Raw genomic sequence first — 55,878 nt, forward strand, 5'->3', positions numbered from 1 at the left:
AAGGATGGTGTCATGTACCCATGAATGTAATATCTTTCTATTTATCTAATAAACCCGTAGCCCCCCCCCCCCCCCCCCTCAAAACCCCAGCTTACCTACCAAAAGAAGAATAGACTTTGGTATAGATTTTTCACTTTTATAAACTTGGTTTTCGAATCGCGGAGCCATCTTGATAACTGACAAAAAAATTCACCATGCCCATATTTATCATTTGGGGATTTGCTAGGGAACTTCCCAAAAATCGGACTTTCACTTATGGCCCTTATGGATACAAAGATTTTTACCCAATCCTGGATTTTACATGCTAAAACCTGGCTTCAAATGTACATTACAAATGGGCCACTAGAGGCACCTCGTTGAAATGGATGTAATAAAAGGAAGTATGTTGTGCAGTTGTTCTTGGATTAATGGCAGCTTGTTGAAATGGATGTAACAGCCTCTCGTTTTTACTTGACCTGCATGACCCTGGTCCAATGCCGAACGACCTACGCGTAAGATAAAGGAACCAAAGCTTATAAAATAATTAGTTTAGTTCTTCTGAGAAGAACCCTAAACAAGGCTTTATGGCCTAAGATCATCTGAACTAGTTGGGATCAACGGCTATGGGTTGAACTTATGGTCTTTGGTTAGATCAACGTGCCTGATCATTCACACATGTACAACATAGGGCCCAAAAAGTTATTATTGGCTAATGACTTCGTTAAGAAAAATGATAGGGAAACCCAAATGGGAATCAAGTACGGAACCGGCAATAGGCTCTTAGCACGTTGACTACTACATCTTTTATTTTAGTGTTTTTATGGTTTTTTTCTTAAAATGACAAAACCAACCTTTCCTATTCCATGTGGTATGTAGGGATTTGCTCGGTCCCACTATCGGCTGTTTGGGTTTCATAGCAGCATTCCCTTTTTAATATATTTTTAAAAATATATTTCACTCAAATCAATATAAGAAGTATTCTTCACGGGGGTATGACTAGACAAATAATCCGACAAACTAAATGATGAATCTTGGTCCCTCAATGGTTATGTATGTCTAATCAAGACCGTTGATCTTTTGGATGGGGAGGTCTTTCCTTCAACATTCTCAAGGCAAATCAAGCATTTTAAAATGATATAAGTTGTTCGAATTTGGAGAATGTGGCAAATGCCGAGGAAGACACAATGCCTGCTTGAAGAAAAAACAGCACCTTCGCGATGTAAATTTGGTCTGTTCAAAGCAGTTTGTTCTTAATGAATTGAAATCAGGATTGTTAATTCTCTTCTCCTATAAAAAAATATTCTGTACTACTCCTTTGCTATCAATACGTGAGATGCCCTCAGCTAATACATTATTTGTGCTGTGCGGTTTTCTTTTTCTTATTTTTGTTCTTGCAACTTTTATGAGCGGATGTCATTACGAAATGTTTGGAAAAGATTACCAAGCCAAATTATTTTATTCTTATGATCTTAATACTATAATTGTTGAGTTATGAACAAGCATTTTAATATGGACAATTACCATAAAGATCAATCCAAATGATCGATTTTTAATCACGATAGTACTTTAGAGGTGCCTGGCTGAAATGGATGTAACAAAAGGAAGCATGCCGTGTAGTTCTTATTGGATTTATGGTGCTTTACAAGGGGCACTATGCAAAAACACAGTAACTAAAACTAACTTTAAAAAGAGAACTGCTATGAAGACGCACCCGTTGTTAGATGTCCCTAACAGCATCGTTTTTTTTGGTGCCGTGTGTTGAAATAGAACAACAAATCTTTTTTCATTACCGTAAAGATACCCTTATCAGGGACACCCTATATTCATGTGTAATCTATACTGTTGATCTTGTAAGCCATCATGGGGCGACCCACATGATCTTTTAAGGCGCACGACGCATCATTGCAAGGAGCAATTGGAGCACTAAATTTTTTCCAGATTCGATCTCGACCGTCCGATCGGACTTGGTGTGATCGGTCGGGTTGGGTCATGGGTTCGGTCCTATGTGCTCCAACGGTTAGTGCTCGAGCGGGTGCGATCCGATCCGTCGGATCGTGGTGTAACGACTAGTGTATGATGACCGTTGGATTGTGTCAAACTGTCCCAACGGTCAAGAGACCAAAGGGTGCGATCCACACCATGGATGATTGATCTAGTGTTTCCAGGGTTGGAGGAAGGTTTTACTCGAGCCAACAGTCACTTCAGGATTAATCAAGAATGGACTTGATATAACGGCCAGAAACAAACCCGCTCTGAATAGATACGTTGTAGATGTGTGACTCAAACAAAAGAGTCACCAGAGACTATAAAAAACAGTGCAAAATGCCCATTCCATATAGAATTCGATTTTCACTTTGGCAAACCCAAATCTTCTGATTCAAAAGCATTCTCTCTCTCTTAAATCCCCTGCTACATTATTTTCTACTTTCTTTTTGAAACTTCGTCAAGTGTTCTCTTTTCTGCAGAAACAGACACTTGGGCCTCAAATATTTGATAAATCTGAAGGTGATCCAGGTTTGGCGACGTTTAGTGCAGAACGTCATTAAACAATTGGTTTGGAACCCGGCTTCATTGTATCTTGGACACTGCTGGTGGGGGTGAATATCGTCTTAAGGAAAGCGTTTACGCACCTTGAAACATCTCTTATCTTCGTATCATTTATGTTCTACGCCATCTACTAATTCATCTTCTCCAACAAAAAATAGGTTAGTCAAAGCCAAAAATGCTTAGTCAAAGCCAAAAATAGGTTAGTTGAAGCCAAAATAGGTAGTCAAAGCAAAAAATGAGTTACTCGAAGCCAAAAAACTTTAGTCGAAACTAAAAATATGTTAGTCGAAGTAAAAAATGCTTAGTCAAAGCCAAAATTACTTTACTCGAATCCAAAATAGATTACTCGAAACTAAAAAAATTAGTCGATGCCAAAAAAATGCTTAGTCGGAGCCAAAATAGGCTAGTCGAAGCGAAAAATATGTTAGTCGAAGTCGAAAGTCCTTAGTCAAAGCCAATAATAGGATAGTAGAAGTCAAAAATAGGTTACTCGAAACCAAAAATGAGTTAGTCGAAGCGAAAAAATGTTAGTCGAAGTCAAAAATTTGTTAGTTGAAGTAAAAAATGCTTACTCGAATTCAAAAAACAGGTTACTCGAATAAAAAATAGATTACTCAAAGCCAAAAAAAAAAGTTAGTCGAAGCCAAAATAGATACTAGATGGCATAACAGGTTACTCAGAGCAAAAATTAGTCGAAGCCAAGGGTATTTTCGTCCTTGAATTTTGGTTTTCTACCAAAATAATATTTATTCTAGTTTTTAAAACAACTAGCATTTCCTTGTAAATTTTCAAACTCTTTGGCACGTTACAGTGAATTTCCCTTTCACTTTCATCTTTATTTCGCAAGCAAACTTCTGTTTTGGAAGGGTTTTCCGGTCCTTTATGAGATGACCTAATTGTTGCAAGTCCCACACATAGTTAGCAAAACACTATTTTTTTTTTTTGAAAAAAATAATCGCATATTAATGGCTTACCATATAGTAATCTCTTTAAAACTTTTATAGTAAAAAATACCGTTTATTTAAGAAAACATTCTAAACAGGTTTAAAGTCATTTTAACTATATTATACACGTTGTTGGCCAACAATCCAACTTTATCCCCACTATATTTTGTAAATTACACAATTTTAAAAGCATTTTTTAGTGTTTCAATTTTTTTGACTACGTTCTTTTGAACCTATACCGCGTTAACCTTGATTTTTTCATGTCCAATTGTTTTGCCGAATCACGCTTTGCTAAATATGGTCCCATGCCACAAGAACATCACATCCATAAGATAAAAATTGCCCAGCAAATATTTTATTTTAGTGTTTTTATGGCTTTTTTCTTAAAATAACAAAACAACCCTTTCCTATGCCATGTGGTATGTAGGGATTTGCTCGGTTCCACTATCGGTTGTCTGGTTTTCATAGCAACATTCCCTTTTTAATATATTTTTAAAAATATATTTCACCTAAATCAATATAAGAAGTATTATCCACAGGGGTGTGACTAGACAAATAATCCGACAAACTAAATGATCAATATTGGTCCCTCAATGGTTATATATGTCTAATCAAGACCGTTGATCTTTTGGAGGACGGAAATCCGTTGTTAAAATAAAAAAAAGGTGGAACCTCTGTCATGACACATGCTCAAGAAGACAAGGAAGTGAGTTCGAATCCCCACCAAATGCTAAAAACATTGGAAATGACCAATTCGTCGGTCATTTCACTTTCGTCTTTATTTTCCACACAAATTTCCATTTTGGTGGTGTTTTCTGGTTGTTTATGTGATGACCTAATTTTTCCTAGTCCCACGCCACACGAGCATCATATCAATTCCATAAAAGATTAAAAAATTCATTGATTTAGCTTTTATTGGCATACTTTTAAAAGAGGCTTTCTGGATCAAGAGGCTAAGATCATCTGATCAAGTTTTGATCACCAAATATATCGACAGTATTGATCACATCCACGTTGTACACTGGGAGCCAAGAAAAGTGGTCATTAGGATAGATTCATCTATTAGCGAGATAATAAAAGCTCGTCGATGTCATATGAGGGATGCTCCTCCTTAGTTCTCTGTTCCGGAAATGAAGGTGATGATAGATATTGATTAAAAGGAAAACACTTCCAAAATGGGATTTCATTTGGAAAAAAAGAGACAAATGTGGAATTGACCGATGATTTGGTCATTTCCATGGCATTTTTTTTGTATTTCATGGGGATCCGAGCCCAGTTCCTTCTCTTCTTGGGCATGCGTCACAACATAGGGTTTCATCTTTATTTTCCAATAGAAATACCGTTTTCCGAGTTAAATTTTCAAATAAATGTCATTTAACCGATGTTACTATCGGTTGGTCCCTGCTATAAATGTTGACTAAGGTCTCTTCCTGGACATTACGACATCGGGGAAAATTTTGGCAGGCAAAAGGTGATTGGTGGATTGTCAAAAAACTTATCTAATAAATATCATAATTTTAGATCTATATTATGGTGGCAATTAGTGGACTTTCTTTTTGCTATTCAGACTTTGCAATAGTGTCAAAGGAAATGCCTTGCTGGTAAAAGGGTAGTCGATCCGCTATTAGAAAACCTAACGAATATATGTTAGAATATACCAGATCCATTAAGATCTGACCAATGCATTATTGGACAGTAGATTAGGTAATTATTTAGATTAGGCAACTTAGTTTATTAGGAATATCTCTTCCCTGTTCTTATCCTTATTACTTACCATAGTTATCTCTTGAGTGCTTTATATAAGCACTCCTTATAGTTAATGAAAATCAATCAAGATTACTGAAAATCGTCTTCCTTAACCATGCGTATATCAAATGACGGGTGTCCCTACTGAAAATGGGGGCTTACATTATCAAAAAGCACTTAGGTAAGAAAGGTGGGAATCAAACTAGCAAGTGGGAGCAGGTGCAGAGCTTTTGCTTGTGTTGCTTTCCTTCCTACCCATTTCTGTTTTTCATAGAATGAATACCATTAGGAAGAGATCCGTATATATTGATGAATACGTAAGAGGAATCTGTGTTTTTTCTCATAGTTGCCATAGAGGTCTACGGAAAGAATACATTTGCTCTACTTGTTTACAACGATAAGAAGAATGTGTGGAATTGTAAGAGCTTTTGGAACTGTTACAACTTTTGACAGCTCTTAAATGCTAAAAAAGAAGAGGCAACTGGAAATATCAAAACATAAGAATATGAATAAAATAGGAAAACTTAAAGGTCTTCTTCCTTATCCTTAATAGAAAAGGAAGAGTCGCTCATCCGAAAAAAGTAGGATTCAAAATTTGTCAGCATTCTCAAGGCAAATCAAGCATTTTGCCCTTTCAGCTATTATTTCTTACATGCAAATTGCATGTGGAAGTCTTTCGTTCTATTCAAAGCAGTTTGTTCTTAGTGAATTCACATCAGGATTGTTAATTGTCTTCTCCTTCAATAAAAAAAAAATTGCGTACTACTCCTTTGCTATCAATATGTGAGATGCCCTCAGCTAATACAATGTGGTTTTCTTTTTCTTATTTTCCTTCTTCCAACTTTTAATTATGAGAAGGTATCATTATGAAATGTTTTGAAAAGATTACCAGGCAAATTATTCTATTCCGATGAGCTTAAAACTATAACTGTTATGAACAAGCATTTTAAGATGGTCAATTACCATCAAGATCAATCCAAATGATCAATTTTTAATCACGATAGTAGTTTAGAGGCGCAGGCCGTGCAATTGTTAATGGATTTATGGTGATTTACAAGGGGCACTATGTTAAAAAAACAGTAACAAAAACTAACGTTAAAATGAGAACTGCTATTGATGATGCACCCGTTGTAAGATGTCCCTAACAGCATCGTTTTTTTTGGTGCCGTGTGTTAAATAGAACAATAAAAAAAATTTCATGACCGGAGTGTGGTGACATAATTGAATCATGTTCAAAATCCGAGAATGTCGTGGAGAGCGGCGGGGTGGAGAGCGCTAATGCACTTCTGAACGAGGGTGAGACCGTTCAATCTTAAGCGGATTTTGAACATAATGATTCAATTGGCCTTCTTCGACCAATTTTTCAATCCGCACCCGAAGATGGTAACAGTCATCTGTATCATGACCGTGATCTGAATGGAAATTGTAGTACTTTCCTGCGGTATGCTTCTTTGAATTTTTTTTCGTTTTCTTTGGAGGAACCAGAATACCTTTATTCCTTATTTTGAAAAGAACATGGGATAAGGGAACCTTCGAGGGAGTATATCCGAGTCTTTCAAAGACAGGAACTGCATTCCGGTTTGCTGGTCTGTCATCTGCCCTTAGCCTGCTCGGTGCTTTGGGCTCTTCTCTTCTCTTTTCGCTAGGACCTGCTTGATCTCTAGTCCGATCACGATTGAAAGCATCTTCTGCTCGAATGCGCTTGTTGGATTTAGATGCAAGCTCCTGAAAATATCGAGGTGGTTAGAGGGTGAGGTGCACCTTCAAATTCTGATAATTGGTGGTGTGTTTTAATGTATCTATCGCCATTTGATATCGATTTTGCCGATCTGAGATAGTTCGGCATTAAATCTAATCATGAAATCTTTCAAGGTTTCATTCTTCCCTTGACGAAGGGCGATGAGTGCATATGCTAGGTCATGACGGTACCAAACTGGCAAATCGTGTAGTGAATTGTCTACCAAACTCATGAAAAGAGCTGATCGAGTTAGGCTTCAGACGCAAATACCAATCACTGGCACTCTTCCTCGGTAGAGAGGCAACACCTTACACATGAAACCATCAAACGCCCACGAAGAGACATTATCTCTTAAAAGTTTGCAAAAATTCTAACGGGTCGGTCGTACCGTCATAGTACCCAAACCGCATTAGGTCTATCGTTGTATCAACCGAAGGTTTCATAATATAGGATGTAAATGGTGAGGAAGACTCCCTTTCCCACTTATCCAGGATATCATTTGCATACAACTTTTTGAGCTCCTTCTTGACTTCTCGGATCTACCTTTGAAGCTCCGTAAATTGATCCGCGGCCAGCTCCTGCACTAAGGTCGCCTCCTGCTCATCATAAGTAGGAGGCAACCCTCGTTGCTGACCTGAACGAACATGATTCACATGACTATGGGAGGGCTGCCTGACAGTAGCCTATCGCAGAGGATGATGATCTTCATGCTATTCCTCACTATATTCTTCGGACATCTCAGGATGACCACGAGGAGCAAGAGGAACCATTGGGGCCGTAGGCGGTGGACGGGGAGGCAAGCAAGAGAGAGCCTCTTGGCAGAATTCAGTAAACATGTGTGTACCCACGATCTTGGACGGCGGGGGACGAATCCCCTCATCCTTCGATCTCCACATGAGAAAGAGAACTCCGTTGCGGCTCTCTCAAAATATAGCGCCCTCACAGAATGAGTCATGGCGTGTGCGTTACCTCTTGATTCGGAGTCAAAGCTCGGAACCAAGACGTACCTAAAAACAAAGAAGAGTCGCCATCCAGGGATTAAGGCCTTGGAATCCATAAAATATACTCCGTTGCAACGGATAACCAGAGAAGAAAGGGTTCGTGCCTGGTTACGAGTGGGGAAGGTGTTAGGCACCTCACTCGTCCGAGCGCACTCGGTCTCTTATGCCATTTTTATTATTTTCGAAGAATTTTGGGCAAAAATTATGTGAAATGGGAACCGGCATCCCCGAGAAGACGATCTACCTAAGCATGCATAACCCGAGGATGAATAATGAAAAGAAAAAACATCCAAATCCTAAGGAGGGATGATATCAGTATCACCTGACATTGGAATGAACACTAAAGTCTGTCGTCTTCCCCTCTCACAAATGTAATAGGGAGGCAGAGAAGACTAGTGCCGATCCAATACCAAATTATCCTACTGCATGTATCCTCTAATCCTAACTCATCACATCTAGAAAGCAGTAAACAACCACATGCACAACAACATCTAAGCAGGTAATCAGATATAATGAGATAAGATAAGCAGATAACAGTAAAAGAGTTACATCCAAGCAGATAACCAAGATATAATGAATAAGTAAACAGTAAAGAGCTATAACTAATAAAATAATCAAAGGAGAGACTAAACAAGTAACGCTACAGCTAAGCATATAAATAAACAAGTAATTCAAATAAGATAAGTAAATAAATGCTACATCTAATCATCATGTGAACAGGCATATGATCATAGCAATGAAGTAAATAGTACTACAACTAAGCATGTGATCAATGCAACAAGGAAGCAGATAACACTATAATAAAATATGAGTAAGCATGTGATTAAGGCAAAGGCTATGCTAAGATGTCAACACACAAGTAAATAATCAAAGAATCAATAAAAAGGGTTTGCGGAAGAAAAGAGGCTTATAAGCTCGAGAGGGCAATTGTCCTTACCTACAACCTGTGTCCAATGAAATATACTCCCATAAGAGCGTTGACTTCATAGTGCTGTCGACAACATCATTTTCTTCCTTGTTATTGGTTGAAAACTGTTTTTTTCGTCAGGTTTTCGAAAACCGTTTTATTAACTTTGAAAACAAGCTGAAAAGGATTTTGTTTAAAAGTTTAAAATGTTTAAAAGATTTTTGCTTTAAAAGGTTTTATTAAAAAGGTTTGAAATATTTTTTTACAAAGGTTTAACTGGACTTGGGATGACGAGATTGGGGACTACTAAATCTGGCCTCATCCATATTTTGAAGGTAATTTGGACAATTATTACTCTCTCTCTCTCTCTCTCTCTCTCTCTCTCTCTCTCTCTCTCTCTCTCTCTCTCTCTCTCTCTCTCTCTCTCAACACACACACACACACACGCAGGATTAAGGTTGGTTTGCTTATCATATAAGTGATATAAGACCTCTGGTGTGAGGGCGCAAAAGGTCGCTCCAATTTTGTTTCTCTTCATTAAGTATTGCCATCTGCTAAAACAATAGGTTTCAAACTCTCAAATTATTATAGGTGTAAGATATTTTCTGATCGATACCCACACCCTTGATGTATTTCCCTTCTCGCATAATAGGTTCAGTTTCTCTACCTGTCAAGAGCTGTTCTTGAACTCTCAAAGGGTTGATATGCCAGAATTTGTAGGGATTAGAAGCTCAAATTTCATCATACAATCTGATGTCGGGCTGATAAACATAAGCTTCATATAAGTATACCACCTACTTAAGTCCTAAGTGTGTAAGAACATGGCAACAAATGGAATATCTACTGCATTCTCAATTCTACAAAATAGAGCCCTAGGTAAATATTTCCAATTTGGCTAGGCTAAAACAACAACCTAATGAGTCTATGGAAGCATTTATAGCACGACTTAAAAGGGCTAAAATAATATGTAAATTCAGAAATTTTTTAACCCCTAGGTTATGGAATATGTGCATCGTACCATTCAGGGAAAGGTTTCTTATAAATCGGCCTTGTCATTGGCCTAAATAAAGGGCCGAGTTGCTCTTGAATCATGTCAACAACCTGGTCTCTGTTCAATCCAATGTCCAGGGGTTGAACACAATTATCATGGTAGAATTGATTAATGGGGGAAAGCAAGAAGAGAAAAGGAAATGGATGATAAGAAAAATAAGTAACAAAACTCGGAGAGAGAGAGAGAGAGAGAGAGAGCTAATTGTTTTCAATATATGGATTGGGTTAGCTTTCTCCCCAAGAAGACAAACTCATTTTTTTGTCTCTGAAGTGTAGGCGTTGTTGGCACTTCTTCATCGCTCACTTCTCCTTTTTGTAAACTACAACCATAATTTGTTATTGTAAGGGGTATGGAACCCGCTGGCATAAGGTTCAGCGTCTATGAGGGGATTAGTGGTGTTCGAATCAACATCTTAAAGTCATGTTTCCGGAGTCGTTTGCTATGGCAGTAAATAAGGATGGGGTTGTAAAGGACTGCATAAATAAAAGCGATGGCAAGGTGGTATGGAACCTGCTGTTCATGAGAAATCTTTTTGATTGGGAGATCACATTCATAGCCAGGTTGTTAGAAGTCCTTAAAGAAGGTTATGTAAAGCAAGTTGGGGAGGATAAGAGGGTTTGGATCTGGAACTCATCGGGAGACTTCACTATAAAATATTTTTACTTACAACTAGTTGTATGCCCTGCGTCTATAAAAATCGCCAAAGTATGGACAATCCAAGCCCTTCCTAGAGTTTTGGATGGGCAGCTTTTCTTGGGAGGATTCAGATAGTGGACTTCTTGAGAAGGAAAATAATAATTGCATATCATTGCGCACTATGCATTGAGGCAGAAGAAACGGCAAATCATCTTCTTCTACATTGTAAAGTGGCGAGGGCAGTTTGGAGTAAGGTGCCCAAAAGATTTGGCATCCATTGGGTTTTCCCTGAATCAATAATGGAACTTCTCCAAAGTTGGTCTTCGGTCCATTGTAAGAAAAACGGGAAAATTTTGTTGGAAGTGTCCCTCCTAGCCACTATCTGGTATTTTGGAAGGAAAGAAATGCGAGGTTATTCAAGGGTCACGGGAGGGGACCCGATTTCCTTTTCATTAAACTGATAGCCCTCACTATCTCATGCTAAAATCTCTCCCATCCATTACATTTGTTTCAGCGTACAACCTCTGGGAGGGATGGAATGAAGTATGCATGAGCGTGGAAAAGAAGCAAATTGTCTCTCAAATGTGGGAACCTCCGCCTATTGGCTCCCTTAAGCTAAATTTTGATGGATCTAGTCTGGGCAATTCCAATCCAACGGGAATTGAGGGGTGCTAAGAAATGGCCAAGGGGAGATTGTATGGGCCATTGCGGGTCCTATAGGGGTAGCGGATGCTTCGGAAGCCGAGGTTCATGCAATCCATCAGGGCATCACGCTCTTGGAATCAAATGGGATGGACAGGGTGGTGGTTGAAGGGGATTCTTTGAACGTCATTAAGTGGCTTAATGGGACCCAAAGGAATCCTTGGAGATTTGATAGATAATTTGATGAGATTTCAGATTGCATTAGATCTTTGGATCTATCCTTCAAGCATGTCCGTCGACCGGAAAACGAGGTGGCCGATAGCTTGGCTAAATTGGTGTTGTCGAAAGAATCTTTGGCCCTCTTGGACTCTTCCACCGTGATTTCTTTTGGTTCCTCGTGTATTTTTATCTAATGGTTTTCTTGTATCTTGTATCTTGACCATCTCGGTCTCCGTTTTAAAAAAAATGGGGTTCATTCAAAAAAATCTTATTGTAAGTTGACCTTTCAAATTGTGGGGGATTTGGGATGCAGTCCAGAGAAGCTCAAGGCCAAGGGCACCCAAGCGGGTCCACATACTTGGGCGTCATTTCCATCCACATGGCCATAGATTGTTTTTCCATTTCTCATGCATGGTAGTCGTAGATTGCAGGTATGTTGTCAATTCATTATAGCCATAGATTACATGTCCATTTCCATCCCAGAACTTTTATTTTGGTATTTTTATTTGTAGCCTATTTTTTAGGCATCAAATCTTGTTTGTTTGGATTGCTTTTGGTATCATTACAAAGGTTTTTCGATTACCTATCTAACGAGCCCAAAATCACACGATTTGGATGTGATTTGACATAGGTGGGGGAACTCATAGAGCAGTTGAGATCAATTCAGACTTATGTAACGAAAAATAGTAGATCGGTCGTAGACACCGTAAGCCAATTACAAGGTTACCCAATTACAAGGTTACCGGCCGCGACGACCAGTGACGGCTGAGGCTGCCGGAGGTGATTCCAGGCGTTAGAAATCAAGTCTCAAGATTGAGAAGGTAACTCAAACTTGAAACCATTCTATTATTACTTAGAGCAAGAATATGTAAATTGAGAGTCGCCATCAATATACGACAAATATTCAGACGATGGATATTTAATCGTTCCTAAAAGTTCAAGCAATGAGTTGTTGACTTTTAATGGTGACAAAGTGATCAACAAATCACTTGAAGTGATAGTTGATGTGGGCAGTAAAATAATGAACGAAGGACCAAAAGAAATTAGATCTAACATCACATGAGGAGGATCAATAGAGATTGAAACACTTTTATTAGATCCTGTGTTGAAGCCTACCATGGATACTCATGGCTTTTAAGCTTGTTGAAGATCAAGACAGAATATATTTTCATCTTAGAGATTATATAACATGGTTTGATCGAAAATTTTGATTGATAATCGTTCTTCAATCCTTCAAAACTCGAGGATTAAACAATGGAAGAATGATGCAGGTGAGAACAACGAAGACTATGTGCTCTTCGAAGACTTGTTTCAGAACATGTGCTCTTCGGATTATTCAAATCCGAAGACGAATTTTCTCCAACTCGAGAAGGATGATGCAATCCAGATCATAGACTACAAATTTGAGAAGAATCGGGCACATCCAAAGCGTACGATGATGGTCAAAGAAGCTCAAACTCAAAGCCAAGAGCGCCCAAGTGGCCCACATGCTTAGGCGTCATTTCCATCCACAAAGTCATAGATTGCTTTTCAGTTTCCCAAGCATGGTAGCTGTAGATTGCATGTTTGTTGTCAATTCATTATAGATGGATGTAAATTGCATGCACATTTTTTTTTGAAAGATGACATATTATATTATAGATCAAATATAAATTACAAAAGGATGGGACCAGTGGTCCCCCTTTACGTACACCCTTTACATACATAACAGGCTACTAGGTTAATACTTCTAGGACAACAGCAGAAGATCGTGACACTACTGTAATCCGTCCCCAAGACAAAACCACTCCCCAGAGCACCAACTACTCAAGTCCAAAAGATATCTAATCTTTCCGGAATCTGTACCATCCAAAAAGTGATATAAAATTTCCTTAATACGCACATTTCCTAAGCTTCCGAAGGAGGCGCTCAATTTCATTTTCCAAGCGTTCCTCATCCAAGGATAAAACATCATCCTTTTTTAGATCCTTATCTCCAGCAACTTGTTTCCTACTCAGCAAAGCTTCCAACTTCTTGCATGCTCATTTCTATTCAAGAATTCATTATAGCCGTAGATTGCATGCTCAAATCTATTTTTAGGCATCAAATCTATTTCGATTGGCTTGAAGTTGATATCATTAGAAAGGTTTTTCGATTACCTATCTAATGAGCCCAAGAACACTGGACATGATTTGAAGAAGTTATGGCAGATTTATAGATGTGGTGCATGTTTATTACGGGATTTCTATTTTAGGATTATTTTTATCAATTTTTTTACTTTTATTTAGGTTACTTTAGATGTACACTTGAGATTAGCTGCTTAGGTCTTAAGTTTGCTTTTAGGGTTTGTTTTTGTTATAAATAGATGTTATTAAAGCATTGTAATGGACTTTTATTGATTTTATTAAATAATACTGTTGGACTAGAAATTTTATAAAATAGGAAATATAATAAAATCCCTTAGTAAATCAAGAAGAGAGAAAAAGGGGATCACTATACGTTAATTTATTACCTAAAGTGAAAAATGATAAGTATAAAGTCAAATTATTTTAATAAAGAGAAAAAAAGGGGTGCCTACGACTAAGGGAAGAGAAATCCCTATACTTTAGGGAATAAAGTAACTTTCGCCAAGGAAGAAGTGAGTCGTTCACTTTTCAAAAAAAAAAAAGAAGTTGTGTAACTCCCCACAAAAGAAGAAGTGTAGATCGTGAAGTTGAGGGATAAGGGGTGAGGTGGCAATTGCCAACCACTTCAAGAGAGTTCTATAAACCCACTTTAAACCTGATTTTAACATGTTGATTGAAACATGCTGATAAGTGATAAGATTAGACAAAGTATGATTTAAACATTTTCTAATTCTCAATCAACTCGTTAGTGGCCAGACTGATCTGTAAGCTTTTAAAGACTACTCACTAAATATTTATGCAAAACACAGAGAAGATAGCAAATAGCAAATATAGAGAACCACATTACACAGTTGTAAAAATCCTCTTTACACATAAACTAGGCTAAAAAATCTCACAAGACATCATAAAGAAATACAAAGATACATCTGAAAAACAACACAAACGTCCAAAGATGCATCCATTCCTATCCTTGAAAAAAGAGAACTTCAATTCAACTTGAAAGAAATATTTGTGCACAAAAGAGAAAGATTGCAAAAGATATTGCAGACATAACCATCTGCCAATGCCCCCAATATAAACTTTGAAGAACACAAAATGCCCAAAGATACACCGTTTTTTTAACTTCAAAAACCAGCCATCAGACCCAAAAAAAAAAAGAATCTGACCCCAAGAGCAGCAAATATACAAAAGGGCTAAAGATGAATCCATAGCAGATTTCTAACCTCAACAGGCATCCGATTATCAAAAAAAAATGATAGATCTAACAATAGTATGCTGATGGGAAGAAATGATGATTGCAAAAAACCCAGAGCAAGAGATTTTGCTCTGGAATCTAATAACCGTTACAGAGAAAACCCAAAAAAAACTTCCATGAAGAAACCCCAAAAAATCAGGCAATCTAAACCCCAGGAATCTTCCATTATGAAAAAGAAAAAACCATTACCTGGAAAACCCAAGATTTCTATTCTTCAGTTGCAGAACAGCCTGCAAAACCCAAACTAGCAATGAAGCAAAAACTTTGGCTGAAAAAAAAAATCAAAAAACCCCCTTCTCGCTTCTGCTCCGAGAGAGAGAGAGAGAGAGAGACCTTGGTTCCCGCCGTTGGTGAGATGAGAGAGGGGAGACGAAGGCGGAAGTCAGAGAGAGAGAGGGGGGCTAGGGTTACGAATTGATTTCTCCTTTTTTTGTTGGTGAGATGAGAGTTACGGGTTACCCATATCGATTTGACGATTTGTTATTACGTATTATAACTTATAGGTTATAATATTTAAAAAGTAAAAAATGCGGGTCTTCGGGTCGGGCCGGGTTTTCTACCCTTAAAACCGGCCCGACCTGAGAATCACTCGGGCTTTGCAAAATGGAAACCCGACCCAACTACTTACCCGACCACTTTGAACCCGACCCATGCTTTTTTTGGGCCGGGTAAAACCCGACCCAAGTTGCAACCTTAATAAATAGATATCCGATCTTTGAAAAAAAGGATCGCATCTTTTAGAGGAAAGAAGTTACACAAAGGAAGAGCAAAAGAAGGAAGCAAAGAAAGAAATAAAAGGTAAAGACTTCCAGAACTAACAATTCTTTTTTCCATTTTTGCAGACTTCTTCTAAAAAGGAGAGAAATCCTTTTGAGTCTCTTCCAGGAGACTCAAAAGGCAAAGAAAACCTTTCTCTACCGGGGTCTGGGGAGGAAGATAATAAAGAAACTCAAAGACTTTTTCTCTACGGGGTTCGGTGAGAAAGATGATAAATATGCCAGAAGACCTTTCTTTTCCGGTGTACGGAAGAAAGATGCCAGAAGACCTTTCTTTTCCGGTGTACGGGAGAAAGATGCCAGAAGACCTTTCTTTGCCGAGATCCGAGAGAAAGATGAAATAACTCAAGAGAGTTCTTCTTTCGGAGAACTCTCTTACAAAAAAGTCTAAATAAAATCATCTGAGATAACTCAAAGGTTTCCGGTTTACAAAAGAGTCGAAAATAACTCAAACAAAAATCGTCAGAGTCAAATTCACTCTCTCTCCAGGATTAAAGGAAATTCACATTCACTAAGAGTTTCCATAAAGCTTCTCTTATTGGGATGATAATCAAAAGTTGTATTTAGATAGGGAACCTCTTGATTGATAATCAGAGGTGTTTTTCTTTCTTCAAGAAAAGTAATTAACGGCTAATAAAGCCAGAAGTGTACGATCCCTACCAAAATTAATAAAACCTCTTCTCGCAAGAGGGAAATTTGATCTCAGTGCGTTTTATGTGTGTGATTTCTCTTTTCATGCATGTGAAATTTGTTGCGACCAAATACAATTAAGGGCAAAACGTCCACGGTTTTCCTTTTACTTCTCCAATTTGTACTAGTAAGTGTGATTGTCATTCTAACCAGGTCTAACGTCCCTGCAAGCACAGTCAGGCTACATCATTTTGCCACAAAGGAAACATTTGATTTGTGTTGCTTTTGTGGCCAAGTGCTACTTCAAAAGATAACATGTGAGAGACATGGATCCATGGTTTAGAAGTATTGGACTTCTGGAATGTATCAGACATCTCAAAATCTGATACGTATTGTAACATTGTATCAGACAATACAGGGTGCCAAGAAAAACATTGTGTTTCAGCATTTCACTGGTGCAATTTTGCTAGTTTCTCAGACCGATAACCTAATGAATTGACTCCAGGAGCTTGCTTCCTAAAACAAGGGGATTTATTGAGGAATATATTAACTGAAACCAGCTTTATTCATATTTTCTAGTCGTCACTTGAGGAATACATATTTTGTTAATTTTCTCCACGATATATCTGAAATTTACAGAATAGGTTTAAGAAACACCATATGTTTATCCACGGATCCCAACTATCCACTACTCTACTTTCCAAACACATCTATCTTCCATGTTCACGCCAAACAAGTACATATTAAAGACATCATGTGACAAAAAGAAATAGAACTGCCAAAGTTTTTACCAAAGTCTTCTCAAAGAAGACAGCTTCTCCGCTTCGAACAAGGATGAAAACAGAAGAAAAGTTAGATAATCATTATCAACCATAACTGCTTTAATTAAAAAGATAATGTTAGATAATCATTATCAGAAGTTCCATTTCTTCTTCCACGTTGTTGATTAGTCAATAAAGAACACTGAAGTTAGGGTATTAACACTGAATTTAGGGTATTTTCTACTTTATAATTGGATCACAATGTACACCCAAAACAAGATACCACCAAATAGCAGTCAAGAGGCATATTCTGTTACTGGCACCACATAAATAAAGAGCTCCATGTAAAAAAATGTCTTTTTATACGAAATAGCAGTTAGTCATAACAGAGGAAATTAGCATACCTCAGCCACAAGTTCATCTTTTGTCACAGGTGAACGCAATTCATTGTCTACCTTGATGAACCTCCTCAGCCCCTGTAAGAAACTTATACTAGCTACATTACCCTATCGTGCAATGAGGCAACATAAAACTGATATTTTTCTCAAAATTATCATCAGCCCCACCTGAGTTTCAGACAAACTATGTGGCACAGTTCCGTGTATTTTATTAGTTTGGGTGCAAACTATCAGACTGTTTTCAAAAAGTCCATAAACTCAACTCAACTCAACTAAGCCTTTGTCCCAAACTAGTTGGGGTCGGCTAATGAATCCTTTAAAAAAATTTCATGAAGACAGTGATTTCAAAAAGTCCATACTCTGATCAAAACAACTAGAAGGACTTTTGAAAAGGGTAAAAGGCGGCAGTCATATCCTTTCAAGTTCTACAGACAGGTTTTCTAAATACAATTTTCTCTACGGTAAACTGGATTGCCTTTCCTATGGTGGCTATGGCCCAGTCAAGGAAAGCAGAATGGGCTGACTTCGCCTACAGGCTTCCTCCTAGTGCATTGGGAAAACCAAGATTCCCACAGTATCAAGACGGCAAGTCCATAAAATCCATTGAGGTCCAACTCCTAAGCAGCAGAGAAGTTTAGAGGTATTGCATGCCACAGTCAAAAAGTAATAGTTTTGGAACTAATTTGGTGAAGCAACTTTCGGAAAAAATATATATATATTTGGTAAGCATTCATGAAAAAATCAAAAAAGAAAATTGCATGTGTTTTTTTATTACATGTATATTTGTAAATACATGAATTTATTTTTCAAAATAGAACATGAATTTATTTTTCAAAATAGAACACAAAGAAAACCATGGAATGACAGTAAAGTTCATGTGTTCACCAGGTATAAGGATATAGGTTCAATCCCCATTACAATGGGTTTTTAAACAATATTGAATTTCAGGATGATAAATTCTAGAGATAGCACTAAACTTGGATACATTTACAAGAGGATCAATGTGTGCTTATATAGAGCACTTACATGATAAACATGGAATGGAATCAAGATAATTCTAGAAGGAAATAATCCTAATCAAATCTATCTAATCAAATCTACTTTCCTAATCTCTATTGCTTGCCTCTTCTAATCCACTTGCCTAATTTATCTAGTTGCCTCGTTTACCCAACTTACCTAATATACCTCCAACTCTCCAAGATGATCCAACTGTGAGCCCATAACCCACAAGTCCCAGGATCGGAACCTGGCTTTGATACCATGTTAACTAACCAACTTCTCCAAAAGCTTAAGTTGTTGGAGAAAGGGGTTATTTATCTTTTATACTTTAACACTCCCCCGCACGTGTGGCCCACTTGGCAAACATGTGGCACATGTGGTCCCGCTTTGGGCCGACCATTGCATGTGGATTTTTGCTATCCGGGAAGTTTGAACTCGAGACCTTTGGCTCTGATACCATGTTAAATTTAGGAGATTTCACTAAACTTGAATCATTACAATAAACATAAGGAGTGTTTTCATAGAACACTCAAATGATAAACATAGCAAGAGAATAAGATAACTATGGAAAAAGATTAACCTAATCCAACTCACTTGCCTAATCCAATCCAACTACTCAATATAGCCCAATCAGATCAAATCTAGAAGATTTGATCTTGATTTGATTTTATTCTCTAATATGCCCCCTTAAACGTATGTGGATTGAAAAATCGACATACGTTTGATTACAACGAAATTCCCCAATATAAAAAAATGAAATTGGACATTTGATGCACGCCGTCAAATCTTCTGATGTACTGAACACTGATGAAGATCCTCTGATGATGAAAGAGTTTGATGATACTACTGAATGTCCACTAATATTGACTGCCTGATGTTGATTGCCAAAGATGAAGATCCCTTTCTGTTGATGAAGAATGTGTCGCTTGCAAGATGAGCCACGAAGTGGGCTTCAATGAATTGGATTGGACTCAAACCGGAATGGGCGAGTCTTTTGGCCGGTTTTGAATACCGAACCTTCTGGAAATGGTCACTATGGACCATACAATGCCAGAATTGGCAAGAATGGGCCTTTATAGGCAAGACAACATGGGTCAATTTTATCGATCCTCATGGTATTGGAAACTCTCTTTCAGGCACGCACTTCAAAAGAAATGAAGCACCTCAACCGAAAGGAGGCACGCACTTCAAAGAAATGAAGCACCTCAACTGAAATAAGACAAAACACAAAAATGGAAATCTAGATTAAGGGGACGACTCAAAAAGGTAAGGAAGAAGGATGATAAGCGACAACTAGTGACTTAAGATGGACGACAACAAATAACAACAGGAAACTTCTTATCATTTGGACAATGCAAAGATAAAGTGTAGATATAATAGTGTGGTTATCAATTTGGGGTTCTGTCACGTAAGATGGGTGAGAGGCATTCTAAAGAATTGTAAAAGGGGTGGCAACTAGAGAAGGTGTTGTTGGAACAAAATAGGGTGATGAGGCCTTTTTTTTTTTTGAAAGGGATTGGCACACAAGATTATAAGAAAATGGAATATAGGGGTGCCATTATCAATGTTGTTGTATGTGATTTGAAAAACACAGGCGAAAGGAGTATTTGAACCAAAGTTGGGGTGGAAATCACCGCCATTATCTCCTCTTCTTCTCTGACTGAATGAGCAAACACACCAAAGACCAAGTGAAAACCATGGGTGTAAAGGGCTATGGAATAGCTCTACAAATTGTGAGGGATGGTGAAGGAGAAGAAACTGGTGAGAATTTTGAGGGTTCAGATTTAAGGCACCGCATCCATTCTGCCAAAGGTTGAAGAAACTGGGCTACCGGCCATCAATGTTGGATGATGGTTTTTGCATTGAAGATGCTTGATGAAAAGCCTCTTAGAATCGACAGCAACAAGTGAGAAAAAAAATGATGAGAACGATGAGAAGAAAAGGGAAAAAATAGAGGGTTGCTGATTTGGAGAAAACTAAATGGAGGTTTGCAGCGGAGCATTCAATGGATGGTGGCCGGACGGAAGGCTAGATCTGCTGTCTGCCGGAGGACGGATTCGCTAGCGTTGTGGTCAGCGCAGGATCGTTGGCTCTGATACCATGATAAATTCTAGAGACAGCACTAAACTTGGATACATTTATAAGAGGATCAGTGTGTGCTTATATAGAGCACTTACATGATAAACATGGAATGGAATCAAGATAATTCTAGAAGGACATAATCCTAATCAAATCTATCTAATCAAATCTACTTTCCTAATCTCTATCGCTTGCCTCTTCTAATCCACTTGCCTAATTTATCTAGTTCCCTCGTTTACCCAACTAACCTAATCTACCTCCAAGATGATCCAACGGTGAGATCTTAACCCAATCTAACTGTTGGATCCCACATATTCTACCACAGGAGATTTAAGAATATGAGAAATTAGTGAACTCTTAGGAAAATTCACAACTTCAGAAAATTCACATTTAATTTGAAAAAAATGCAAGAATCTTTTAATTATTATAGAGTTTTTAAAATTAAATATAAAGCATAAAAATGTGGTTTTGAGGATTTCCAATTATTGATAGAATTTTGTAAATATGTTCATTGTCCTGAAGGCTGAAATCATAGTCATAAATATCTCTGATATTTTTTAGAAGTATAGCGATATTTTGCGATTTTTTGAAGAGAGAGAAGAGCGGCGTATTTTAAAGGAGGAATTAGGAAAGGAAACGGCAAGTTTTGCCCGACTTTGCTAGGTATTTGTTTTTAGAATTTTTAGCTTCCACATAGATATGAGGAAGAGAAGGCTGCCATGTTATCGTGAGAAAAATCACCTTCCTCTTTATATAATAGATATGTGTGTGCGTGCGTGCAATTGCGTATTTATACATACATACATACATATATATATATGGGACTGAAATCTGCAATACCATGTTTTGATAATGGTACTAGTCAAGAATAGTGATTCAATCACAGAGCAAATGGAAACAACAGCAATAGAGCAGGGGAGTCTTAAGGGTAAAGAAGTCTTGAAAATGTCTGTTCGAGAAGTTTTCAACCGCCGGCCCGTTAGAGGACTTGGATATGATGACGAGGAGGTTTGAGTTCAGAAATAGTATTGCTCGAGGAAGGAGGATCATTCCTAACCAAAATGGAAGCGACTGGAAGTGTTTGAAGTGTAACTACAACAATTTTGGTTCATGAAGTATCTGCAGAAAATGTTCTGGACCGAAAAATAAGGAAAAGGTAGATGAGGTTAAATCGTCGGTTCCTGAGGCCACTCCCAAGGAGAATCATCTACTTATAGTGGATGAGAAAACCCCCTTGATCATTATCCCAATAAATCTGATTAACGATAGAAAGAAGACCCTAAAAAGCTGCTTGGTAGGCACCTTGAGAAACAGGTCCCTGCTGGAAGAAGTTTGGACTTGGGCGAGGAGACAGTGGGCCCTTCCTCTTCTTAGCCAACCGTTTTGTATTAGCCCTTCAACGGTGCTATTCTGCTTTGAGTCTCAGGGTCAGGCTACGTCCGTCCTACGGCGGGGTGGAGACGCTTTGGGAGGATACCTTGTTTCCCTTCAACCGTGGTCTCCTGCTCTAAATGCTGGTGCAAGAACAGTGACGCTTAGGTTCTTTAATATACCACTTCATGCCTGGTCAATTTCCATGGCGGAGGTTTTGGGTCAGCACTTTGGACAAGTTTTGGAATCACAAATGTCTAGTAGTCATGACAATTGTCTGGAATTTGCATCTGTTAAGGTATTAACATCGATGTGGAACTATCTACCATCATTTATAAACCTTATGGTAGATTCCACTATTTATCCGATTGGAGTTAAGATGATAGATGAGGCATTTATGTCCTTTAAGGATCATTCGGCGAAGGGGGGTTCCTCCCCTGTGGCCCCTAACTTAGAAGCCTCCGATGATACATCGCCTATGGTTGACCTCCCTGTGGAAGGGCCTCACCCGGAAATTCCTTGGGGTAAATCTGTCATTTCCATGGTAAAAGAACCGTTGGACAGATCTTCCCCAACTTTTGAATTATCTTCTTCATCGGGAATGAAAAAACCATCAAATAAATCAAAAAGGATAATTCCATCATTAAAAGGGAAATTTGTCAGGCTTGGTAAAGGGGCATGTCAGCAGCCATTAAAAGCTAAATCTTGTATCAGCTCCGGAAAAGCTTCCGGGAAAGATTTCTATAATTGTCTCAATCTACAGTCAGTGTTAGTAGAAAAGCCGGTAAAATTTAAAAATCGCTTATTTAGAAGCAAAAAGAATAAGGGAAGTTCAAGAGTTTTGAATGACAGCATCAGTCAAATCAAAGGGTTTCGTGTCAACTCCTCTAAAAAAGGTACCCCGAATCGGAGAGAGAAAGTAGGTCAGAAGGGGCAAGGCACGCGTATCGAAAATCATTTACTAGCCACTAAAGGGGGCCTTTCCCTTCTAAAAGAAGGCTTTTGGGTTACCGGAGAAAGGAAGAACCAAGTAGAGTCTCTTAGCCTCCAAATTTAGTCTTCCCCTGAAGGACTTTGACAAACCTTTCTCCCCTAAAATGTCGTTTGAATCTGGGCCCTCCCCTCTAAGAAGAGGAAGGCAGTCTCTTTTGATGTACATGACCTTCAATTTCTTAAAGACCTGGAATACGACGAAAAAATGGCGGCTGAAGAGTGTCCTACACCGAGGAAAATCTCCATGTGAATCTGGAAGAAGCAGTGGAAACAGTTCAAAAAGGACGTTATGGCAAACAAGGATTGTCTTCTGAAAGTCTCTGGGATGACTGACCCTAAAGAGGCTTACGTTCGGATCTATAAACTTCCATTTTTTAAGGAAGCCTTGGAGGAGGAGAGAAGGGCTCGTCGTCAGCGTTGGGAAGAGGTCAAGGCAGCGGAGATCGAGAGGCTGGAAAAATTGGTAGCAATCTCAGTAGAAGAATCCCAAGAGTCAAGGGATTCCCTAGACAGGGAAGTCAGTATGGAGGTTCGGGTCCGGATGGGGTTGGAGGTTGAAGAAAATGGAGAGGGTACAAGGACTGAGGAAATTTTGGAGTCGGGAGAAAGCAATGTTCTTCCTACTGAGGGAATTGGATGAGTTGCTAGCTTTAGGAGATGTTTTTGGTATAGGTTTTGATGATGATCTAGAAGCCACTAAGAATCGTTTCGGTCCATGGCAATAAGAGATTTGAAGGAAAGAAGAGAGGTCTGTTCGGAGAAAGTAGTTGGAAAGACGGAGGTAGAGGGTAGTAGCCCTAAATGAAAGGCATTCCGGCCCCGGTAGCTAGTTGGTCTAGAAAGTGTAAAAAAAATCTTATAGATAAAGAGAAGGAAAAAGAAGAGAAAAAATGAAAGAAAGAAATGAAGAATGGATTATAGTGTTGAGAGGAAATAGGGCAGGAAATAGGTGTTTTGGTCCGTAAAAAAAATCTTATAGAAAAAGAGAAGAAGGAAAAAGAAGAGAAAAAATGAAAGAAAGAAATGAAGAATGGATTATAGTGTTAAGAGGAAATAGGGCAGGAAATAGGTGTTTTGGTCCGTTAGGCTGCAGACAAATGGAGAAAAAGAGTAATTTGTTGGGAAGTTGACTCTCCTGGGCTTGATAGACCTCTTGGACATTCGCCTATGGTGTAATCCTGCCCCATATTTATCTTGTCTGTAGAGGGTTAAGAAAATTTTTAGAATGTTGGGAGGCTAGAGGTGTTGGTATAGGGAGGGTTTGGAGCAGGTTTACCACGTCTCTGTTTATCCAAGATACAAGGTCAGGTTTTCATAGCAAGAAAGTGAATTGTCTGAATTCAGATGTTTGCAACTTCCACAGTCTTGGCTTGAGAGACTATGTCTTTCGCTTAGACTGTCTTAATTCTGGATCTTTTTCTGCTATCAATTTCTTTGGATATAGTGAGTCTTTCAGAGTTTTGTCCACTGGGCTTAGGGTATTTACTCAGAATTTTGGGGTTTATCTTGAAGGATGGTATAGGGTGTAGAAAATTCAGGTGTAATGTTAAAAGATAGGATGCTAGTGGATGGAAGAAGGCAAGAGGTGACATGTTATAGCTCTTGCCCTATTTTGATGCTTTATTTTCTGGTTCCAGGTATGCCTGGTCCAGTTGTCTTTGACACTTTGTAATGCAGGCTGGGACTCCTGGTCCCGAATGCTATTTCAATATTAATGAATTATGTCAATTTTCAAAAAAAAAAAAATAATGGCACTAGTCACTTTGTTTTACACTTTTTTAATTAGCTTTTAAATTCAGTTACAATACTCAAGATGCTATCATCATCCAGACACAATAGTGTAAAATGAAGTGACTAGTGCCATTATTAAATATGGTAGTGCAAATATCATTACCTTATATATATTAGGAAAAGGTTTCTGAGCTCGTGCTCAGAAACCATATGTCCTATATAGTTGTTTGAGTCATCCAACCCATTCATTCTATAGGTTATAGTTAGTATTATGGTTATGGCTATGGTTAGGGTTATGATTTGTGGAGGTTTAAAATGGATGGCTAGAAATTAGGCTCCTATAGATCGGATGGTTAGGATTATGGTATGGAGATAGTTTGTTAGGAACACCCTATCTATGTGCTATCCTATAGAATGAATGGGTTGGATGAGTGAAACAACTATGGGAGATGGTGTATTATGAGCTCTAGCTCAGCCTGAGCTAGAGCTCATAAACTTCGCCCTCATATATTATATATATGAGAAAAGTGTCTCTAGTCGGTCGACTATAGAACCTTCTCTAGCCCGCCGACCAAAAACATAGTGGGCCCACATTGTTTGGATGATCCAAAGCATTCATTTGACGGGCACTGAAATAGATAGGGTGTGCCTAAAAAATTAGCTCCAATTGCATCATCCTAACCCTTCGATTTGTTTAGGTTAAAATGGACAGATTTGGGGAGGTTTATACGCGTCCATTTTAACCTCCACAAATCAAAGGGTTAGGATGATCCTATGGAGATGATTTTTTGGGCACACCCTATCTATGTCAGGGCCCATCAAATTAATGCTTTGGATCATCCAAACAACGTGGGCCCATTGTGTTTTAAACCTCCACCGTCCATTTTCAACGTCCACAAATCGAAGGGTTAGGATGATCTTATGGAGATGAGTTTTTGGGCACATCCTATCTATGACAGGGCCCATCAAATGCTTTGGATCATTCCAACAACGTGGGCCCACTGTGTTTTTGGTCGGCGGACTAGAGACAGACACACACACGTGCGTGCGTGTAGAGAAAGAGAAGGTTAGTGTTCATGTCTCTGTTCATTGAAGTGTTTTAGTTGGTGTGTTTTGCTATAAGAAAAAGTTCTAAAGCTTGATTCGCACGGTTCTTCTGTTGTTCTCTTGTCATATTTTACTGAGATTTTTGTTTTATTTCATTATTTTCTGCATCGACAGACAAATAATATACAGCATTATACTTCCCAGGAACACAAAAGCACCGATATATGTATATCAATGATAATCAACTCAAACACAGAATTCTAACACCAGATGATAGTATAGAAATAAGTATAAATAGTCTTTTAGCCAACTATAATAAAAAAAATGCATAGACAAAATAGATATATATTGTGCTAAAACGAAACTCTAAATTAGCCACATTTCAAAAATATGTAAAGTAAAACCCCAACCAACTATTAAATTAGACTACACACCAGGCGAGCATTATCTAATCTCCTTGCTGCTGCTTGATATTCTTCATTTTGTCTTCCTTGGTTTTTGGAACGACCGCTACAGGCTCAACCTCTTCACGTTCGTAAAGCTGATCAAAATAGGTACATAAAGTAAATGCAACACGTTGCCAATCTAAAATGAGAACAAAAGAAGCGCTAGCTTGAAGTATATCATAAAAGTCAGCAGTTAAGCTAATATTATGCTAGGGAGGCTTCACTAATGTGCACGAGCATTTCTAACTAGTATTTCAGGAAAGCCATGAGAAAAAACACGACAAAATCAAAGGAATTGCATGAAAAGAAATCAAATAAAAACAACCAAAAAAGGGGGAAAACTAGTAGAAACCCCCAACATCAAAATGAATCTACAAGAATTCCCCAAAGATTTTGTTAAGTACCAGTTTGCTTTCAAAAAAATCACTTACCAATTTTACTTTAATTATAGATTGAGTTTCCTTTTGGTTAGAAGCTTAACGATAGTAGTCAGAGAAAACCCTAAAATCTCTCCCTCCAATACTATTATTGGCGTGAAAACACTAATCTTTTGAACAATGATGATATTTCTCTCTCCCCCCTCCTCTCCTTCTCACTTAAAAAGGTCCCATCTCTTAAAACTAGTAAATCCTCTCCTTTGAAATATTAATCCTTCGAAAATTGCTCTCTCTCTCAACTGAAAAGAATCGCATCTCTTAGAACTCATAACACCCCTCTATCCAAACCAAATCGCATCTTTTTTGGGGAGAATCTCATTAAAACATGCCTTCCTCCCTAACTCCCTCTCTTCCCCACGATCCAAACCAGTCATTTGTTGGGTAGTGACTTCAATAGGTTTGTTCACAACAAATCTAATTTTTTTCAAGCAAATAACAATCTAAATTCTAAACCATACTCGATGCCATTCAAAAAAAAATTCTAATCCATACTCGATATTTTCTTCTTCCAAGTGTTGCAGTGTCCTACAGTTCAAGGTATTTTAATTTGGCTTGCCTATCCTTCAGGGATTCACATTGATTTTCTTGTTGTCTAGGAACAAAGAAAATATGCATAATTATTTTTCTTAGCGGCAATAGCAATAATATCAAAAGGAAAAGAATGAAAATAAACTATTAAGGTGGGTTTGGATTGCCGGAATCAGGAATGGGATTCGGCATCCCATCTATTCCTACTCCGATTCTCCCATCAAACGGAATGGTAATTCCAAATCCACCATTTGGGTTAAGTAATGAAATTCACCCCCGGAATATAGAGAGAGAAAGAGGGATGGTTGATCAATTTTACACAAGACTAGGTTTAGAATCCAAAACCTAGATGAAGAAAGCTATTGAGCAGAAATATCCCTTCTTTAAAACCAAGATTTCTCTATAGAAATAACCTGAGCCAAAAGCTAGAAATATCCCTTCTTTAAACCTGAATTTTACAGTAGAACTATCAAGCAGAAATAACCATTTTTAAGCAACCAAACTAAATCTTAGTTTTGCAATGATATAAGTAAACATACCCTCTAACATCAGAATTGAAAAGCTTCAAGTGATTAAAAAAAAGATGTATGTGTGGCTTAATGGGGCCCTTCCAATATAAATATCAAATATTTATATTAGTATGATGAAGAAACAGGACTAGATGCAAACAGGTGAAACCACAATTTTGCAGTATAAACTTTATGTACCAACTTGTAATAAACTTCACTTATTCATGTTCAAGAAGATCCACTAACTTAATCATGAGTAAACTTTAAACAATCTTGAGAAGCAAAAAAGTAATTTCTCCTTACCCAAAGTTGCAAATGTACATACTTGAAGTCAAAAAAAAAAAACAGATAAAAGTACTACCATATCACTTCGTTAATGTTGAAGTATAAAAGATTAAGTAACGCCTTCTCCAACAGCTTAAGCATTTGGAGTAATCGGTTGTTTCACATGGTATCAGAACCGAAGTTCCCATGTGCTTAGAAGAAAGCTTTGATAGTTGGTATCAGAGCCAAAGGTCCCGAGTCCAAACCTCCTTGATAGTAAAAGTCCACATGCAATGGCCAAACCCAAAAGAGGGGCAACATGTGCCACGTGTAGGCCAACCTAAAAAGGAGGGGCCACGCATGAGGGGGAGTGTTAAAGTATAAAAGATTAAGTAACGCCCTCTCCAACAGCTTAAGCTTTTGGAGTAACTGGTTGTTTCACAGTTTAACAAATAAACAAAAACTGAAAAATAACCAAAACTAATTACAAAATCACAGCACCACCTCAATGGTCTCTCTCTTCTACACTTACAAAAGGCCCCCACAAGTTGCAGAGTGAAATCCAGCATACCAGTTTGACAATAAGAACGTTGAATTTTTTTTCCACTCTCCACTAGAAATTAAAGAGGTCATCACTTCTAATGTTGGAGATTCCATTCCAGCCTACCCAACTTCCCAATAAGAAGGTTGAATCTTTAATTCTCACTCACTAAGCAAACATAGCCTGGTCATCACTTCTCCTCATGTAAAAAAGCAATCCATCATACCCATCTTGCTCAGCACATCAACTCGTTGAGTAACAATTTGATCCAGGTAATACCTTTCAAAAAAAAAAACAATTTGATCCAGGTAACTTCTATGCAGTAATCACAATAATTCCATTCTTACTCATCGACAACAATCAACTTTGTTAAATATGTACACAAACATGTATTTTTTATATAAAGCATCAAAATACGGCATTATAGGTTTAAGCATGAACTTGCAAAGAAGCACAAATGCATAGGAAATGCCAACGCGTGTCTTTTATGCCCTCTTTCTAGCGTGATTTTTCAAACCCATACAGGTGTGGCTCTTTGGCTTAAAGTCATGGGTATGCTCCCCATTGACGCGAGTTCGAATCCCCCCGGTCTTACCCGATACACGTGGTTTATGGGTGATTGTGCGCATCCGTAGGGAATAGTCCTGCCCTAAAAAATGGGTGGGGATACCCAATGTCATAAAAAAAATGCTCTTCATGCTCAACACTATCCGCCTCCCTGATCAGATTCAATATGCTGAAAATGCTTGGGGTGCATTGGATAGGGTACAATTTGAATTTTGCTTTGTCTAAGTACTTTTTTTTTTTGAATGGCAAAAATATATCGTTAATAAAAAGAACAAATACAAGGCCGACCAAGCTAGTTAGCGAGCAAGAGGAAAGGAAAAGAAGAGCAAGAAAAAAAAAGATACAACCAACACCACACTCTCAGAGGCGAGAGGGGGGGAGTCAAAAAAAACAAGGTCCTGCCTTGCCACTCTGTCCCTGGTTGTCCGCTTCTTCATTGGCGGATCTTTTAACATTTTGAAGAGAAAACTCAAATCTGCAGATACGATCCTCAATCTCATCAATCCAACGAGCGAATCTCCAAGGGAAAGCCTTGATGCCTTTAGCCACTCGATAGCATTAAGCGAGTAACCTTCTATAATAACCTTAGATAGGTCCTGGGCTTCCAGGAATCTAAGACCCTAGAGCGCCGCTCTAATTTCAGCCTCGTTTGAGTCTGCACAACCTATCGGGCCGGAGAAAGCCCAAATCTTCGCCCCCTTCCTAAATCCTAACAGACCTCCAATCCTTGAGGGGCCCGGGTAACCCAAGCAGGATCCATCAAAGTTGAATTTGAGAAATCCAAGAGGAGAAGGGTTCCACTGAGGCCCACCTCGATTAGCACTCTCACCGCTGGAGGAGATATACTTCCGACCATACCAAAGGTCATATGCAGAGATGAATCTGAAACTAGGAAGGGACCTAGCCCAAGAGATGGATAGGGCAATGACCCTAATAAATATATGATACGGCTTTCTACTTGTGCCTTTAAAGATCCTAGCATTTCTTTCCTTCCATAGCATCCAAATTGTTGCCAACCACGATAAGTTCCACAGGATCTTCCCTTTCTTCCTCCAAGGGGAAAGAGTCCAAGCAGAAATAATACCCCCCTACTTGGCAGGGAAGACCCAACTCATGCCAAACCTAACAAGAACTTTACTCCAGACGATTCGCGCAAACTTGCAATGCAAAAGAAGATGCTCCACTGTCTCACCTGCCTCTGAGCACATAGCGCAATGATCCACTATTAGCATATGACGACTTCGCAGATGGTTTGATTGTAAGGATCTTGTTCAGCACTGCCGTCACCCAAAAGCACAAACCCTGGTAGGAGCTGGAATGGACCAAATTTTGGCCCCTGCAAAGATCCCGTGCCAGGTGATAGGTGAAGGTAGAATGATTTGATACTAAATTCCCTAGATGTGCACCAGATCTAAACCCTCTTACCCGACCCAAAGCAGCTGGCATATTGCGACTCCAAAATTTCCAACAATGTAGAAAGACTTTCGAATTCCCAGTCAAAGAAGTGTCTTCTGAGATTATGGTTCTAAGCTGATCTGTTATCCCCGTGCACCATAAACTCCTTGACCCATCCTTCCCTCTTACGACATATGCTGAAGATATCAGGAAACAAATTCTTTAGAGTGAAGTCTCCACACCATTAATCATCCAAAAGTTAACCCTGAATAGACCCTGAATCGAATGCCAACAAGCTTAGACATTCGTCACCATATCTCCAGAGCCATTTACCCAAAAGAGCATAATTCATCTCTTTCAATCTCCTAATACCCAAAGGTCCAAACCCCCAACCTTAATCAGTTTGCAATCCTCTTGCCATTTAACTAGAGACATCTGTCTTAGTACATTACCATAGGATTAAGTTGGTATAAATCCAACACGCGAAGTACGATTTTGATCCAAGTAAACCAGGATGCAGTAGTTGGCATTTTCTGTATTTTGCTTATGCAAGACCTCAATATACTACTTGTTTCTAAACTTCACAATACTAAATTTTTAGGGATTGAGCCTCTAGCTCAATTGTCTACGCTTTGTTCTTCAACCAGGAGGTCGGAGGTTCAATCCCAGCTACATAAAACTATTTTCTTAATTTCCTACTGAAGCTAGAAAGTAATTGATGGAAGGCAAGATTCTAAACACAGTATCAACAAGCCTTTCTTAGATTGTACCTTAACCTACTAGCTATCCCAAGATGTTATGCAAGGACAAATAACAGATCAAATCTCCGTTGTACTATGTTCGTTCTATTAAATGCAGGCCAGCTTTGTATGCATGTACCACATCCAATATATTGCATGTGTAGGTCTCTACACATGCGCATCAGCCACACATACATGACAAATGAGACACACATCTAAATATTTACAAATTACCAGACGCTAGCAGCATTTATGATCTGATCCACAAATTTTTTTTTGGCAATAGCTCAAATTCACAATTAACAGATGAGATTGAACATATAAATAATGATCTTTATGCAGTAATCTAAGAAATGGACCATATTAAAAGATGATGATGATGATATATGGAAAGAGAAGGGTGGGAAAACCTTGCCCTTGCGTTGCTCCCTCATAAGGTAAGCATATTTCTCAATATTCGGAACAGCAAGCAACTTGGGCATTAGGTGATTCCGAAAATGCCCAGGAGCAACCTTCACTGTTTCCCCAGCTTTACCAAGCTTGTCAATACTCTGCAAGTTTAACAAATTATAAAACAGTTGTCTTAATAAAAAGATAATATAACATCCATGAAGTTACTGAATTCATTCACCCACCGTCGTAAGAATAACTTCCAACTTTCTATATCTGATTCCTTGACCAACAAATAACATTGGATGAATTATAGAATTGGGCACACGTGTGTCCTTGACGAGTTCACGTAGAAGACTTCTGCCACAACGTAAATGAGCCAATGTTTGGCCCTTTTAGGATTATCTGTTTTGTACAAAAGCAAGAGAAACATCAGAATAATTGCTAAGCAATAGGGGGAGAGGGAGGGAGGGATGACAAGTCGTAGTAAGTCAAAGCACGATCCAGAAAACCCAGGTGTTTGGATAAGAAAAAAACCTTAATAAATGAATATTTACATATCACAATTACTCAGCAACAGTTGGCCACATAATGATTGGCCATATCCAATAGTTGCTCTTACTCTATCCTAACTGGCAACCAAAGGTCTTTTGCCCATGTGAATAAGAATGTTCACTTAAAATGGGGTGAAGGTTTTACAGTAAAAGTTGTTAACAAGGCGTGCCACTCAGTATGTCTCAAATTTTCGTACACACTATCCATCCCAAGAAAAGTAAGATCATCCGATACAATCTTTGTTTTTTTTTCTTTTGAAATGGTACAAAATGTAACCGAATTTGAGGTGTCCATACATATCATCGTATCGAACAAATGGTTGAAACAAAGTCGATATTGTGTGAGCAGGAATGATGTATTATGTGGGGCTTTTGGCTAAAGGTTTCATAGACTTTGATAGTATCATTCCATTTTGTTATGTTGATGAAAACAAGAAAATTATATAAAGAACAAATTAAGAACAAAAACAGTACATTTATAGCATCCAGTTGGCACCTAAACTTTGGTTTGCTCAAAATGATCCCCCAACTGACCGATCAGTAATGTGATATTTGTCTATGGCCAACCCATGGTGAGTTCCACCGGATCAACATTTTGGATCTCACACATATATGGGACCTCTTCAAAACATGTAATGAGATTAAATTTAAGCAGATATAAAAAAGGGAAATATGATATTGCCAAAGCTCTATGATAATAAAAAGCACCATCATTAGCTGATTAATAAACCATTGTGCCTTGTTGAAAGTGGTGATTGGACGTAATGTGCATTGTCCCTACAGGATAATAATAAAGAAGTTTGGACAAAGAAGTTTGCGATTGGTACCGTCTAAAAATTTTAAACTTCGAATCGAAAGAAATAAATAAATAAATAACAGTAAAATGCAAAATCGAAACCTCACAATAACAGACAAAGAAAATCCACTAAATTGCAGCAGTAAGAGTACCAAAAAACAATAACCAATAATGAAAACCAAATTAGTTCATCCTTATGAAGAAAGAATCTTTATTAGTTATTGTTTTCCTGTCTTCAGTTATGTACTCTGACCATCTCGGTCTCATTCAATAAAATTGGCTATCATTCAAAAAAAAATAACTCATAAAGATTCTCTCATTGGTTTGATGAGATCCAAGACCAAGTGGCGAACTCAGCTATCGCATTCATTTGATAGGCCCTGACATAGATAGGGTGTGCCCAAAAAAATTGTTAGAAATTAAAGTACATCAAAATTCAAGTACATCAGAAAATAGTAATTTCTAACCATCTTCACATATATCTTTCAAATTTTAAGTACATCAAAAAGTAATAATTACTACCCATCTTCATTTTCGTGCCATCTTTCATCGCGCCTTCTGAAGATACCTTCGAGCTTGCTCCAATGAAGTACTTGGAAGAGTTAGAGTTTGATACAAGGAAGTTGGTGATCGTGGGACTGACGGTGTAATAGAAGCACGTTGTGAGCGTCATGGGAGTGGTTCCCATCTCTTCGGGAGTGCCATGGGAGCGGTTCCCATGCTAAAGAGCGCCAAATTATGGTTTTGTCATGGGAGCGGCACCCATGAGGAAGGTTCTTGCTTTTTAGATCCAAACAATGTGGGCCCCCCATGTTTTTTGAGCGATCCCTTAGATACCTTATCTAAGGTATCCATTAGAAACACTTTCCCGCATACATATATATTATCAATGTAAATTCACAGAAAATATGTTTCTCCCAATAAATTCATTTTCTCGCGAGATGTTCTTGGTAAATTCATTTTTTGTCACTTAGTCAAAATCTCGCAATTTTGTCGCAAGATTTTCAACTTCTTGCTAATATTTGAGAAATAGGACTTTATCACTGTCCATTTGGACGCCACCTGTGGTCACAACATAGCCTAGTAACACAATGTGATCGGTCATAAAATAACACCATAGATGACAAATGGAACCAGAACATGGCTGCCTTTTGGCTATGCCACTGCATCGAAGTCATAATGGATCTCCTTGGTGAATGCCTCTAATGCTATCAAACAAACCCATCGGTGACGCATTTAAACTGATAGAAAACTTTGCCGATGCCTTCACCCATTTTCTCCATCTCTCACCAAAACCACATAATTAATTTTTTTTCATATCAAATTTGCACACTATTTCCGCTCTTCCCTCTCTCTTTCATGAATCAAGACATTTGTTTGCAAAAAGAACTCCACCAGGAATTTGTTTGCTTTTCACAAATGCTCCTTAATATTAGAAGCTAACTTCTTCCATCACTCCAATTATTCTTCTAGCTAAGACTTCGACCAAAAATTTGTACACTCCATACACTAAGCTAATGTGGACTTTTAAGATCAATTACTCCTTCATTTTTAGGTATTAAGGTGATGAAAGTAGTATTGTTTTCATTCTCCAATCTACCTCTTTCGTGAAATTCCTTGAAAAATGTCATAATGTCTATTTTTATAATCTCCCAATATCATTGATAAAAAGCCATTGGTAACCCATCTAGGCCATTTGCCTTGTCTTTTTTATACTAAAAATAGCCTCTTACCTCTCCTTGAAATCTCATCCCAACCATGCTGTTTTTTCTTGATCGATTCTTTTAAATTCCACCCCTCCAGTCTTTAGTTTCATGTGGCAAGCCTTGTTAAATCCAATGCAAGTCACCTTTAGAAGTAAGACTTCTAAGACAAAACTATAGCTTCCTTAAAACAACAGCTTTCTCTGACTTTCTTATATAATAAAAGTACCAAGATACAAGTGTGCACTCCTTCTATTGTATTCGAGCAACAGAATTTATATGAACTTGATTTGAATCCTGAAGTTTGTGGGCCTTGATAATTGATATAGTATTAAGAAGAATCTTTAGCTTTTTGTATGTGATAGTCATGTGTGGACCTTCCAGATAACATTTCAAACTTAGTTTTACCCATTGTAAGTTTGCATATGAACCTTGAATTTTCTCTCTTTCAATTCTGTTAAGCATTCGAATTATTTCCCTTAAGCCAGTAAGATAAGCTTCAAAACCACTAACAGCCATGAAACCCTATGCTAATTCATTATCGAGTGATATGTATGATTCATGTACATTGTTTGCCACATCTGATCCAAGTTGAGTTGTGAAACATTACTATTAAGAATAGATCAATAGTATATGACTGAAAACAGAGTTTTCAGTATTTTCTTCAGATTGTACAAGGGACAACCAAGCGAGTTACAATGGACAAGCGCCTGATATGGCAATTTTGTCGCTAAGATCATATGCATTAGGGTCTATAAGATAAAATGCGGCCACATGGCGGGAATGGTCTCATTCAGTGTTTCAAAACGCAGATGTGGGTCAAAATGCGGCCTAAGAAAATCCTAGTTAACTCGGCCCGACGCGGTCGAGCACTTAGTTGACGCAATAATAACTTAGGAGAGTCAAAGGAGTTTCTCTTGACTTTGTAAGGCAAAACTCAGAACACGGCCAAGGCAAAAGGGAGTTGACTCAGGGGAGTCCACGATCACAACTACATAACTCGTTGTCAGTGAACTATTATTAGTAGTTATTGTCAAAATTTCCATCTCATTGATTCTGTAAAATCCTGAACAAAGGATACAAACTCCATAAAGTCTAAACCCAAAAACTACCATAGGCATCATGCATGAAATAACCCTAGATTTTTAAAACTCTGCACAATCACTTAAGTGCTGGTCAATGCAAAAAACATGAAAACAACAAATATGATCCATGGAAGTAGATCTGTACAGGCTCGAACCCAACTCACCAATAAAAAATAAAAAAATTTATCGATGGAAGTCGTACCATTCTGTTGGGTTTATAGTTAAACATTCAAGTGATCCACATAGATGAAAGATTTGAACTTGCAATGAAATCAACTTCATATCTAAATTTGAAAGGTAGGCAATTAAGTTTAAGAATCAAATAACCAGAACCAGTAGATTTGCTTCTATTTGTACGAGCATGATCATATTTGTTGCGACAATAACCACAGTATCCACATTTCAAATTACAAATATATAAACGAGGATAAACCTAGTAGAGAAAAGGGGAAAAACAACGAGGAGAGTAGAGAATAAATAGAGAGAAAATAGGAACATACCTCCTTGTCTCCTCCTCTTCCCCCTTCTTCGCCAAGAGAGAGTGAAAGCTAGGGTTTGCCGTGTATGCACGTTGGGCCCAAAAAACAGTGGGCCCACACCCTGATGTAGACAGGGTGTTAGACCTGGCAAATGGGTGAGTCGGGCTGGGTTTCACCCAACCCGTACGGGCCGGGTCGAAAATGATCCGGAACTTTGCAGGTCACAATTTGGTGAACCCGAACCGCACCGGTATGGGCGGGGTGGACCCGTGGGTCAGCCGTTATTTTTTTTGCCACCCGGCCCACCCCTACCCAAAAGACACCCAATTGGACAATCTAGCCAAGGATTGCTTTAGTGGGGCTTGACCTGATCGTATAGTGGGTCCTACCTTTGAGTGATTTGAACCTCCCAATTGGTAGGTCTTGTTTGGCTCTCATGCCCCAAAGATCATGCTGATCATCCAACTGTTCACATTCAATGGTAGAAAAAATAAACGATTTAGGTATTAAGATTGCATGATTAGTGTATCGACTGGATGGTTCAGATCACTCAAAGGTAGGACCCACTATGCATATACTTAGTTTTTGACAGTCCATATTTGACGACCAAAAATACTTATTGAATGATATAATTATCAGATTAGAGTGATTTTCAGGGCATTACAAATACTACAAAACCAATCTAAACCAATAAACACATTTTAACTACAAAATAACAAAAATACAACAATAAATACCAAAATCCATATCAGTATTTATCAATATCAAGCCACCAAAGCAAGAATCTCACTTCCCAGTTGAGCAGACAAAAGGAAAAGGAAAAAAAAAGAAGGGGACGGGAAGAGGAGGAGAAGAAAGAATGAGGAGGAAAAAAAAGTTGGAAAACTCCTCCTCTTCTTCTCTTCTCCTCCTCCTCCTCTTCTTCTTCTTCTTTTGTTGTTGTTATTACAAGTGGAAAAGCAGTGAGCAAACCCTAAATCTTTCAAAGCCCAAACCCTATGCTCTGTTTGGTTGCCGGGTTTTTTTTGTTCCTGGGAGTTATGTGGGAGAGAAAGTTAAATTTTGGTCCCATCCCATGTTTGGTTGCCTTTTAGCACTAGGTTTATTTTAATCCCACTCTTGTAATGATTAGTTGTGGGGTGAATTTTTTAATCCCACTTTTGTAATGATTGCCTTTTCATCCCATCCCAAGATAACCCCAGGAACAAAAATAAACTCAGGAACCAAAAATAAGCTTGAGAAGAATTTTTTTCTACCCAACAGTTGAAGCAACCAAACAAAGGTTTTTTTTTTTCCCACCATAATCCGGTCAACCAAACATGGGATTTTTATTTTACCAAGATACTTCTAGGACTCTTTTTTTCCCACCTATCTCCCAGGGTATTTTTTTTCTCCCACATAACTCCCAGGAACAAAAAAACACCCGGCAACCAAACAGAGCAATCAATTTTGAGGTGGGTTTTGATGAGGGTTTACGGATCTTGAGATGATGGGTAGGAAAGGCGGCAATGGAGGGGCCGGAGAAGATGGCCGCCCTCTAAGGGTGTCAATTTTGGCTCGGGCTCGGAAGCTTGCTCGAGCTCGGCTCGAATCCTTAACAAGCCGAGCCGAGCCCGAGTTAGGCCAGGCTCGGCTCATTAAGGCTCGTTAAGAATTTAATATATTTAAATATATATATTATATGTTAATATATACACTAAAAGGGTTGTCGAGGGAGTGAAAGGGGGAGGCAAAATATGTCACTTTTTTTTGGAACCCCATTTCTTACTTGGACCACCCCCCGTAGTGTAAAAAGAGTAGTCAAATTACACTAGATAGGGCTGTCCAGGGAAGATGAGGGGTGTGAATTTAATATAACCCAAGCTCGATAAGGCTCGCGAGCCTGACTGAGCCGAGCCTGGCCAAGCTCGGCTCGGCTCGTTTACACCCCTACCGCCCTCTCTCTCTTTATAAGACCTAAAATGTAAAAAGAGTGGAATTGGTTTTTCCTTTCTAAGTTAACGTAAATGAGTAGATAACGTTTTGGTTAACTTGACATAAATGAGTAGATAACATTTTGGTTTTTTCGGGCAACCGCAGGTCCACTCGACCCGGCCCAGTTTTGATGGGACCCGTATGGGCTAGGTCAAATTGAAACAGGTCACTAATGACTGACCAGGGCCCCTTAAATTACGGGCGAGCCTGGTTGACCCGTGGGTCCGAGTCACATTTTGCCAGGTCTACAGGGTGTGCCTGATGTAGCTTGGGTTTATATGGGAGCAGGGGTGCAACTCGGGTCGGGTTGGGTCGGGTTGAGGACAACCCGAACTCGACATGATCAAGGAACCATTTACTCAACATGAAACCGACCCAACCGAGTTTTTAAGCTTACTAAAATAAAAAATGTAGGGATTCATTTGGGTCAGGTTAACCCAGCCCGACTTTTTTTTTCAGGTTGAACCCGACCTGAGTTGCACCCCTATATGGGAGAGAGTTTGATCGATGGGTTTGAGGCCACTTATGGACGAGGATAGACCTGGCAAACGCAACCCGTGCCTGCAGGTCGACCCAACCCACCCGCAAATTTGCAGGCACAGGTCGGGGTTTTAGTGACCTGCCAAAACCGATCCGCGGGTGACCCAACCCACAAAAACACGGGTCGAGTCAACCTGCGGGCACCCGTGATTTTTTGGATTTTCTTTTAACATTTTTTATTTTAAAATAGAAAATGAGATCAAGGGCTAAGAGCATCTCACTTTTTGAGCTGGAATAGTGCACTTGTGTTTGGAAATCAACCCTTCTAACCGCATCTCACTTTTTGAGGACTCCCAAATTCCAGCAGCTCATGAGCATTACTAATTTACTATGCATGAATACACTCCGTATTTTTCAAAATTGATGATTGGAAGGTACAGCCCATACCATAGGATGATCCAAACCGTGCATTTGATGGGCCATAATGTAAATAGGTTGCGCCCAAAAAATCATTAGCATAGGATGATTCTCACATTCCGATCTAAAGAGGGACTGACAATATGGAAACTTCTATAGATCGAACGGTTGAGATCGTCCTATGGCAATGATTTTCGGGGCACGGTCTATTTACGTTGTGGCCCATCAAATGGACGGTTTGGATCATCATATGGTGTAGGCTGTACCGTCCATTTTGAAAATTAGAGGGTGAATTCATACATAGAAGGGGGTGAATTTATCACCGCCCAATGAAAACTCTGTTTTGGAAAAACATGCGGGTAACCCGCGGGTCGACCCGACCCACCCGCACCGGGTACGGGTCACCTGGTTGCTGACTTGTAGGAATGCGGGTCATTTTGACCCACAACCCGCGTGACCCGACCCGCCCGTTTGCCAGGTCTAGACGAAGAGGCCTTAAGAAAGAGCTTTCACCCTTCTGAAGTTTGACCATTTGGGATAGGACAAGAGAATGAGGGTACATGTGTGATATGACTACTATAGAGCACCAGTCAAGTCAAATGAAGCACTGAGCATCTGGTTTATGTTCTTCAGTAGCATTCAGACCGAATGACACTTAAATTATGTATTAAAGGGGCCTTTACAACTTACAAGTTCATTTTCAAAATGACAGCCACTCCCAACCAATTACCTTCACTCAAAATGATTTTGACTTTACATTCGCCATCGCCGTACTTGATCCCTGTATGTTGAGTCAAGGAACATCCTATGGAGAAGATTTTCTGGGCACACCCTATATACATCAGGGCCCAGCAAATGAACAGTTTGGATCACCAAAAAATGTGGGCCCCATTATTTTTCAGAGGCTGCGTGTGGATGCACTGGTGGCCACCATATGATTTCTCGTAGGTCCATAATCACCGATTAGGCGATTACGGATACATCCTAGAAAGGAGTAAAGAGCATACGATTGGACAACCTTTTTTTTTTTTTTTTTTTGGGAGAAAACTGGTTGGACAAATGATTTTTTGAGAAAACCCATTGTAAGGAACATAGGATTTTGTGTCCTTAAATTATTTTGTGGGAAAAAAAAATCACAAAAGGATTGTATCAAAATAACAAATGCTACTGATAATTGCACTACGAAGCTTTGATATTGATACAAATCCCCTTGTCTTTTAGGGAATTTAGAGATTTTATATGATGCCCGACCGTGAAGTACCGTCAAAGCGGTACCACCCTTGATATTTGATCCAACAGCAGCCTCTTAAAAAGTGGTCTGCTGTTGGATCAGATATCAAGGCTGATACCTCTAGCATACCACCTTGACGGGACTTCACGGTCAGGCATCATATAATTTCTCAAAGGATATCAGCACAACGGTATTTTGATATTTTCACGAACTCATCTTGTCTCTTAGTATTTAAAGAGCTGTTAAAACTCAAAAAGGTTATTACAGTTCCCACCAAAAACTCTCACAAGCCGATTTAGAAAGGAAAGGACAAGGTGGGTTTGTGCAATTATTAGAAGATGGTTGTGCTGATATCGTTTCCCATTTTATTATTTAACCAGCTGTCAAAAGCCATTACAATTATATTCTTCAATAGGTTGTTCAATACCAGCTAACCTACCAAAAAAAATGTTTATTACAATTCTATCAGCCAATTACAAAAGAATGGACAAGGTGAATTTGTCTCATAATAAAAAACACGGTTGACAAAACACACAATTTGGTGCTGCCCAGGTTCGAACTGGGGACCTTCAGTGTGTAAGACTGACGTGATAACCGACTACACCACAGCACCAATTGATGCTAGAAGAGTGAAGTATATACCCTGATAGAGATAGCACTATATTGCTTGTAAACCGAAGAGCATTTCACCAATTGGTTGGTGATTTAAGAAAGTTCTGAAATGACTCATAATTTTGGGAATAAGTGGTTGGGATCGTCTATTTACCGCTGAACAAATAGGGATGGATTGGATTCGTGGTGGCTTATCAGATCAATCACACATTGTAAATGAATTGTGGGTCTTCTTGATCCTAGTTAATGAGGATCAGTCGGTCCTCAAATCATTTTATCAGTATAAAATGATGCTAGTAAGTTGATTGCATTGTTTACTGGCTGTTTGGATGGAGTGAAAATTTATCTTGGAAAAAATTTTATGAAAAAAAAAAAAATTCTAGTGTTTGGCAACTCTATCCATGAAAATCTTTTATCAAATCAGATTTTTCCCCTGTTTTCCCAAAAAATTGCCACCCTACTAGGCTCTATAGTTTTGTTTTGCATGGAATATTTCCTCTGGGGAAAAAATTGATCCAAACGGTCCTAAATAAAAGAGCTGTTGGGAGGATACAAAATGAGTGACGAGAGATCCAAGGGCCACTTTCTCTCGTACAAAATGATAATCTATTTCAATGTGCTTTTTCGTGCATGAAAGACTGGATTTACCATCATATGTAAGGCGATGATGTTATCCCAGAAGAGTGTAGCAGGTTGTGTTTGCATAATCTGAAGGTCCCTTAGAAGAAAAGAAATCCATGTAAGTTCAGCCGTGGTTAAGGCCATCGCCCGATACTCTGCTTCGGCGCTTGAACGAGCCACTATAGACCGTTTCCTTGGCACTCCAAGATAAGCAGTTAGAGCCAAAGGATGTGCAAAATCCTGTAGTAGATCGACATGTACTAGGGCATCCTACCCAAAGAGCATCTGAAAAGGCATAGTGATCCATTGTGTTGTGTGCAAGAATTCAAATTCCTAGATCAAGTGTGCCACTCACGTAGCACAAGATGCGCTTTACAAGTTGATAATGGCTAAGCATAGTCCTGTGCATATATTGGCGTACAATATTAATAGCATATGACAGATCCATTCAAGTCATGGTGAGATATTGTAATGCTCCGACGATGCTTCTGTAATGTGTAGGATCATGATATAAAGTAGTGTCATGAAGAGTAGCACCATTGGAGTAGGGATAGGCTTGTTGCTATCTATTTGAGACCGAGCTAATAAATCGCGTGCATACTTGCGTTGGGAAAGAAACAACCTAGTTTCTGTTCGCTGAACTTCAATACATGAGAAATAATGTAATGGGCCCATATCCTTCATCGAGAATTCAGGACTTAATGTAATAACAAAAGAGTTCAATATGATAGGATTATTTCCTGTCAAGATGATATCATCCATATATAATAAGAGAACCAAGATATGAATGATGACGAATAAATAGTGATGAATCTACAATGCTACAAAAGAACCATTTTCAAGTAGAAAATCACTAAAGCAATTGAACCAAGCACGTGGTGCTTGTTTAAGTCCGTATAAATCCCTTTTTACTTGACAGACAAGAGTGGCCTTGGATTGATCAATAAAACCTGGAGGTTGGTCCATATAAACTTGTTCATCAAGATACCCATGAAGAAAAGCATTTTTTTTTACGTCTACTTGTCTAATGGGCCATCCTTTGACTGTAGCAATAGTAAGGACAGTCCTAATTCTTCCTAGTTTGATAACAGTAAGGACAGTCCTAATTCTTCCTAGTTTGATAACGGGGCTAAAGGTCTCCAAAAATTCTACTCCCTCTTTTTGGTTAAATCCTTTGTCTACTAGACGAGCCTCAAGTCGATCAAGCCCACAATCAAACTTGAGTTTAGTATTAAAGATCCATCGGCATCCAACAATATTCATTGTAGGTAAACGAGGTATGAGATCCCATGTGTGATTAGTAGCAAGAGCAACCATTTCTTCTATCATAGCAGCCCTCCATCTGTTATGTTTTAAAGCAGACTTTACACTTTTCGGCTCAAGAGGAATACGTGTCGTAGCCAAGTGAACATATTTAGGATTAGGCTTGAATATCCCAGCTTTGCCCCTAGTAGTCATCACATGTTGATTAGTCGTGGAACTTACTGATTTTATATTTTCACGAGTGTGGACCTCTTCATCTGTTAGTCTTAGATCATTGGCTTCCTCATTGAAATTGTTTGAGTTATTTGGTGAGATGTCTTGTGGTTCATTGGGATGGAAAGTGTTGGAGACATGAGGGTTCTGAGGGTAAAGTAAAAATAGAAACCGTATTGCTTCAAGGCGTGATATCACTCTCCTTAAGACAAATTTTGCCCCCACCAGAAGTGTGCATAGGGGATCTGCAAAATGCCTCAAAGATACAATGAAGCCTGGTTGGAAAATCCTACTAATGTTTGATGACATCTCGCACAAGTAGAATCAAACCCGAAATGCCTTTTGAAAATTTCAAGCCTTAGAGAAATTTCTAGATACTGTTTCTGCAGAACAAACACTAAAAAGAATAAAACAGAATGTAAAAGACTTGGGGAATTTTGAAGGAAAGTAAAATTGTTTATTGAATCTGTCGGAAGAGCACTACAAAGTTGCCAATTCGTTTCTGTATGTAAATGACAGAAATCTGCTCTATTTGTAGAGCCTCTGGTGACTTTTCAGTGTGAAAAACACCTCTAAGGGCAATTTTCTAGAATGTTTAAATTCTGACGGGTAGATCGTGATTCAGTGGTCCGGATCGATCCTGGAGTGATTGTTGGTTTGAGTAAAACCACCCTCCAACCCGCAACCGCTAGATCAATCATCCACGGTGCGGATCGCATCCTTTGGGCTCTTGACTGTTGGGAGGATAGGACACAATCCAACGGTCCTTATCCACTAGCCGTTAAACCACGATCCGACGACTCGGATAGCACCCGTTGCCACACTAGTTGTTAGAGCATACTGGGCGACCGTTCGTGTAATAACCGGTAAAATATATATATATATATATATATATATATATATATATATATATATATATACAAATAAATAAAAAAATGGCCTCATAGGTGGGTAATCATCGGCCATTACTCATTTTTCCCCGAGTTAATCGGGCATGAGGACATCTGGCATAATGGGGCGTACGCGATTCGAACCCAACGCTGAGCGAGGATTGAACGGCTTCCTACCACTAAACCACCATCCCAGATGTCAACTAAAAATGATTAGATACTTACACATATTAAAAATTACCAATAGTCACTATTCATAATTACTATTCACAATAGTCACTATGCAAGATTACTATGCAGAAATACTACGTAAGATTACTATGCAAGTTCACTATTGAAATAAACTATTCAAAATTACTATTCACAGTAGGACCCACCGAGTACTATTCACAAGCGGGTCCCACCAACAGTGGGTCCCACATCAGCGGGCCCCACAACAAGCAGGACCCACAATTAGCGGGACCCAACGCCAGCGGGACCCATCACTAGTGGGAACCACTACCAGAAGGACACACCGCAACCACTTTCATTAACTCATTGGTTAAGCGGGTCACTCCACAACCACTATCATTAATGAGTAGTTGCGCTTCACCGACGAAAATAATAATTAAATAATATTAATCATCCTGTTACTATTCAAGCAGCCTTTACTATTCATTTATTTATACCTTTACTATTCCTATATTTTTAAAAGCATTTAAGAGAAGCATTTAAGAGGGTAGTTGTGAATTTAATAATATAGTATCTATAAATAGCGGCTCTCATTTTGTTATTTCGACAAACCCTAGTAGAGCTAAAAATTCAGAGAGAGAGAGAGAGGGAAAAAGAGAGAGAAGAGAAGGAAAAGGAAATCGACTTCATCACTACCAAGGTAAGTCTTTCATATAGATAGTTAAAGTATTTATTATGGGTAATATGGTTGGTTCTACCACCTATGTAAATATTAGGATAAAGCATGCATAAGAGGCGATAACTCGCTATAGATTATGCAAGTTTTATCATCTTATTTGAACGGTGAAATGCTAGCATAGTAACCGTAATGTAAACTTTAATCAAAGAAAGGCGAACTGCTGAGCATAGTAGCCCATCTTATTTGAACGGTGAAATGCTAGCATAGTAATCGTAAAGTAAACTTTAATCAAAGAAAGGCGAACTGCTGAGCATAGTAGCCTATCTTATTTGAACGGTGAAATGCTAGCATAGTAACATTAAATTAAACTTTAATCAAGGAAAGGCGAACTGCTGAGCATAGTAGCCAAGAAATAAACTAAACCAAAGAATGGTGAACTGCTGAGCATAGTAACCTGTGGGGTCCACATGAATAGTAACATGTGGGGTCCACATGAATAGTAACATATGGGGTCCACATGAATAGTAACATGTGGGGTCCATGTGAATAGTGCATGCTGGGCCCCATGATTTTAAAAATTTAATAGAAAGAACACTGAACACAGGGAACATTATTTTGGACATAGATGGACATTACCTGGACAGAAAGGACACTGCGTTAAAACATGAATTTGATAAAATTAGAATATATTTACAGGTTATCCACTCCAAGGTGTAAGCTCAAACAAACCTGTGATCAGAAAGCTAAATGTAAGGGTTTTCGTCCATTGATTTTCTTTTGATATATGTAAGGGTTTTCTTCCTTTGATTCTCTTTTACTATACTGGATGAAAGTATTTTCTATTCTTTGATTCTCTTTATACGCAATTGCCATAAGAGTTTCTATCATTCTGAGATACACAACTGATGAGAATCCAAGGGGGATCATTTCTTTCAGATCCCATTCATTTCAGATAAATGACTTTACTGATAAAGCTATAATTCTATTTATATCATCGAAACTTATTTCTGTGAGATATGTTTATGTTTAGGGTTTATCTTGTGATACCCTAATTCTGAATATGGACTGAGTTATGATATGATGACGGGTGGACGCGTTATAGTCCTCCATGTGCACGTGGGTAAAGACGACTCTAGAGAGTGTAAATCTAGAGGATTATGAGCCGAGGTATGGCTATGAATGGGCCGAGATATGGCTATGAATGAAAGCATCTATGCTTAATGAAGTCTATATATATAATTCTTTATATCAAATTCTGTAAGTTTTCTCTATACGTTTGGAAAGTATGTTGTGCTTATTCTTTCTTTCAATGTTTATAATGTGAGATGTCCTATCTGCAAAATATCATGTTCTTATGAGCTTGACAATTCTACATCACTTGTTGTTTATACCCTACTGGGCTATTTGAGCTCACCCATTTTTCCTTGTTTTATTGTTCCAACCCCCAGGTGAAGTATAGATGAAAGATGAGGAATGCTAGAGTTGAATCCAGAACTGTTCTAAATGACAAATATGTTTTAAATATGTATCAACTATGTCTTGAATTAAGATGTAATAAGTTAGACCTAATTTCTGTAAACCCTCTAAACGTAGTTGTTGTATTTGAGATCTTGGGAATAATGAAAGTTTTTGAGAAAGATGATGTAATATTCTTCTACGCACCGAGTTGGTATTTCCAAAAAAATACGGGGCGTTACATTTGGTATCAAAGCGAAGTTTAGTCGGTTTTGGAAATTAGGATTCAAAAAGATAGGATTAGAATTTACCCTATCTTAAGTTAGAATATGTTAACTATACCGCTAGTAGTTGGTTAATATAGAACTTATGTGCTATTTATAACTTCTGTGATACTTCTATAAATGCTTTTAAATATGAGTTATAATTTAGATTACTAACGTGATACTATGATATGAAGATGGCAGAGAATCAGGAACAGATTATTGCAATCGAGGCTGAGACAAGGAGGGGACGTGGCAGGCCACGCAGAGAAAGGCAAGCAAGAAACGAACAACCTACAGCCAACGCTAGAAACAACAACGCAGGAAATGATGCCATTGCCACTGCATTGGCACAGCTAGCCCAAGCAATGACAGCAAACATGAACCAACAACGAGCCCCATCTGCTCCACTTCAAAACGAAGGAGCTATACTGGAACAGTTTATAAGGCAACATCCTGCTGCCTTCTCGGGAACTACAGATCCCTTAGAAGCTGAAAGATGGATTCACTCCATCGAAAAGATCTTTTCGGTGATTGACTGCACCAGCCAACAACGTGTAAGATTGGCGACGTATAGATTGGACGGTGATGCGGATCAGTGGTGGAATTTAGTCTGAAATACAAAAACCGAAGAAGAAATGAACGCAATGTGTTGGAATGAATTCAAAAGAATCTTCCTCGAAAAATACTTCCCACAACCACTAAAAGCTCAGCTAGTGAGAGAATTTATTTCATTAAAGCAAGAAGAGGGAGAGACAGTCTCCCAATATGAAGCAAAATTCACAAGACTGGCTCGATATGCAACCCACCTAGTGACTGACGTTCAAAGTAAGGTGGACAAATTCCAATACGGATTAAAGCCTAGTGTCAGGCGGGCATTAGCAGCTTTAGATTTTCAAAGCTACGAAGCCGTGGTGAGATGTGCTTTGAAAGTGGAAATTGAACATTTGGACTTTCAGCAGTCCAAAAACAAGTTGACCGGCGTAAAGAGAACGAATGAAAGCCAACCAGGAGGATCTGGAACAAAGAGACCTAATGTCAAGGAAGCAGGAGACCAGCAACATTGCTCAAAATGTGGAAAGAGACATGGAGGTGTCTGTTACGCGGGGACACGAAAATGCTTCCAATGCGGAATGGAAGGACATGTGGCAAAGGACTGCAAGACGGTCTCAAAACGGGAACAAAATCCAACTTTGACTCGGAACAGTCAGCCAACCCTCAAGCAGACTCTGAATGCTCACCTAGACATCAAGTGTTTCAATTGTAACGAAATGGGACATTATTCAAATCAATGCACCAAGCCTAGAGCAGTAGGAGGAGATCGACAACAACAACAACAGCCAAGGGGACAGGCCCGTACTTTTGCTATCACAACTGCTGAAGTGGAGGCAACGAATGATGTGGTGACAGGTACTTTGTCTGTAAGTTCGAAGAATGCACATATATTATTTGATTCTGGCTCTACGCATTCTTTCGTTTCACCAAAGTTTGCCAAGCATTTGAGCATACCACTTCAGAAGTTAGATCTTGAACTTTCTGTTAAAACGCCCGGTGGAAATTCTCTAGTTACATCAGGAGTTTATCGAGCATGCTCTGTTGATATTTATGGTAGAAACTTATCGGTAGATCTTATCTCCTTACCTATTTTAGAATTCGATGTTATATTAGGAATGGATTTGTTGACTTTAAACCATGCTAACATAGACTGTTACAGGAAAGAAGTCAGGTTTACTATTCCTGATCAACCCCAACTTGTATATAAAAGCCTTGACAGAAACAAAACTCCAGCACTAATATCATCGTTGCAGGCAAGACGATTATTAAAACAGGGCTGTGAAGGATATCTCGCTCAAGTTCAAGTTGTGGACACGAGTAAAAAGAAGATGAAATTGGAGGACGTGCCTATTGTGCAAAAGTACGTGGATGTATTCCCTGACAATCTACCAGGAGCCCCACCGAATAGAGAACTGGAATTCTCTATCGAGCTAGTACCGGGAGCAAATCCAATATCCAAAAGACCGTATCGAATGGCGCCAATAGAATTGGAGGAACTAAAGAAGCAACTGCAAGAACTATTAGATAAAGGATTCATCCGGCCCAGTGTATCACCCTGGGGAGCTCCCGTCCTGTTCGTAAAGAAGAAGGATGGATCAATGAGGTTGTGCATTGATTATCGAGAACTGAACAATGTCACAATAAAGAACAAGTACCCGTTGCCCAGAATCGACGACTTGTTCGACCAACTTCAAGGTGCCCTGTAGTTCTCCAAGATCGATCTCAGATCTGGTTACCACCAACTGAAAGTAAAGAAGGAAGACGTTCCAAAGACGGCGTTCCGCACGCGATACGGACATTATGAGTTCATTGTCATGCCATTCGGACTAACGAATGCCCCAACCGTATTCATGGATCTAATGAACAGAGTATTTCACGACTATCTTGACAACTTTGTCGTGGTGTTTATCGACGATATTCTTGTCTATTCTAAGAGTCGCGAAGAACATGAGGAACATCTGAAGATTATTTTACAAACACTTCGACAGAAGAAGCTGTATGCCAAATTCAGTAAATGTGAATTCTGGTTGCAGCAAGTGGCGTTCTTGGGTCATACAGCCATCCGAGAAGGAATTTCTGTGGATCCAGCGAAGACTAAAGCCGTTGAAGAATGGCAAAGACCCACGACAGCAACAGAAATTCGGAGTTTCTTGGGACTTGCCGGCTATTATAGAAGGTTAGTGGAAAACTTCGCTCGATTAGCAAGTCCATTAACGAAATTAACTCGGAAATGCGTGAAGTTTATCTGGACCAAAGAGTGCGAGGAAAGCTTCCAAACGTTAAAGAAGAGACTCGTCAGCGCACCTGTGCTAGCATTACAAACACCAACCGGAGGATTTGTGATCTACAGTGACGCATCAAAAGAAGGGCTCGGCTGCGTATTAATGCAAAATGATAAAGTTATAGCTTATGCATCACGCCAACTAAAATACCACGAGCAAAACTACCCCACGCATGATATGGAATTGGCGGCAGTAATCTTTGCACTGAAGATCTGGCGACATTATCTCTACGGGGAAAAGTGTGAAATTTATACTGATCACAAGAGTCTCAAATACATATTTTCCCAAAAGGAGCTGAATATGAGACAAAGAAGGTGGCTAGAGTTACTAAAAGATTATGACTGCACCATTCATTATCATCCTGGAAAGGCAAATGTGGTGGCAGATGCATTGAGTAGAAAAACTTCCGGAACCTTGGCAAGAATGCTAACCACTCAAAAGCATTTACTCCAAGATCTGAGAAAACTAGATATGGAAATAGTAGAACCGCGAACCAAGGGCTACATAGCACAGATGGTTGCTCAACCATCACTATTGGAGAAAATCAAGGCCACTCAAGTCGACGATCCTGAATTACAAGGAAAGATCGAAGCAGTTCGGAAAGGCAAACTTTCCGAATTCAATGTTGATAAAGATGACATCTTAAGATTCAACACAAGACTGTGTGTGCCCTCCGATCCAAAATTAAGAAGGAAGTTGCTAACTGAGGCACATAGTTCGGCATTCTCCATACACCCAGGGAGTACGAAGATGTATCGAGATCTTCGGACCCATTATTGGTGGAATAATATGAAGAGAGAGATTGCTGAGTTCGTGTCTACATGCTTGGTATGCCAACAAGTTAAAGCAGAACGACAGCTACCAAAGGGAGCCTTACAACCACTAGAGGTGCCTATATGGAAGTGGGATATGATAGCAATGGATTTCGTTACGGGGGAAATGACGCAATATGGGTCATCATTGATCGACTGACGAAGGTAGCTCATTTTATCCCAATACGAGAAATTTTTTCCTTAGATCAATTGGCGAAGCTCTACATTAAAGAAGTAGTCCGTTTACACGGCATACCAGCATCCATTGTGTCTGATCGTGACCCGCGCTTCACATCTAATTTTTGGAGGAGTATACAAAAGCATTGGGGGACAAAGTTGAACTTCAGCACTGCCTTTCATCCTCAAACAGATGGTCAATCCGAACGGACAATTCAGACACTGGAGGATATGCTTAGAGCTTGCATAATAGACTTCCAAGGTAATTGGGACCAACACTTACCATTGGTTGAATTTTCTTATAATAATAGTTATCACTCTAGTATAGAGAGTGCACCCTATGAAGCTCTCTATGGTAAGAGGTGTAGAACACCGACGTGTTGGGATGAGGTCGGAGAAAGAAAACTTCTAGGCCCAGAGTTAGTACAAGAAACTACTGACAAAGTACGTATGATCCAACAACATATGAGGACGGCTCAAAGCAGACAGAAGAGCTACGCCGATCATCGACGTCGAGACCTGGAGTTTACAGTGGGTGACCGTGTATTCTTAAAAGTATCACCTTGGAAGGGTGTGATAAGGTTCGGAAAGAAAGGGAAGCTCAGTCCCAGATATATTGGACCATACAAAATACTTGAACGAATTGGACCGATAGCATACCGTGTAGCTTTGCCACCAGCCTTGTCACATGTTCACAATGTGTTTCACGTCTCACTTTTAAGGAAATACTTGGCAGACCCATCACATGTACTGCAAACAGAACCAATGCAGTTGGAACAAGATTTGTCTTATGAAGAGCAACCAGTACAAATCCTTGATCGAAAGGAACAAATTCTTCGGACAAAAAGAATATCACTGGTGAAGATTCTGTGGAGGAGCCAAGCCACCGAGGAAGCAACATGGGAACCGGAGGAGGAGATGAAACAAAAGTATCCTCATCTATTTACTTCTTAAGGTATGTAAAATTTCGAGGACGAAATTTTTTAAGGGGGGTAGAATGTAATAACCGGTAAAATATATATATATATATACAAATAAATAAAAAAATGGTCTCATAGGTGGGTAATCATCGGCCATTACTCATTTTTCCCCGAGTTAATCGGGCATGAGGACATCTGGCATAATGGGGCGTACGCGATTCGAACCCAACGCTGAGCGAGGATTGAACGACTTCCTACCACTAAACCACCATCCCAGATGTCAACTAAAAATGATTAGATACTTACACATATTAAAAATTACCAATAGTCACTATTCATAATTACTATTCACAATAGTCACTATGCAAGATTACTATGCAGAAATACTACGTAAGATTACTATGCAAGTTCACTTTTGAGATAAACTATTCAAAATTACTATTCACAGTAGGACCCACCGAGTACTATTCACAAGCGGGTCCCACCAACAGTGGGTCCCACATCAGCGGGCCCCACACAAGCGGGTCCCACATCAGCAGGCCCCACACAAGCGGGTCCCACATCAGCGGGCCCCACAACAAGCAGGACCCATAATTAGCGGGACCCAACGCCAGCGGGACCCATCACTAGTGGGAACCACTACCAGAAGGACACACCGCAACCACTTTCATTAACTCATTGGTTAAGCGGGTCACTCCACAACCACTATCATTAATGAGTAGTTGCGCTTCACCGACGAAAATAATAATTAAATAATATTAATCATCCTGTTACTATTCAAGCAGCCTTTACTATTCATTTATTTATACCTTTACTATTCCTATATTTTTAAAAGCATTTAAGAGAAGCATTTAAGAGGGTAGTTGTGAATTTAATAATATAGTATCTATAAATAGCGGCTCTCATTTTGTTATTTCGACAAACCCTAGTAGAGCTAAAAATTCAGAGAGAGAGAGAGAGGGAAAAAGAGAGAGAAGAGAAGGAAAAGGAAATCGACTTCATCACTACCAAGGTAAGTCTTTCATATAGATAGTTAAAGTATTTATTATGGGTAATATGGTTGGTTCTACCACCTATGTAAATATTAGGATAAAGCATGCATAAGAGGCGATAACTCGCTATAGATTATGCAAGTTTTATCATCTTATTTGAACGGTGAAATGCTAGCATAGTAACCGTAATGTAAACTTTAATCAAAGAAAGGCGAACTGCTGAGCATAGTAGCCCATCTTATTTGAACGGTGAAATGCTAGCATAGTAATCGTAAAGTAAACTTTAATCAAAGAAAGGCGAACTGCTGAGCATAGTAGTCTATCTTATTTGAACGGTGAAATGCTAGCATAGTAACATTAAATTAAACTTTAATCAAGGAAAGGCGAACTGCTGAGCATAGTAGCCAAGAAATAAACTAAACCAAAGAATGGTGAACTGCTGAGCATAGTAACCTGTGGGGTCCACATGAATAGTAACATGTGGGGTCCACATGAATAGTAACATATGGGGTCCACATGAATAGTAACATGTGGGGTCCATGTGAATAGTGCATGCTGGGCCCCATGATTTTAAAAATTTAATAGAAAGAACACTGAACACAGGGAACATTATTTTGGACATAGATGGACATTACCTGGACAGAAAGGACACTGCGTTAAAACATGAATTTGATAAAATTAGAATATATTTACAGGTTATCCACTCCAAGGTGTAAGCTCAAACAAACCTGTGATCAGAAAGCTAAATGTAAGGGTTTTCGTCCATTGATTTTCTTTTGATATATGTAAGGGTTTTCTTCCTTTGATTCTCTTTTACTATACTGGATGAAAGTATTTTCTATTCTTTGATTCTCTTTATACGCAATTGCCATAAGAGTTTCTATCATTCTGAGATACACAACTGATGAGAATCCAAGGGGGATCCTTTCTTTCAGATCCCATTCATTTCAGATAAATGACTTTACTGATAAAGCTATAATTCTATTTATATCATCGAAACTTATTTCTGTGAGATATGTTTATGTTTAGGGTTTATCTTGTGATACCCTAATTCTGAATATGGACTGAGTTATGATATGATGACGGGTGGACGCGTTATAGTCCTCCATGTGCACGTGGGTAAAGACGACTCTAGAGAGTGTAAATCTAGAGGATTATGAGCCGAGGTATGGCTATGAATGGGCCGAGATATGGCTATGAATGAAAGCATCTATGCTTAATGAAGTCTATATATATAATTCTTTATATCAAGTTCTGTAAGTTTTCTCTATACGTTTGGAAAGTATGCTGTGCTTATTCTTTCTTTCCAGGTTTATAATGTGAGATGTCCTATCTGCAAAATATCATGTTCTTATGAGCTTGACAATTCTACATCACTTGTTGTTTATACCCTACTGGGCTATTTGAGCTCACCCCTTTTTCCTTGTTTTATTGTTCCAACCCCCAGGTGAAGTATAGATGAAAGATGAGGATGCTAGAGTTGAATCCAGAACTGTTCTAAAGGACAAATATGTTTTAAATATGTATCAACTATGTCTTGAATTAAAATGTAATAAGTTAGACCTAATTTCTGTAAACCCTCTAAACGTAGTTGTTGTATTTGAGATCTTGGGAATAATGAAAGTTTTTGAGAAAGATGATGTAATATTCTTCTACGCACCGAGTTGGTATTTCCAAAAAAATACGGGGCGTTACAGTTCGGCCTGAACTCAAGGCCCAACCTGACCGAACTATTCGGTCCATCCACTTAACCGATCGACCTAGATCTAGATCCAACGGTCCATATCTAAGCTGGAGAAATTTAATTGCTCCAATTGTGCGTCGTGCGAAGTGCAAAGTGCGTTTTAAAAAGCGCCACTAGTGCCCTATAGCCCATGCCGCGTGTGCACGTGTGCGAACGGTGTGTTGCACCATCCTTCGGTGCACCCCATGGCTAACCCTTTTTGTATCAAACAAGTAGTAGAGATGTGTAATGCTATATAAAGTCATGTCTTTCTTTTTCAACATCCGATGTGGGACTATCTTTCCCACAACACTTTTACATACCTTGCAAAAGTAACTTTTTCAGAAGAAAAGTTTTTCTTTTTCCAAAACACTCTTAGAAAATATTTTCCAAAATACCATTTTTGACTAAAAACCCAAGATTTTGAAAATCCAAAATCTCTAACAAAATGCTTCTGGTTGATCTTCATGATCAATAGTTATAGTGGAATTGTAATCTTGTGGCATATGGGAAAATAGTCGAGCGCGTTTTGTTGCATCATTTGAGGATGTTAATGGTGGTGACACATCTTCAATTGGTTCCATTCATTCCTTGAAAATAGAAAGTTCTCCTTCCAATTTATCTAAAGCATCAATGTTAGAAGTGTTGAAAGGAAATGACTTCTCGTAGAACACAACAGGATGAGAAATATAGACTCGCCCTGTAGATAGGGGTGTCAATGGATCCTTTTGTATTGTGATTGGGTACGATTCCATTGTGGACCATTTTGTTTGTTTTGTTGTGAATAACAATAAGATGGATTCCTTGTCCATGTTGAGAGTAGCCTTTTCCTTTTGAAGATAAGTTAGTTTCTCCCCTTTTAAATTTTTTATTTCCATTACCAGATCGTTGTCCGTGGTGAAAGATCATATTTGGGCCCCAATCCATTCAATAAAGAAAACACCTTTGTTCGATTAGGGACAAGTTTCCCAATTTCAATTAGCATAGTCACATATCAATTTGAAATCGGGTAAGTAATAAAAAAGAGACAACGTACCCTTCTTAAAAAAATGGAAGTTTAAAGAGGAGTTCAAACTAGCATGCCTTAGAATCTTGAGCAAAAGATGCAGCCAAAGCTTTCCAAACATCAGCAGCAATAACTAAACCAACAACAAGGCCAAGGATTTCTTCAGATGAAGTCCCTGTGATCCATGCCTTTACAAGTCGATCCGTGCGAACCCATGACATGAAATTTGGGTTCTGAATCTTTCCATCACCGTTGGATTATTATATCTCACGGTTTGGCATTGATATTTGTCTATTTATAAAGGCTTCAGGTTCTTGATTTTCAATTAATGATAAAATTTGTGTTTCCCACAAAAGATAATTTGATTGAGTTAACTTCAATGAAGCAAAGTTAGCCACATTGATATGAGTAGGGTAAGGATATTTTGATAGTTGTTGGGAAGAAGGCAATGCCATTGCAGTATCTGATGTATCTTCTCTGATACCATAAAAGAGAAACGTATGCAAAGATACACCTTTTTTCTTTCCGAATAGTTATCTATTTTTACTATTGTATCCCACATCAGAAAGAGAGGAAAAGTTACTGTGCTATATATATATATATATATATATATATATATATATATAGAGAGAGAGAGAGAGAGAGAGAGAGAGAGAGAGATAGAGAGAGAGAGAGAGAGAGGAAAGTGTTGGTGAGCTTAAGCTCACTAAACTTATGGTGAGCTAGCTTGCCCAATCACATGGGTCCCACATTTTGGGGAGTGATCCAAACCATTCATTTGCAAGGTCTTATCATAGATAGGGGGTGTACCAAAAATCAGCTCCATAGGATCATCCTAACCCCTCCATTTGAGGAGGACAAAAATGGGGCAGATTTGTGTCTGTCCATTTTTGTCCTCCACAAATGGAGGGGTTAGGATGATCCTATGGAGCTGATTTTTGGTACACCCCCCATCTATGTAAGGGACTTTCAAATGAATGGTTTGGATCATCCTAACAAAGTGGGCCCCCATGTGATTGGGCAAGCTAGCTCACCATAAGTTTGGTGAGCTTAAGCTCACCAACACTTTCCTCATATATATATATATATATATATATATATATATATATATATATATATATACATATATATATGAAGAAAGTGAAGCTACACC

General features: G+C 38.8%; 1 non-coding gene and 1 pseudogene across 2 annotated transcripts; both read right to left on the reverse strand.

Moving 5' to 3' along the window:
- Positions 1-6,218: 6,218 nt before the first annotated feature.
- Positions 6,219-42,782, reverse strand: LOC143861519 (uncharacterized; annotated as a pseudogene). Its single transcript, XR_013239969.1, has 7 exons — positions 42,237-42,782; positions 41,352-41,594; positions 31,618-31,764; positions 31,393-31,533; positions 25,990-26,096; positions 17,342-17,413; positions 6,219-6,941 (listed from the first exon to the last, which is right to left on the reverse strand). The product of XR_013239969.1 is annotated as an uncharacterized LOC143861519 (transcript).
- Positions 40,631-40,704, reverse strand: TRNAV-UAC (transfer RNA valine (anticodon UAC)). Its single transcript has one exon. It is a non-coding gene; the product is annotated as a tRNA-Val (tRNA).
- Positions 42,783-55,878: the final 13,096 nt, after the last annotated feature.

Source organism: Tasmannia lanceolata, unplaced genomic scaffold (genome assembly GCF_043159265.1).
Source record: "Tasmannia lanceolata isolate RefF3 unplaced genomic scaffold, GAP_Taslan_0.1 ptg000037l, whole genome shotgun sequence".
Classification (NCBI taxonomy): Eukaryota; Viridiplantae; Streptophyta; class Magnoliopsida; order Canellales; family Winteraceae; genus Tasmannia; species Tasmannia lanceolata.